Source organism: Lycium barbarum, chromosome 10 (genome assembly GCF_019175385.1).
Source record: "Lycium barbarum isolate Lr01 chromosome 10, ASM1917538v2, whole genome shotgun sequence".
NCBI lineage: Eukaryota > Viridiplantae > Streptophyta > Magnoliopsida > Solanales > Solanaceae > Lycium > Lycium barbarum.
Genome location: NC_083346.1, coordinates 40,862,789 through 40,928,311, shown reverse-complemented (window position 1 = coordinate 40,928,311; position 65,523 = coordinate 40,862,789). Strand labels below are relative to the sequence as shown.

Below are 65,523 nucleotides of genomic sequence, written 5' to 3'. Positions count from 1 at the left end.
AAACTAGCGGCTTCGCAGGTAGCAGGAGGAGTGTCCGCGAACATTTCATCAAATGCATCCAGTCTTGAGGCCGGAGTTGGAGAACTTTGAGGGGCTTCAGCAGCTTCGGCAAAGGCAGGGATCTCCGAAGGTGCGGCAGTCTCATAGTCGGGCAGCGGACCAACATCTGTGGGGACTTCGGTCTCAGGGACCGACTCAGTTCTTTGACCAGATTCGGCAGCAATTTCCTTCTCGGGTCTTCTTGTCCGCTGTACGGGGTTTATTCGGAAGAATCGTCACCTGAAATATCAACGAATTCAATCGACCTTAGAGGAATCGGGTAATGAATTTCTTCCCCACCTGTGTGTAACGCTAGAGCTGAAGGTCCTTCCCCGTCTGAAGAAAGTGGTGGGACGATGATACCGTCCTCCAGAATGGGAGCCACGGAAGGGGCCACACTGATCCTTCAAATGAGGAGCTCGGGCTCTGCTTCATCCCTTAAAGTTCTAACGACGCTCCTCGCCCTTTTCTTCGGTTTCTGCCCTTTGTCCGAGGGCCTTTTTCTCTTGGCGGCGGCAGCAAGGATACGAAATGCACCCGCTGAATCACACTCGGGTGCCGATGTTACGGGTTCACCTGCTGACTCCGGCCTTGGATCCACCGAGCCCTTAGGTAAGCCTGAAAATTAAAGATGTTACAGAAGGGTAGAAGATGCAATGAATACAGATAGAAGCAAAGTATTACCGTGGTTCTGGGAGACCCATCGGCCACGTGACAGGTGTCCCCACGTCCGATCGTCGTGGGCATGTTGGATGAGGAGAGCAGTAACCCATTCGATGAGATCCCGGACGACCAGAGGAATCCAACCCACGGCTAACATAAATAAGAAAAGTAGTCAGAAGGTGGAAAAACTGAAGATCGACAAAACATGCAAAAGAAATTATTAAAAGAGTTCAAACTCACGATTATTATTCCACCTTTCCGGAATAAGCATGTAGTTGTCCGGAATAATGTCCGAGGTCCTCACCCGGACATATCGCTCCAACCAGCCCCGGTCTCTGTATTTGTCCATTTTTGAGAAAATTGGATTCCGGCTACGCTTTGCGATTTTTATTACACCACCCCGGAACAACCTCGGGGAGTATAACCGTATTAAGTGGGCTAGCGTGAATTCCTTTTCTGCATTATTGGCCAACAGCCGGAGGCAGGCCACTGCCCTCCAAACAATCGGACCAATTTGTGCCAAGGTTACGTTGTAAGTCCCGGCTTGCTTAAGGGTGATCCTCCGAGATTTCCATTTTTCATACTCAGCAGCAATGGTAGTATGAGCCTCGGTGGCCTCCACGCTCCTTAGAGCTTCTTCCAAATCGGCCTCGACCTGGGCTAGGTTTTCCACCAGAACATCCCGATCCTCTTCGAGGACACTTTGCATTTGAATATGCGACTCGAGCTCGGCCTTGAGAGTGTCATTAGCATCGACTGTCTCCTGGAGCTCGGTTTCTAGATCGTCACATATTTGGGCCCTCTTCTCCGCCATCTCCTCGAGCACCCTCATACGCTCTTTGTACCAGGCATTCTCAGATTCGAGCAGCCGATGCCTCTTGGCCATGCTCGTAGTGTCGGACTTGACAAAGTCCAGCTCCTCCCGGAGTTGAGTGACGGTGGTTTCAAGCTCACCAAGCCTTGAGGATAAATGAGTGTTGTCTCGGCTAAGACCGATCTTGTCCGCTTCGAGACGCCGGTTATATTCAACCATCTTGGCCAGCTCATCCTTTAATTGATGATTTTCGGCCTTTGTGGCATCGAGCTCAGGTCGGAGGTTGGAAGGAGTAACTGCTTGGCTCAACTCATCCTCCTTCACCCGCAGAAGGTGCACATATTTCTCTGTTTCACGGCTTTGAGCGTCCAGTTGGCCCTTGAGATCGTCCACCTCTTGCTGAGCACGGACAAAGGCTTCGTTGACGAGCACCACACTTTGCAAATGAAGTCAAACATGAATAAATGAGATTAAAATTCTCAATGAAATCAAGCAAAGGTGGTTGATGAACTTACCCGGTTGCCCGCGGGCATACCCTCGTTAATGAGGCACTGCCAAGGGACCCCGTTCATCTTTCGCTTATCCGAGTCCGCGACCAGGGGCCTCAGGTAGCCTGCCACACCCACCGGGCGACAAAGAAATATGCAATACTCGAGAACGGTGATCACAGCCGACCTCGTCCTCCTCGGTTCCACACATGGGGCCGGAAAGGTGCGTACCAAGCTATCCCTGGCACCGGACTCGGTGGTCCGACTAGCCGCCCTCGTGGCTCGAGGGATCGGACGATGTCCGAAACTAGAGGCTTCACCGGTAGCAGGAGGAGTGTCCGCGAACATTTCATCAAATGCATCCGGTCTTGAGGCCGGAGTTGGAGAACTTTGAGGGGCTTCAGCAGCTTCGGTAAAGGCAGGGATCTCTGAAGGTGCGGCAGTCTCATAGTCGGGCAGTGGAACAACATCTGTGGGGACTTCGATCTCGGGGACCGGCTCAGTTCTTTGACCAGATTCGACAGCAATTGCCTTCTCGGGTCTTCTTGTCCGCTGCAGGGGGTTTATTCGGAAGAATCGACACCTGAAATATCAACGAATTCAATCGACCTTAGAGGAATCGGGTAATGAATTTCTTCCCCACCTGTGTGTAACGCTAGAGCTGAAGATCCTTCCCCGTCTGAAGAAAGTGGTGGGACGATGATACCCACCTCCAGAATGGGAGCCACGGAATGGTCCACACTGATCCTCCGAATGAGGAGCTCGGGCTCTACTTCATCCCTTAAAGTTCTAACGACGTTCCTCGCCCTTTTCTTCGGTTTCTGCCCTTTGTCCGAGGGCCTTTTTCTCTTGGCGGCGGCAACAAGGATACGAGATGCACCCGCTGAATCAAACTCGGGTGCGGACGTTGCGGGTTCACCTGCTGACTCCGGCCTTGGATCCACCGAGCCCTTAGGTAACCCATTCGATGAGATCCCGGACGACCAGAGGAATCCAACCCACGGCTAACATAAATAAGAAAAGTAGTGAGAATGTGGAAGAACTGAAGTTCGACAAAACATGCAAAAGAAATTATTAAAAGAGTTCAGACTTACGATTATTATTCCACCTTTCCGGAATAGGCATGTAGTTGTCCGAAATAATGTCCGAGGTCCTCACCCGGACATATCGCTCCAACCAGCCCCGGTCTCAGTATTCATCCATTTTTGAGAAAATTGGATTCTGCCTACGTTTTGCGAGTTTTATTACACCACCCCGGAGCAACCTCGGGGTGTATAACTGTATTAAGTGGGCTAGCGTGAATTCCTTTTCTGCATTATTGGCCAACAGCTGGAGGCAGGCCACGGCCCTCCAAACAATCGGACCAATCTGTGCGAAGGTTACGTTGTAAGTCCCGGCTTGCTTAAGGGTGATCCTCCGAGATTTCCATTTTTCATACTCAGCAGCAACGGTAGTATGAGCCTCGGTGGCCTCCACGCTCCTTAGAGCTTCTTCCAAATCGGCCTCGACCTGGGCTAGCTTTGCCACCAGAACATCCCGAGCCTCTTCGAGGAGACTTTGCATTTGAATATGCGACTCGAGCTCGGCCTTGAGAGTGTCATTAGCATCAACTGTCTCCTGGAGCTCGGATTCTAGATCGTCACATATTTGGGCCCTCTTCTCCGCCATCTCCTCGAGCACCCTCATACGCTCTTTGTACCAGGCATTCTCAGATTCGAACAGCCGATGCCTCTTGGCCATGCTCGTAGTGTCGGACTTGACAAAGTCCAGCTCCTCCCGGAGTTGAGTGACGGTGGTTTCAAGCTCACCAAGCCTTGAGGATAAATGTGTGTTGTCTCGGCTAAGACCGATCTTGTCCGCTTCGAGACGCCGGTTATATTCAACCATCTTGGCCAGCTCACCCTTTAATTGACGATTTTCGGCCTTTGTGGCATCGAGCTCAGATCGGAGGTTGGAAGGAGTAACTGTTTGGCTCAACTCATCTTCCTTCACCCGCAGAAGGTGCACATATTTCTCCGTTTCACGGCTTTGAGCGTCCAGTTGGCCCTTCAGATCGTCCACCTCTTGCTGAGCACGGACAAAGGCTTCGTTGACGAGCACCACACTTTGCAAATGAAGTCAAACTTGAATAAATGAGATTAAAATTCTCAATGAAATCAAGCAAAGATGGTTGATGAACTTACCCGGTTACCCGCGTGCATACCCTCGTTAATGAGGCACTGCCAAGGGACCCCGTTCATCTTTCGCTTATCCGAGTCCGCGACCAGGGGCCTCAGGTAGCTTGCCACACCCACCGAGCGAGAAAGAAAGCTGCAATCCTCGAGAACGGTGATCACAGCCGACCTCGTCCTCCTCGGTTCCACACTTGGGGCCGGAAAGGTGCGCACCAAGCTATCCCTGGCACCGGACTCGGTGGTCTGACTAGCTGCCCTCGTGGCTCGAGGGATCGGAAGATGTCCGGAGCCAAGGACGCTCCGCCTTCTCTATAGTAGCAGTCAACTGAGTTCTGAACGAATTAGCTCCTTGGTAATGGCTTAATCTATAGATAGAAAGCCCTATGATGGGAAAATACCACGTTAGGTTTGGAGAGAGAAACTAGCGGCTTCGCCGGTAGCATGAGGAGTGTCCGCGAACATTTCATCAAATGCATCCGGTCTTGAGGCCGGAGTTGCAGAACTTTGAGGGGCTTCAGCAGCTTCGGCAAAGGCAGGGATCTCCGATGGTGCGGCAGTCTCATAGTCGAGCAGCGGACCAACATCTGTGGGGACTTCGGTCTAGGGGACCGACTCAGTTCTTTGACCAGATTCGGCAACAATTGCCTTCTCGGGTCTTCTTGTCCGCTGCAGGGGGTTTATTCGGAAGAATCGTCACATGAAATATCAACGAATTCAATCGACCTTAGAGGAATCGGGTAATGAATTTCTTCCCCACCTGTGTGTAACGCTAGAGCTGAAGGTCCTTCCCCGTCTGAAGAAAGTGGTGGGACGATGATACCCTCCTCCAGAATGGGAGCCACGGAAGGGGCCACACTGATCCTTCGAATGAGGAGCTCGGGCTCTGCTTCATCCCTTAAAGTTCTAACGACGCTCCTTGCCCATTTCTTCGGTTTCTGCCCTTTGTCTGAGGGCCTTTTTCTCTTGGCGGCGGCAGCAAGGATACGAGATGCACCCGCTGAATCACACTCGGGTGCCGATGTTACGGGTTCACCTGCTGACTCCGGCCTTGGATCCACCGAGCCCTTAGGTAAGCCTGAAAATTAAAGATGTTACAGAAGGGTAGAAGATGCAATGAATACGGATAGAAGCAAAGTATTACCGTGGTTCTGGGAGACCCATCGGCCACGTGAGAGGTGTCCCCACGTCCGATCGTCGTGGGCATGTTGGCTGAGGAGAGCAGTAACCCATTCGATGAGATCCCGGACGACCAGAGGAATCCAACCCACGGCTAACATAAATAAGAAAAGTAGTGAGAAGGTGGAAGAACTGAAGTTCGACAAAACATGCAAAAGAAATTATTAAAAGAGTTCAGACTCACGATTATTATTCCACCTTTCCGGAATAGGCATGTAGTTGTCCGGAATAATGTCCGAAGTCCTCACCCGAACATATCGCTCCAACCAGCCCCGGTCTCTGTATTCGTCCATTTTTGAGAAAATTGGATTCTGGATACGCTTTGCGAGTTTTATTACACCACCCCGGAACAACCTCGGGGAGTATAACTGTATTAAGTGGGCTAGCGTGAATTCCTTTCCTGCATTAGTGGCCAACAGCCGGAGGCAGGCCACAGCCCTCCAAACAATCGGACCAATCTGTGCCAAGGTTACGTTGTAAGTCCCGGCATGCTTAAGGGTGATCCTCCGAGATTTCCACTTTTCATACTCAGCAGCAATAGTAGTATGAGCCTCGGTGGCCTTCACGCTCCTTAGAGCTTCTTCCAAATCGGCCTCGACCTGGGCTAGCTTTGCTACCAGAACATCCCGAGCCTCTTCGAGGACACTTTGCATTTGAATATGCGACTCGAGCTCGGCCTTGAGAGTGTCATTAGCATCGACTGTCTCCTGGAGCTCGGTTTCTAGATCGTCACATATTTGGGCCCTCTTCTCCGCCTTCTCCTCGAGTACTCTCATACGCTCTTTGTACCAAGCATTCTCAGATTCGAGCAGCCGATGCCTCTTGGCCATGCTCGTAGTGTCGGACTTGACAAAGTCCAGCTCCTCCCGGAGTTGAGTGACGGTGGTTTCAAGCTAACCAAGCCTTGAGGATAAATGAGTGTTGTCTCGGCTAAGACCGATCTTGTCCGCTTCGAGACGCCGGTTATATTCAACGATCTTGGCCAGCTCACCCTTTAATTGATGATTTTCGGCCTATGTGGCATCGAGCTCAGGTCGAAGGTTGGAAGGAGTAACTGCTTGGCTCAACTCATCCTCCTTCACCCGCAGAAGGTGCACATATTTCTCCATTTCACGGCTTTGAGCGTCCAGTTGGCGCTTGAGATCGCCAACCTCTTGCTGAGCACGGGCAAAGGCTTCATTGACGAGCGCCACACTTTGCAAATGAAGTCAAACTTGAATAAATGAGATTAAAATTCTCAATGAAATCAAGCAAAGATGGTTGATGAACTTACCCGGTTGCCCGCGTGCATACCCTCGTTAATGAGGCACTGCCAAGGGACCCCGTTCATCTTTCGCTTATCCGAGTCCGCGACCAGGGGCCTCAGGTAGCTTGCCACACCCACCGGGCGAGAAAGAAAGCTGCAATCCTCGAGAACGGTGATCACAGCCGACCTCGTCCTCCTCGGTTCCACACTTGGGGCCGGAAAGGTGTGCACCAAGCTATCCCTGGCACCGGACTCGGAGGTCCGACTAGCCGCCCTCGTGGCTCGAGGGATCGGAAGAATTCCGAAACTAGCGGCTTCGCCGGTAGCAGGAGGAGTGTCCGCGAACATTTCATCAAATGCATCCGGTCTTGAGGCCGGAGTTGGAGAACTTTGAGGGGCTTCAGCAGCTTCGGCAAAGGCAGGGATCTCCGAACGTGCGGCAGTCTCATAGTCGGGCAGCGGACCAACATCTGTGGGGACTTCGGTCTCGGGGACCGACTCAGTTCTTTGACCAGATTCGGCTGCAATTGCCTTCTCGGGTCTTCTTGTCCGCTGCAGGGGTTTATTCGGAAGAATCGTCACCTGCAATATCCACGAATTCAATCGACTTTAAAGGAATCGGGTAATGAATTTCTTCCACAACTGTGTGTAAGGCTAGAGCTGAAGGTCCCTCTTCTCCGCCATCTCCTCGAGCACCCTCATACGCTCTTTGTACCAGGCATTCTCAGATTCGAGCAGCCGATGCCTCTTGGCCATGCTCGTAGTGTCGGACTTGCCAAAGTCCAGCTCCTCCCGGAGTTGAGTGACGATGGTTTCAAGCTCACCAAGCCTTGAGGATAAATGAGTGTTATCTCGGCTATGACCGATCTTGTCCGCTTGGAGACGCCGGTTATATACAACCATCTTGGCCAGCTCACGCTTTAATTGACGATTTTCGGCCTTTGTGGCATCGAGCTCAGGTCGGAGGTTGGAAGGAGTAACTGCTTGGCTCAACTCATCTTCATTCACCCGCAGAAGGTGCACATATTTCTCCGTTTCACGGCTTTGAGCGTCCAGTTGGCGCTTGAGATCGTCCACCTCTTGCTGAGCACGGACAAAGGCTTCGTTGACAAGCACCACACTTTGCAAATGAAGTCAAACTTGAATAAATGAGATTAAAATTCTCAATGAAATCAACCAAAGATGGTTGATGAACTTACCCGGTTGCCCGCGTGCATACCCTCGTTAATGAGGCACTGCCAATGGACCCCGTTCATCTTTCGCTTATCCGAGTCCGCGACCAGGGGCCTCAGGTAGCTTGCCACACCCACCGGGCGAGAAAGAAAACTGCAATCCTCGAGAACGGTGATCACAGCCGACCTCGTCCTCCTCGGATCCACACTTGGGGCCGGAAAGGTGCGCACCAAGCTATCCCTGGCACCGGACTCGGTGGTCCGACTAGCTGCCCTCGTGGCTCGAGGGATCGGAAGATGTCCGAAACTAGCGGCTTCGCCGGTAGCAGGAGGAGTGTCCGCGAACATTTCATCAAATGCATCCGGTCTTGAGGCCGGAGTTGGAGAACTTTGAGGGGCTTCAGCAGCTTCGGCAAAGGCATGGATCTCCGATGGTGCGGCAGTCTCATAGTCGGGCAGCAGACCAACATCTGTGGGGACTTCGGTCTCAGGGACCAGCTCAGTTCTTTGACCAGATTCGGCAGCAATTGCCTTCTCGGGTCTTCTTGTCCGCTGCAGGGGGTTTATTCGGAAGAATCGTCGCCTGAAATATCAACGAATTCAATCGACCTTAGAGGAATCGGGTAATGAATTTCTTCCCCACCTGTGTGTAACGCTAGAGCTGAAGGTCCTTCCCCGTCTGAAGAAAGTGGTGGGACGATGATACCCTCCTCCAGAATGGGAGCCACGGACAGGGCCACACTGATCCTTCGAATGAGAAGCTCGGGCTCTGCTTCATCCCTTAAAGTTCTAACGACGCTCCTCGCCCTTTTCTTCGGTTTCTGCCCTTTGTCCGAGGGCCTTTTTCTCTTGGCGGCGGCAGCAAGGATACGAGATGCACCCGCTGAATCAAACTCGGGTGCCGATGTTACGGGTTCACCTGCTGACTCCGGCCTTGGATCCACCGAGCCCTTAGGTAAGCCTGAAAATTAAAGATGTTACAGAAGGGTAGAAGATTCAATGAATACGGATAGAAGCAAAGTATTACCATGGTTCTGGGAGGCCCATCGGCCACGTGACAGGTGTCCCCACGTCCGACCGTCGTGGGCATGTTGGCTAAGGAGAGCAGTAACCCATTCGATGAGATCCCGGACGACCAGAGGAATCCAACCCACGGCTAACATAAATAAGAAAAGTAGTGAGAAGGTGGAAGAACTGAAGTTCGACAAAACATGCAAAACAAATTATTAAAAGAGTTCCGACTCACGATTATTATTCCACCTTTCCTGAATAGGCATGTAGTTTCCGGAATAATGTCCGAGGTCCTCACCTGGACATATCGCTCCAACCATCCCCGGTCTCTGTATTCGTCCATTTTTGAGAAAATTGGACTCTGGCTACGCTTTGCGAGTTTTATTACACCACCCCGGAACAACCTCGGGGAGTATAACCGTATTAAGTGGGCTAGAGTGAATTCCTTTTCTGCATTATTGGCCAACAGCCGGAGGCAGGCCACGGCCCTCCAAACAATCGGACCAATCTATGCCAAGGTTACGTTGTAAGTCCCGGCTTGATTAAGGGTGATCCTCCGAGATTTTCACTTTTCATACTCACAGCAATGGTAGTATGAGCCTCGGTGGCCTTCACGCTCCTTAGAGCTTCTTCCAAATCGGCCTCGACCTGGGCTAGCTTTGCCAGCAGAACATCCCGAGCCTCTTCGTGGACACTTTGCATTTGAATATGCGACTCGAGCTCGGCCTTGAGAGTGTCATTAGCATCGATTGTCTCCTGGAGCTCGGTTTCTAGATCTTCACATATTTGGGCCCTCTTCTCCGCCTTCTCCTCGAGCACTCTCATACGCTCTTTGTACCAGGCATTCTCAGATTCGAGCAGCCGATGCCTCTTGGCCATGCTCCTAGTGTCGGACTTGATAAAGTCCAGCTCCTCCCGGAGTTGAGTGACGGTGGTTTCAAGCTCACCAAGCCTTGAGGATAAATGAGTGTTGTCTCGGCTAAGACCAATCTTGTCCGCTTCGAGACACGGGTTATATTCAACGATCTTGGCCAGCTCACCCTTTAATTGACGATTTTCGGGCTTTGTGGCATCGAGCTCAGGTCGGAGGTTGGAAGGAGTAACTGCTTGGCTCAACTCATCCTCCTTCACCCGCAGAAGGTGCACATATTTCTCTGTTTCACGGATTTGAGCGTCCAGTTGGCCCTTGAGATCGTCCACCTCTTGCTGAGCACGGACAAAGGCTTCGTTGACGAGCACCACACTTTGCAAATGAAGTCAAACTTGAATAAATGAGATTAAAATTCTCAATGAAATCAACCAAAGATGGTTGATGAACTTACCCGGTTGCCCGCGTGCATACCCTCGTTAATGAGGCACTGCCAATGGACCCCGTTCATCTTTCGCTTATCCGAGTCCGCGACCAGGGGCCTCAGGTAGCTTGCCACACCCACCGGGCGAGAAAGAAAGCTGCAATCCTCGAGAACGGTGATCACAGCCGACCTCGTCCTCCTCGGTTCCACACTTGGGGCCGGAAAGGTGCGCACCAAGCTATCCCTGGCACCGGACTCGGTGGTCCGACTAGCTGCCCTCGTGGCTCGAGGGATCGGAAGATGTCCGAAACAAGCGGCTTCGCCGGTAGCAGGAGGAGTGTCCGCGAACATTTCATCAAATGCATCCGGTCTTGAGGCCGGAGTTGGAGAACTTTGAGGGGCTTCAGCAGCTTCGGCAAAGGCATGGATCTCCGAAGGTGCGGCAGTCTCATAGTCGGGCAGCAGACCAACATCTGTGGGGACTTCGGTCTCGGGGACCGGCTCAGTTCTTTGACCAGATTCGGCAGCAATTGCCTTCTCGGGTCTTCTTGTCCGCTGCAGGGGGTTTATTCGGAAGAATCGTCACCTGAAATATCAACGAATTCAATCGACCTTAGAGGAATCGGGTAATGAATTTCTTCCCCACCTGTGTGTAACGCTAGAGCTGAAGGTCCTTCCCCGTCTGAAGAAAGTGGTGGGACGATGATACCCTCCTCCAGAATGGGAGCCACGGACAGGGCCACACTGATCCTTCGAATGAGGAGCTCGGGCTCTGCTTCATCCCTTAAAGTTCTAACGACGCTCCTCGCCCTTTTCTTCGGTATCTGCCCTTTGTCCGAGGGCCTTTTTCTCTTGGCGGCGGCAGCAAGGATACGAGATGCACCCGCTGAATCAAACTCGGGTGCCGATGTTACGGGTTCACCTGCTGACTCCGGCCTTGGATCCACCGAGCCCTTAGGTAAGCCTGAAAATTAAAGATGTTACAGAAGGGTAGAAGATGCAATGAATAGGGATAGAAGCAAAGATGGTTGATGAACTTACCCGGTTGCCCGCGTCCATACCCTCGTTAATGAGGCACTGCCAAGGGACCCCGTTCATCTTTCGCTTATCCGAGTCCGCGACCAGGGGCCTCAGGTAGCTTGCCACACCCACCGGGCGAGAAAGAAAGCTGCAATCCTCGAGAACGGTGATCACAGCCGACCTCGTCCTCCTCGGTTCCACACTTGGGGCCGGAAAGGTGCGCACCAAGCTATCCCTGGCACCGGACTCGGAGGTCCGACTAGCCGCCCTCATGGCTCGAGGGATCGGAAGAAGTCCGAAACTACCGGCTTCGCCGGTAGCAGGAGGAGTGTCCACGAACATTTCATCAAATGCATCCGGTCTTGAGGCCGGAGTTGGAGAACTTTGAGGGGCTTCAGCAGCTTCGGCAAAGGCAGGGATCTCCGAAGGTGCGGCAGTCTCATAGTCGGGCAGCGGACCAACATCTGTGGGGACTTCGGTCTCGGGGACCGACTCAGTTCTTTGACCAGATTCGGCAGCAATTGCCTTCTCGGGTCTTCTTGTCCGCTGCAGGGGGTTTATTCAGAAGAATCGTCACCTGCAATATCAACGAATTCAATCGACCTTAGAGGAATCGGGTAATGAATTTCTTCCCCACCTGTGTGTAAGGCTAGAGCTGAAGGTCCTTCCCCGTCTGAAGAAAGTGGTGGGACGATGATACCCTCCTCCAGAATGGGAGCCACGGAAGGGGCCACACTGATCCTCCGAATGAGGAGCTCGGGCTCTGCTTCATCCCTTAAAGTTCTAACGACGCTCCTCGCCCTTTTCTTCGGTTTCTGTCATTTGTCCGAGGGCCTTTTTCTCTTGGCGGCGGCAGCAAGGATACGAGATGCACCCGCTGAATCAAACTCGGGTGCCGATGTTACGGGTTCACCTGCTGACTCCGGCCTTGGATCCACCGAGCCCTTAGGTAAGCCTGAAAATTAAAGATGTTACAGAAGGGTAGAAGAAGCAATGAATAGGGATAGAAGCAAAGTATTACCGTGGTTCTGGGAGACCCATCAGCCACGTGAGAGGTGTCCCCACGTCCAATCGTTGTGGGCATGTTGGCTGAGGAGAGCAGTAACCCATTCGATGAGATCCCGGACGACCAGAGGAATCCAACCCACGTCTAACATAAATAAGAAAAGTAGTGAGAAGGTGGAAGAACTGCAGTTCGACAAAACATGCAAAAGAAATTATTAAAAAAGTTTAGACTCACGATTATTATTCTACCTTTCCGGAATAGGCATGTAGTTGTCCGAAATAATGTCCGAGGTCCTCACCCGGACATATCGCTCCAGCCAGCCCCGGTCTCTGTATTCGTCCATTTTTGAGAAAATTGGATTCTGGCTACGCTTTGCGAGTTTTATTACACCACCCCGGAACAACCTCGGGGAGTATAACCGTATTAAGTGGGCTAGCGTGAATTCCTTTTCTGCATTGTTGGCCAATAGCCGGAGGCAGGCCACGGCCCTCCAAACAATCGGACCAATCTGTGCCAAGGTTACGTTGTAAGTCCCGGCTTGCTTAAGGGTGATCCTCTGAGATTTCCATTTTTCATACTCAGCAGCAATGGTATGAGCCTCGGTGGCCTCCACGCTCCTTAGAGGTTCTTCCAAATCGGCCTCGACCTGGGCTAGCTTTGCCACCAGAACATCCCGAGCCTCTTCGAGAACACTTTGCATTTGAATATGCGACTCGAGCTCGGCCTTGAGAGTGTCATTAGCATCGACTGTCTCCTGGAGCTCGGTTTCTAGATCGTCACATATTTGGGCTCTATTCTCCGCCTTCTCCTCGAGCACCCTCATACGCTCTTTGTACCAGGCATTCTCAGATTCGAGCAGCCGATGCCTCTTGCCATGCTCGTAGTGTCGGACTTGACAAAGTCCAGCTCCTCCCGGAGTTGAGTGACGGTGGTTTCAAGCTCACCAAGCCTTGAGGATAAATGAGTGTTGTCTCGGCTAAGACCAATCTTGTCCGCTTCGAGACACCGGTTATATTCAACGATCTTGGCCAGCTCACCCTTTAATTGACGATTTTCGGGCTTTGTGGCATCGAGCTCAGGTCGGAGGTTGGAAGGAGTAACTGCTTGGCTCAACTCATCCTCCTTCACCCGCAGAAGGTGCACATATTTCTCTGTTTCACGGATTTGAGCGTCCAGTTGGCCCTTGAGATCGTCCACCTCTTGCTGAGCACGGACAAAGGCTTCGTTGACGAGCACCACACTTTGCAAATGAAGTCAAACTTGAATAAATGAGATTAAAATTCTCAATGAAATCAAGCAAAGATGGTTGATGAACTTACCCGGTTGCCCGCGTGCATACCCTCGTTAATGAGGCACTGCCAAGGGACCCCGTTCATCTTTCGCTTATCCGAGTCCGCGACCAGGGGCCTCAGGTAGCTTGCCACACCCACCCAGCGAGAAAGAAAGCTGCAATCCTCGAGAACGGTGATCACAGCCGACCTCGTCCTCCTCGGTTCCACACTTGGGGCCGGAAAGGTGCGCACCAAGCTATCCCTGGCACCGGACTCGGTGGTCCGACTAGCCGCCCTCGTGGCTCGAGGGATCGGAAGATGTCCGAAACTAGCGGCTTCGCCGGTAGCAGGAGGAGTGTCCGCGAACATTTCATCAAATGCATCCGGTCTTGAGGCCGGTGTTGGAGAACTTTTAGGGGCTTCAGCAGCTTCGGCAAAGGCAGGGATCGCCGAAGGTGCGGCAGTCTCATAGTCGGGCAACGGACCAACATCTGTGGGGACTTCGGTCTCGGGGACCGACTCAGTTCTTTGACCAGATTCGGCAGCAATTGCCTTCTCGGGTCTTCTTGTCCGCTGCTGGGGGTTTATTCGGAAGAATCGTCACCCGCAATATCAACGAATTCAATCAACCTTAGAGGAATCGGGTAATGAATTTCTTCCCCACCTGTGTGTAAGGCTAGAGCTGAAGGTCCTTCCCCGTCTGAAGAAAGTGGTGGGACGATGATACCCTCCTCCAGAATGGGAGCCACAGAAGGGGCCACACTGATCCTCCGAACGAGGAGCTCGGGCTCTGCTTCATCCCTTAAAGTTCTAACGACGCTTCTCGCCCTTTTCTTCGGTTTCTGCCTTTTGTCCGAGGGCCTTTTTCTCTTGGCGGCGGCAGCAAGGATACGAGATGCACCCGCTGAATCAAACTCGTGTGCCGATGTTACGGGTTCACCTGCTGACTTCGGCCTTGGATCCACCGAGCCCTTAGGTAAGCCTGAAAATTAAAGATGTTACAGAAGGGTAGAAGATGCAATGAATACGGATAGAATCAAAGTATTACCGTGGTTCTGGGAGACCCATCGGCCACGTGACAGGTGTCCCCACGTCCGATCGTCGTGGGCATGTTGGCTGAGGAGAGCAGTAACCCATTCGATGAGATCCCGGACGACCAAATTAATCCAACCCACGGCTAACATAAATAAGAAAAGTAGTGAGAAGGTGGAAGAACTGAAGTTCGACAAAACATGCAAAAGAAATTATTAAAAGAGTTCAGACTCACGATTATTATTCCACCTTTCCGGAATAGGCATGTAGTTGTCCGGAATAATGTCCGAGGTCCTCACCCGGACATATCGCTCCAACCAGCCCCGGTCTCTGTATTCGTCCATTTTTGAGAAAATTGGATTCTGGCTACGCTTTGCTAGTTTTATTACACCACCCCGGAACAACCTCGGGGAGTATAACCGTATTAAGTGGGCTAGCGTGAATTCCTTTTCTGCATTATTGGCCAACAGCCGGAGGCAGGCCACGGCCCTCCAAACAATCGGACCAATCTGTGCCAAGGTTACGTTGTAAGTCCCGGCTTGCTTAAGGATGATCCTCAGAGATTTCCATTTTTCATACTCAGCAGCAATGGTAGTATGAGCCTCGGTGGCCTCCACGCTCCTTAGAGCTTCTTCCAAATCGGCCTCGACCTGGGCTAGCTTTGCCACCAGAACATCCCGAGCCTCTTCGAGGACACTTTGCATTTGAATATGCGACTCGAGCTCGGCCTTGAGAGTGACATTAGCATCGACTGACTCCTGGAGCTCGGTTTCTAGATCGTCACATATTTGGGCCCTCTTCTCCGCCTTCTCCTCGAGCACCCTCATACGCTCTTTGTACCAGGCATTCTCAGATTCGAGCAGCCGATGCCTCTTGGCCATGCTCGTAGTGTCGGACTTGACAAAGTCCAGCTCCTCCCGGAGTTGAGTGACGGTGGTTTCAAGCTCACCAAGCCTTGAGGATAAATGAGTGTTGTCTCGGCTAAGACCAATCTTGTCCGCTTCGAGACACCGGTTATATTCAACGATCTTGGCCAGCTCACCCTTTAATTGACGATTTTCGGGCTTTGTGGCATCGAGCTCAGGTCGGAGGTTGGAAGGAGTAACTGCTTGGCTCAACTCATCCTCCTTCACCCGCAGAAGGTGCACATATTTCTCTGTTTCACGGATTTGAGCGTCCAGTTGGCCCTTGAGATCGTCCACCTCTTGCTGAGCACGGACAAAGGCTTCGTTGACGAGCACCACACTTTGCAAATGAAGTCAAACTTGAATAAATGAGATTAAAATTCTCAATGAAATCAAGCAAAGATGGTTGATGAACTTACCCGGTTGCCCGCGTGCATACCCTCGTTAATGAGGCACTGCCAAGGGACCCCGTTCATCTTTCGCTTATCCGAGTCCGCGACCAGGGGCCTCAGGTAGCTTGCCACACCCACCCAGCGAGAAAGAAAGCTGCAATCCTCGAGAACGGTGATCACAGCCGACCTCGTCCTCCTCGGTTCCACACTTGGGGCCGGAAAGGTGCGCACCAAGCTATCCCTGGCACCGGACTCGGTGGTCCGACTAGCCGCCCTCGTGGCTCGAGGGATCGGAAGATGTCCGAAACTAGCGGCTTCGCCGGTAGCAGGAGGAGTGTCCGCGAACATTTCATCAAATGCATCCGGTCTTGAGGCCGGTGTTGGAGAACTTTTAGGGGCTTCAGCAGCTTCGGCAAAGGCAGGGATCGCCGAAGGTGCGGCAGTCTCATAGTCGGGCAACGGACCAACATCTGTGGGGACTTCGGTCTCGGGGACCGACTCAGTTCTTTGACCAGATTCGGCAGCAATTGCCTTCTCGGGTCTTCTTGTCCGCTGCTGGGGGTTTATTCGGAAGAATCGTCACCCGCAATATCAACGAATTCAATCAACCTTAGAGGAATCGGGTAATGAATTTCTTCCCCACCTGTGTGTAAGGCTAGAGCTGAAGGTCCTTCCCCGTCTGAAGAAAGTGGTGGGACGATGATACCCTCCTCCAGAATGGGAGCCACAGAAGGGGCCACACTGATCCTCCGAACGAGGAGCTCGGGCTCTGCTTCATCCCTTAAAGTTCTAACGACGCTTCTCGCCCTTTTCTTCGGTTTCTGCCTTTTGTCCGAGGGCCTTTTTCTCTTGGCGGCGGCAGCAAGGATACGAGATGCACCCGCTGAATCAAACTCGTGTGCCGATGTTACGGGTTCACCTGCTGACTTCGGCCTTGGATCCACCGAGCCCTTAGGTAAGCCTGAAAATTAAAGATGTTACAGAAGGGTAGAAGATGCAATGAATACGGATAGAATCAAAGTATTACCGTGGTTCTGGGAGACCCATCGGCCACGTGACAGGTGTCCCCACGTCCGATCGTCGTGGGCATGTTGGCTGAGGAGAGCAGTAACCCATTCGATGAGATCCCGGACGACCAAATTAATCCAACCCACGGCTAACATAAATAAGAAAAGTAGTGAGAAGGTGGAAGAACTGAAGTTCGACAAAACATGCAAAAGAAATTATTAAAAGAGTTCAGACTCACGATTATTATTCCACCTTTCCGGAATAGGCATGTAGTTGTCCGGAATAAAGTCCGAGGTCCTCACCCGGACATATCGCTCCAACCAGCCCCGGTCTCTGTATTCGTCCATTTTTGAGAAAATTGGATTCTGGCTACGCTTTGCTAGTTTTATTACACCACCCCGGAACAACCTCGGGGAGTATAACCGTATTAAGTGGGCTAGCGTGAATTCCTTTTCTGCATTATTGGCCAACAGCCGGAGGCAGGCCACGGCCCTCCAAACAATCGGACCAATCTGTGCCAAGGTTACGTTGTAAGTCCCGGCTTGCTTAAGGATGATCCTCAGAGATTTCCATTTTTCATACTCAGCAGCAATGGTAGTATGAGCCTCGGTGGCCTCCACGCTCCTTAGAGCTTCTTCCAAATCGGCCTCGACCTGGGCTAGCTTTGCCACCAGAACATCCCGAGCCTCTTCGAGGACACTTTGCATTTGAATATGCGACTCGAGCTCGGCCTTGAGAGTGACATTAGCATCGACTGACTCCTGGAGCTCGGTTTCTAGATCGTCACATATTTGGGCCCTCTTCTCCGCCTTCTCCTCGAGCACCCTCATACGCTCTTTGTACCAGGCATTCTCAGATTCGAGCAGCCGATGCCTCTTGGCCATGCTCGTAGTGTCGGACTTGACAAAGTCCAGCTCCTCCCGGAGTTGAGTGACGGTGGTTTCAAGCTCACCAAGCCTTGAGGATAAATGAGTGTTGTCTCGGCTAAGACCAATCTTGTCCGCTTCGAGACACCGGTTATATTCAACGATCTTGGCCAGCTCACCCTTTAATTGACGATTTTCGGGCTTTGTGGCATCGAGCTCAGGTCGGAGGTTGGAAGGAGTAACTGCTTGGCTCAACTCATCCTCCTTCACCCGCAGAAGGTGCACATATTTCTCTGTTTCACGGATTTGAGCGTCCAGTTGGCCCTTGAGATCGTCCACCTCTTGCTGAGCACGGACAAAGGCTTCGTTGACGAGCACCACACTTTGCAAATGAAGTCAAACTTGAATAAATGAGATTAAAATTCTCAATGAAATCAAGCAAAGATGGTTGATGAACTTACCCGGTTGCCCGCGTGCATACCCTCGTTAATGAGGCACTGCCAAGGGACCCCGTTCATCTTTCGCTTATCCGAGTCCGCGACCAGGGGCCTCAGGTAGCTTGCCACACCCACCCAGCGAGAAAGAAAGCTGCAATCCTCGAGAACGGTGATCACAGCCGACCTCGTCCTCCTCGGTTCCACACTTGGGGCCGGAAAGGTGCGCACCAAGCTATCCCTGGCACCGGACTCGGTGGTCCGACTAGCCGCCCTCGTGGCTCGAGGGATCGGAAGATGTCCGAAACTAGCGGCTTCGCCGGTAGCAGGAGGAGTGTCCGCGAACATTTCATCAAATGCATCCGGTCTTGAGGCCGGTGTTGGAGAACTTTTAGGGGCTTCAGCAGCTTCGGCAAAGGCAGGGATCGCCGAAGGTGCGGCAGTCTCATAGTCGGGCAACGGACCAACATCTGTGGGGACTTCGGTCTCGGGGACCGACTCAGTTCTTTGACCAGATTCGGCAGCAATTGCCTTCTCGGGTCTTCTTGTCCGCTGCTGGGGGTTTATTCGGAAGAATCGTCACCCGCAATATCAACGAATTCAATCAACCTTAGAGGAATCGGGTAATGAATTTCTTCCCCACCTGTGTGTAAGGCTAGAGCTGAAGGTCCTTCCCCGTCTGAAGAAAGTGGTGGGACGATGATACCCTCCTCCAGAATGGGAGCCACAGAAGGGGCCACACTGATCCTCCGAACGAGGAGCTCGGGCTCTGCTTCATCCCTTAAAGTTCTAACGACGCTTCTCGCCCTTTTCTTCGGTTTCTGCCTTTTGTCCGAGGGCCTTTTTCTCTTGGCGGCGGCAGCAAGGATACGAGATGCACCCGCTGAATCAAACTCGTGTGCCGATGTTACGGGTTCACCTGCTGACTCCGGCCTTGGATCCACCGAGCCCTTAGGTAAGCCTGAAAATTAAAGATGTTACAGAAGGGTAGAAGATGCAATGAATACGGATAGAATCAAAGTATTACCGTGGTTCTGGGAGACCCATCGGCCACGTGACAGGTGTCCCCACGTCCGATCGTCGTGGGCATGTTGGCTGAGGAGAGCAGTAACCCATTCGATGAGATCCCGGACGACCAAATTAATCCAACCCACGGCTAACATAAATAAGAAAAGTAGTGAGAAGGTGGAAGAACTGAAGTTCGACAAAACATGCAAAAGAAATTATTAAAAGAGTTCAGACTCACGATTATTATTCCACCTTTCCGGAATAGGCATGTAGTTGTCCGGAATAATGTCCGAGGTCCTCACCCGGACATATCGCTCCAACCAGCCCCGGTCTCTGTATTCGTCCATTTTTGAGAAAATTGGATTCTGGCTACGCTTTGCTAGTTTTATTACACCACCCCGGAACAACCTCGGGGAGTATAACCGTATTAAGTGGGCTAGCGTGAATTCCTTTTCTGCATTATTGGCCAACAGCCGGAGGCAGGCCACGGCCCTCCAAACAATCGGACCAATCTGTGCCAAGGTTACGTTGTAAGTCCCGGCTTGCTTAAGGATGATCCTCAGAGATTTCCATTTTTCATACTCAGCAGCAATGGTAGTATGAGCCTCGGTGGCCTCCACGCTCCTTAGAGCTTCTTCCAAATCGGCCTCGACCTGGGCTAGCTTTGCCACCAGAACATCCCGAGCCTCTTCGAGGACACTTTGCATTTGAATATGCGACTCGAGCTCGGCCTTGAGAGTGACATTAGCATCGACTGACTCCTGGAGCTCGGTTTTTAGATCGTCACATATTTGGGCCCTCTTCTCCGCCTTCTCCTCGAGCACCCTCATACGCTCTTTGTACCAGGCATTCTCAGATTCGAGCAGCCGATGCCTCTTGGCCATGCTCGTAGTGTCGGACTTGACAAAGTCCAGCTCCTCCCGGAGTTGAGTGACGGTGGTTTCAAGCTCACCAAGCCTTGAGGATAAATGAGTGTTGTCTCGGCTAAGACCGATCTTGTCCGCTTCGAGACGCCGGTTATATTCAACCATCTTGGCCAGCTCACCCTTTAATTGACGATTTTCGGCCTTTGTGGCATCGAGCTCAGGTCGGAGGTTGGAAGGAGTAACTGCTTGGCTCAACTCATCCTCCTTCACCCGCAGAAGGTGCACATATTTCTCTGTTTCATGGCTTTGAGCTTCCATTTGGCCCTTGAGATCGTCCACCTCTTGCTGAGCACGGACAAAGGCTTCGTTGACGAGCACCACACTTTGCAAATGAAGTCAAACTTGAATAAATGAGATTAAAATTCTCAATGAAATCAAGCAAAGATGGTTGATGAACTTACCCGGTTGCCCGCGTGCATACCCTTGTTAATGAGGCACTGCCAAGGGACCCCGTTCATCTTTCGCTTATCCAAGTCCGCGACCAGGGGCCTCAGGTAGCTTGCCACACCCACCGGGCGAGAAAGAAATCTGCAATCCTCGAGAACGGTGATCACAGCTGACCTCGTCCTCCTCGGTTCCACACTTGGGGCCGGAAAGGTGCGTACCAAGCTATCCCTGGCACCGGACTCGGTGGTTCGACTCCAGATTCGACAGCAATTGCTTTCTCGGGTCTTCTTGTCCGCTGCAGGGGGTTTATTCGGAAGAATCGTCACCTAAAATATCTACGAATTCAATCGACCTTAGAGGAATCGGGTAATGAATTTCTTCCCCACCTGTGTGTAAGGCTAGAGCTGAAGGTCCTTCCCCGTCTGAAGAAAGTGGTGGGACGATGATACCCTCCTCTAGAATGGGAGCCACGGAAGGGGCCACACTGATCCTACGAATGAGGAGCTCGGGCTCTGCTTCATCCCTTAAAGTTCTAACGACGCTCCTCGCCCTTTTCTTCGGTTTCTGCCCTTTGTCCGAGGGCCTTTTTCTCTTGGCGGCGGCAGCAAGGATACGAGATGCACCCGCTGAATCAAAATCGGGTGCCGATGTTACGGGTTCACCTGCTGACTCCGTCCTTGGATCCACCGAGCCCTTAGGTAAGCCTGAAAATTAAAGATGTTACAGAAGGGTAGAAGATGCAATGAATACGGATAGAAGCAAAGCATTACCGTGGTTCTGGGAGACCCATCGGCCACGTGACAGGTGTCCCCACGTCCGATCGTCGTGGGCATGTTGGCTGAGGAGAGCAGTAACCCATTCGATGAGATCCCGGACGACCAAAGGAATCCAACCCACGGCTAACATAAATAAGAAAAGTAGTGAGAAGGTGGAAGAACTGAATTTCGACAAAACATGCAAAAGAAATTATTAAAAGAGTTCAGACTCACGATTATTATTCCACCTTTCCGGAATAGGCATGTAGTTGTCCGGAATAATGTCCGAGGTCCTCACCCGGACATATCGCTCCAACCAGCCCCGGTCTCTGTATTCGTCCATTTTTGAGAAAATTGGATTCTGGTTACGCTTTGCGAGTTTTATTACACCACCCCGGAACAACCTCGGGGAGTATAACCGTATTAAGTGGGCTAGCGTGAATTCCTTTTCTGCATTATTGGCCAACAGCCGAAGGCAGGCCACGGCCCTCCAAACAATCGGACCAATCTGTGCCAAGGTTACGTTGTAAGTCCCGACTTGCTTAAGGGTGATCCTCCGAGATTTCCATTTTTCATACTCAGCAGCAATGGTAGTATGAGCCTCGGTGGCCTCCACGCTCCTTAGAGCTTCTTCCAAATCGGCCTCGACCTGGGCTAGCTTTGCTACCAGAACATCCCGAGCCTCTTCGAGGACACTTTGCATTTGAATATGCGACTCGAGCTCGGCCTTGAGAGTGTCATTAGCATCGACTGTCTCCTGGAGCTCGGTTTCTAGATCGTCACATATTTGGGCCCTCTTTTCCGCCTTCTCCTCGAGCACCCTCATACGCTCTTTGTACCAGGCATTCTCAGATTCGAGTAGCTGATCCCTCTTGGCCATGCTCGTAGTGTCGGACTTGACAAAGTCCAGCTCCTCCCGGAGTTGAGTGACGGTGGTTTCAAGCTCACCAAGCCTTGAGGATAAATGAGTGTTGTCTCGGCTAAGACCGATCTTGTCCGCTTCGAGACGCCGGTTATATTCAACCATCTTGGCCAGCTCACCCTTTATTTGACGATTTTCGGCCTTTGTAGCATCGAGCTCAGGTCGGAGGTTGGAAGGAGTAACTGCTTGGCTCAACTCATCCTCCTTCACCCGCAGAAGGTGCACATATTTCTCTGTTTCACGGCTTTGAGCTTCCAGTTGGCCCTTGAGATCGTCCACCTCTTGCTGAGCACGGACAAAGGCTTCGTTGACGAGCACCACACTTTGCAAATGAAGTCAAACTTGAATAAATGAGATTAAAATTCTCAATGAAATCAAGCAAAGATGGTTGATGAACTTACCCGGTTGCCCGCGTGCATACCCTCGTTAATGAGGCACTGCCAAGGGACCCCGTTCATCTTTCGCTTATCCGAGTCCGCGACCAGGGGCCTCAGGTAGCTTGCCACACCCACCGGGCGAGAAAGAAAGCTGCAATCCTCGAGAACGGTGATCACAGCCGACCTCGTCCTCCTCGGTTCCACACTTGGGGCCGGAAAAGTGCGCACCAAGCTATCCCTGGCACCGGACTCGGTGGTCCGACTAGCCGCCCTCGTGGCTCGAGGGATCGGAAGATGTCCGAAACTAGCGGCTTCGCCGGTAGCAGGAGGAGTGTCCACGAACATTTCATCAAACGCATCCAGTCTTGAGGCCAGAGTTGGAGAAATTTGAGGGGCTTCAGCAGCTTCGGCAAAGGCAGGGATCTCCGAAGGTGCGGCAGTCTCATAGTCGGGCAGCAGACCAACATCTGTGGGGACTTCGGTCTCGGGGACCGGCTCAGTTCTTTGACCAGATTCGGCAGCAGTTGCCTTCTCGGGTCTTCTTGTCCGCTGCAGGGGGGTTTATTCGGAAGAATCGTCACCTGAAATATCAACGAATTCAATCGACCTTAGAGGAATCGAGTAATGAATTTCTTCCCCACCTGTGTGTAAGGCCGGAGCTGAAGGTCCTTCCCCGGCTGAAGAAAGTGGTGGGACGATGATACCGTCCTCCAGAATGGGAGCCACGGAAGGGGCCACACTGATTCTCCGAACGAGGAGCTCGGGCTCTGCTTCATCCCTTAAAGTTCTAACGACGCTCCTCACCCTTTTCTTCGGTTTCTGCCCTTTGTCCGAGGGCCTTTTTCTCTTGGCGGCGGCAGCAAGGATACGAGATGCACCCGCTGAATCAAACTCGGGTGCCGATGTTGCGGGTTCACTTGCTGACTCCGGCCTTGGATCCACCGAGCCGTTATGTAAGCCTGAAAATTAAAGATGTTACAGAAGGGTAGAAGATGCAATGAATACGGATAGAAGCAAAGTATTACCGTGGTTCTGGGCGACCCATCGGCCACGTGACAGGTGTCCCCACGTCCGATCATCGTGGGCATGTTGGCTGAGGAGAGCAGTAACCCATTCGATGAGATCCCGGACGACCGGAGGAATCCAACCCACGGCTAACATAAATAAGAAAAGTAGTGAGAAGGTGGAAGAACTGAAGTTCGACAAAACATACAAAAGCAATTATTAAAAGAGTTCAGATTCACGATTTTTATTCCACCTTTCCGGAAAAGGCATGTAGTTGTCCAGAATAATGTCCGAGGTCCTCACCCGGACATATCGCTCCAACCAGCCCCGGTCTCTGTCTTCGTCCATTTTTGAGAAAATTGGATTCCGGCTACGCTTTGCGAGTTTTATTACACCACCCCGGAAAATTCCCGGGGAGTATAACCGTATTAAGTGGGCTAGCGTGAATTCCTTTTCTACATTATTGGCCAACAGCTGGAGGCAGGCCACGACCCTCCAAACAATCGGATCAATCTGTGCCAAGGTTACGTTGTAAGTCCGGCACATGTCTAAGATGACCGGATCGACCGGGGGGTCGAGCTTGAGGGTGAAAGGATAAGTATAAACATATAGGAAGCCCTCCCGATGGTCGGTGAATGATTCGTCTGGCCCGGGGAAAAAAACTTGGACTGAGGGGATGTCCCATCCGCAATCAGCCTGGACTAAGTCGAGTTTATCCTCGGTAATGGATGAGGGATATCGTCTCACATCAAACCCTCTATCGGATACCGGAGAAGGTTTTTCAACCTCAAAATCTTTGTTGAAATTAGGTTTGGCCGGTACAATGTCCGAAGCAGTAGGCTCGAAGGCGATTTTTGCCTTAGGCGGCGAAGTTGGCTCGGTTCCTTGAGAAGAAACCGAGGGAACATCATGGGAAGTGGTTTCGGTGTTGGCAGACATTTGAAAATATGAAAAGGGGGAGATTGGGTGAATTCGAAGCGGGAGTTAAGAACAGAAGTGAGGGGAACAGTCAGAGTTCAAAAATAGTCAAGAACAAGAGGAAGAAGCAGCAGCACACTTAACAAAAAATGGTTAGATGAAGGAGTTGGCAAAGCTATTTCCGTTCACATAATGACAGTGATGAATCAACGAGAAATATGGAATGAAAAGTGAAATGGAGAAGGAATGAAGAAGAAATGAAGAACTGAAGCTGTAAGAAATGAAGTTGAGAATTGAAGGTATAAGAAGTGAAGGATTGGAGATAGAGATTGAAGGGATCGTAAAATGAAAAAATGAAATGTTGGAAGACGTTATATAGACGTGGGATCGAGGCGGTTACAGTTCCCAGCCAACCGAGGAATGCCACGTGTCCCATAATTAATGAGGTATGACTTGAAGCGACGTGCGTTACGACGGTTGTCAGAGTTGACCATCCGGGATGAGAACACGTGGCCAATGACAGAGGGACGTGACACAACTATTCCCGCCAAAATGAAAAGATAACAACGGATAAATCGAGCCACCGATTTCTTGATGCATCCATTTCCCGTTACTCTGATAAAACTACGGTCCGGAAAGTGTGGGGACTATCTGTATACGGTAAAAACCAGATGAATGTTAAACCGGTAAGACCAGAGACCGAAGGAAGAGAGGGAAGAACATTATTTGGTTCGGTTTCTCCATAGCCGAGTTGATCGTGGCCGTTGGTCCGTTTGATCGTGGCCGTTAGTCCGTTTGATCGTGGTCGTTGGTCCGGGAGATCCGTTACGCGATTTCCACGTGTCGGTACCGTCCTACCATGTTCAACTGCCAATCGTACGGGTGTCAGACCATACGGCCAACCTAATCCATTTCAGAGTTTTTTCTTTATTTTTTAGGGTCTCATGTTGTATGAAGCCCATGGGGCAATACTATAAATAGGGGTCATTGCCCCACTTTTGGGGGGTTGGCTTCCTCAGATCAAGAACATTTTGTACTAGAAAATATATTCAAATCTCTCTCTCAATATCGGATTTTGGTCCGGATTCATTATATTCATCTCTTAGATTTGTTCAATCAAGTAATACTCATATATTAATAGAGACGTAAATCTATAGCGAATCTCTGATCATTATTACTTCCTTCATATCATATCCATACATATCTTTTTCCCACCAAATAGATTGAGGCTTAATCACATATCCTATACCTACTCACAAATTTAATTGATTGTCTAAATTTGGGGTAAACAATAGGTTAACAGAACCTTACGTATTTCTTGTTTTGAGATGTTTAAGCTTTGTGTTGGAGTTTACATGGTAATGTTCTATTCATAATTGATATGTGAAAGCTAATATAATACCCAAGATGGATTATTATAACAATCAATCAACGACGCCTTAATACTAGACCAGTTGAGTCTGTGTTTGGTATATATGCTTAGCAATTTTCTCATTTGGGCAAAATGATTGGGAAAACATTTTTCTTAAGGAAAGCAGCAGTTTCTTTAAATAAACATGTGCATGCAATATGTGTGTGAATAATCGTATAGATATGCAAACGTTAGAGGAGTAAAAGTCGTATATATTGGGTATAAGGGAAATGGTCACCATTCTCGTTCTACACGAGCTGAAGACCTTTGTTCATGGCTAATATTAATTTCTTTTTTCTTTTTTTTTCTGCCTAATATTAATAAAGGAGTCGTTTTCAGAAAAGGTAATTAGCAAGTCATCTAGATAAGTTAGTAAATGGTAGTAGTTTTTTTTTTTTTCTTTAATTGTGGTCAATGGGAAGGTCCCACTGACTATTTTATTACTAAGTAAATAGTAGTTGAAAGACTGGCGGTGTGTCTAATTTCTGAAGACGTGGCTTTTTTTTTTTTTTGAAAAGTTGTTAATTATTCAATCTGCAGTTCGTGACATTTAGCATTTATTTTCCAAATTATTGGTCGTGCAAATAATTTAGTTGGGTGAATATTAATGTTGTAGTACTAATCAATGTCCTACCACTGATTAAGGAATATATTATGTCTTTTCGTCATATTTTGTAAAACCGGCCTTTCCCAAATTAGAACGTAAGAAAGAAAAACAAACTTAAAAACAATAGTAATAAAGCAGCTGTATATACTACAATATTCCCTTGGGCCAATTTTACTTGTTGTCCTTACTAAAAATAAATAGTTTAAGAAAGTTGTCATTTTAAAAAATCAAGGTATAATTAATTATTAGTTTCTGCTTTTATCCATACTCAATAAATGTGGAGAGAGATTAATATGAAGAAAAAAATAGTACTAATAAATGATATTAAATTATAAATAAGAATAATTTAGTCAAATTACTATTTTAGTTAATATTTTCTTAATTAGGGGGTGAAAAAAAAATGACAAGTAAAATGGATCGGAGGGAATACCAATTTAGTAAAACGTTGGTGAGCTCTAATAAATTCATTATCCTCTACATATTTATATCCTATATATACCGCCTAACCAAATATTCTAAACATACTTATCACTCAGAGGAAATAAAAACTGGAAATAGTGGGTTGAGTCGACAAATGGAATAAGACCCATAGGAAAATAAATCCCTGGCTATACACAAAATCTAGTTCTTTTTCTAATGTAATAAGGATTAGAATTTGGAACTCCTAATGGTGTTTATAGTTTGGTTTTAAAGGATAGTAATATTATAGATAATTAACCATTGTCAATAAATTCGTCCCTGCTAGCAATACGTGGTGGTTTCATGCCATAACGCCTACTACCTCAATCTAACTTCTTACTTTTGATTAGAAATTTAGGTATATATACTCTCTAGAATACTAGTCTGGCTTTGTTGAATTACTTAATTTATTCTGATTAAATAGCAATACTATCGAATATTAGGTAGTTAATAAACCTTCAGATTTAGTTTTTCTTTTTCTAATGTGACTTGTAGGAAGAGCAAATATGATACATAAGGTCTGAAAGCAAATATAGTTAAGCTGTCAAAAATAAGTGAAATAATCAAGTTTATTAGTAGAATAGACAAAGATGATAGATAACGAGATCCATCACCTTTTAGCATTTTGACCTTAGATAGTCCACCTTTCCGACTATGTTTTTGAGAGTTTAATTTCTTCTTCCTTATTCTTTGGCCAGTACTTATCCTAATATAAGTTGTTCAAACTCAAATACAGTTTTCTTGTTTAAACATTTAATTCATATATATACACGGATAATAGAAAGAATTTTACACTCCTAATGTATTATTATCACTTATAACATGTTCTTTACTGTAATCTTAGGTCGCAATTAAATTTCAAATTAATATAAATATTTTACCTTTTATGAAATAATCGTAACTTGAAACATTTAATTTTCATATTATCCGCACAAAAGTTAAACATAAAAACGAATACATCTTAGGCATATCTCAATCTTTTACTTTAAGCTACTATCAGTCAATTACCTCGTGAATGTTTGGTCCATAATTAATGCTTCTAAGTATGTATATATAATATAAAGCTAGGCATAGATAAGGTGATGTGTCACCTCTCTATGGCCATCATTTGTATTTAGTAATTTTTACTTGGCATAACTTATTATGTTACATATTTATAGAACATAACTATACTTTTTAATAATTAAGTTTAGTTGCTATAATATTATATTTTTACAACTTATAGCTACCACTTTTTTACCAATTAACTTACCACTCCCCACACCCCTATTTTTTAGCTGCACACTTTCTCTCTCCCCCCTTTTCCTAAATATACACGTTTCTAAGTCTCCATCTCCCCTAATTTCGTGCTTTTCAAATCAGTTTCTGATTTCTTTCACTTCCTTTTTTTACTCTGTATTAACTGCTCATTAATTTCAACCTTTTACCCTCAAAATTCAACTCTATTTCCTAAAATATGTAAGATTCTCTGTTATTTTTGCGTTTTAAACGACGAATATATATTTGAATTCATCTGTTGAAATATCGAATTCAAGTTGAGTTCATAATTGAGGTAACAACGTTTTCACTGCAACTTTTTTATTTTTCTGAAATTTTGAAAAATATAGTCAAAATATATGAAAAATATATCTGAAATATAGTCAACAGAAACCAGAATAACTAATATTGAACATATTAATCAAAATATAATTAAAAAATATAGCCAAAATATAGTCATAATTGAGTTCATAATTAAGGTAGCAATGTTTTCACTACAATTTTTTTTTTTCTGAAATTTTTCTAAATATAGTCAAAATATATGAAAAATATATCTTAAATATAGTCAACAGAAACCAGAATAAGTAATATTGAACATAATAATCAAAATACAATTAAAAATATAGCCAAAATATATATGAAAAACAACTAAAAATTTCAGAAAAAAATAAAATAAAAAAAGTTGCAATTACACGGTTAAACGTGTAATTCAGTTGATGAACAAATCAAGCTTTGCATGATTTATAGAACATTAAAAAGAGAATTTTTTTAGTTATATTTTGGGAAAAAATATGAAGAGAGTTTTTGAATTCAAATTTTATGTGAATGATTAGATGTTGAATGAGATATGTGATTAGATATGGAAGAGAATGAGATTTGCGTGATTTATGAAACATTAAAAACAAATTTCTGTTTAGTTTTGAAAAAGATTTTTTCCCCTTAAATAGAGGCATTATTTGCTCAACAGTTCCGTGTATTTAGTCTATATTTTGGCTATATTTATGCGACGCGTCCAGGACCTAAATATAGGAAAAATCAGTTACGAATTGTAAATAATGAACTTGTAGTTATAACTTGTTAGAAGCAGCTAAAAGGTAGCTATTTGTGAAAATTTTACTTGTATTTATCTTTTTTTGAATGTTTTTGAATTTTTTTCTATTTTACCTTTATTTTCCTAATAATCAAATATTGCATCAAATGTTAGTTATGTATATGTTTAATGGTTATCATACTGAAACGTTTCATTAAATTACATTTTAAAAGTGCTCTTAACTAACCTATAAATGAGTGATGTAAATAACCTGTATGTGGGTGGTTGATTTACCTCCTCTCCACTGTGTAAGTTATGCATATTCCAAATTAAACGTGCTTTAATAACCTGTAATTAAATGGGTGGTTCCATCTTCTATGTAGGTCTCTACATATTCCAAATAACCATATTATAAATAGAGGCTAAGAATGAATTAGTTTTTTCTACATCCTTGCAAGCATTTGCTGCATTTTGCATTTTCTGTTTATGCCATTATTTACGCTTAGCTTCGCAAGGATGATTACAAGATAGTATCTGTTCTTTTTGTTTTCTCAATTCATAACAATTTTTCCTTCTTGACAAGTTTTATTTTCTTGATCTTAATTCATTTATCTTCCTTAATTTCAGTTATCTAACTATTTGACTTTTCATATGGCGTTAGTAATAGACTAATAGTATTGTAAATTTTTAGGTGAAGGTGTTGTTTGACGCAAATACTCCCTCCTCCCCAATTTAGTTGGTGATGGTCGGATTTCGAGAATTAAACGAGTTTATCTTTGACCTTATTCTCTTGAATGCCTTTTAAATTATAAATTATTGTGAGTTGAGTACCTTTTACATAGTTTTTAAATATATAAATTTTATTCCGAAAATTTTAAGATTTTATGTCCGAATTTACTATCACAATTAAGAATTTTGATTCTAAAAGTTAGAATTATGACACATAAATTGAGGCAGTGAAAGTACTATTTTGAATGATGAGTATAAAAGGCTGACGAAGCTTATCTAAATTTTGAATGTTCATCTAAAAATCAAGTTACATAAGGTATATGTTTTTACCGTGTGTTTTACTCCACAGTGCAATATATCCATAGTTGTTCTAATGTTTATTTTGACTCATGTTTGCTTGTAATTTTTCTAGGGAAATAAAGGAAAACGAGTCCTAAGATAAGTTATTCAGTTAGGAGAGAAAAGTCTTTTCATCGAGAATGATTCATTGCGGCGGTTTTTATGGACCTCTGCGAGAAAATTCACTTGAATATAGATTCCTATTTTCTATTATTAGCACATTAGCAGTAACATTTCTAATCCTTTCAAATTAACATTAATAGTCCAATTGATACGACATATTTTGGCATTTTCTTAAAGTTAAAGATTTCTTTTATGCTCAAAATCCGAGTATTGTGCATATATCTATTTTGAATGAGGCTTGCAAGCAACTGCTATTGTACATATCTCTGAATGAGTACTTGAATTGGATTTAATTTAAAATTTAATTAAAAAACGTTCATAGTCCACTTGGTGCGAGGCATTTGACGTTTTGTTGAAGGTTAAAGATTTTTCTGCACTCGAAATTCAAATATTGTACATATATATTTTTTAAATTAAGCCCGCAAGCAACTGATATTATACATACATTTATAATGCTCATACATATATCTATAAATGAGCATTTGAGTTGAATTTTATTTATCAACCAAATATTTGAAATTATTGCACACAAATTGTAGGTTAGTTGTATGTGGAGTTGTGGATATATACTTTACTTGGCAAAAAAAAAATGTATATATGAAATTTGACGACATGAGTGAATATAACCAACAATAAGATCGTTGTTTTGTTTTCTGATGTTTTTAGTTTTGTTAGTTTTTATTTGAATTTTAAAATTAGTTATCTTTAGTAGAAAATCCGGTAATAAATAAATACAGTTCATCTAAACTCCAACTCCAATAAAAATATCACCTTTTTTATTTAATCAATGTACTAAAATTAAAATTGATCCATTTTATCTCAACTAACTTAATAAAATTATTATTTTAAAAATTATTAATATTTTTATAGCCGCGCGAACATTTTCACTAGTTTTATACTATTCATAAAGTTTGATACGTGTCCTAATTTACACTTTTAATCTTTACTGCATGGAAGAAAATTTATGGAGTTTGGTTCTTTGCCAACTTTGTAAAGCCTACTTTGTAAAGCTAAAAGCTTCCCAAAGATAAATTTTCGTTATCTCAAAATATTTTTCTCTATTTTATGACTTTAGGTAGTATTCTGTCCATAAGAATTTATGTGAAAATATTTGATTGAGCACGAAATTTAAAAAAAAAAATTGAAATTTATAGTCTGTAATAAGAAATTTCTATGACCATAAATCATTTTAATAAAGGTAAGTGTGACCTGGTGATGTAATTCTATACATATACATACATATTTTCCAATTTTTTCTTCGTCAAGAACTTATGTTACTACCCCCATTATTATGGTAGAAAAAATTCATCCTATGATGACGTAATTAAGTAGGCCAATTACGTAGAGAGACGTCATTAAGTATTCCCTGGATTCTTTTTCGTCTGTCTCCCTATATATATCATTGCTGCGTGTACTCTGCTATATCACAACTCTTAACGCGCTCCACAATAGTCACAGTTTGGACACGAGACATTTCACATTTGGCAGTCCCAATTCTCCCCACAGCCCACCATGGATTGCATTGATAAAACCACAATTAGTACACAAACTACATATTCCCACTCTAGTGATTCTGCTGGTGGATCTCCGAGAAGTATATTGGCTGCTCCTCCGTCACCTCCACCACAGGTGATTCTGACGCCGTGCGCAGCCTGCAAAATTCTTCGTCGGAGATGCGTGGATAAATGTGTGTTGGCACCATACTTTCCCCCTACTGAACCCCTTAAGTTCACTATTGCTCATAGAGTCTTTGGAGCTAGCAACATCATCAAATTGCTACAGGTACGTACCCTCTTTCTTCATTTTCACTACTAATCATATTCAAATGCAAATATAGATACTCTCTTTCTCTCAATTTATGTAATACACTTTCTTTTTAATTCTAAATAATTTAACTTAAAACTTCCTTTTTTACCTTTAATGAAATGAATTACAATCGCACAAGCTAGTGTACTAATTTTATCAATTAATTAGCATTAGCTGTCCAACACGAGCTCTCAAATTTATTCATTTTTGGTTATAGGAGCTTCCAGAGGATCAAAGAGCAGATACAGTGAATTGCATGGTATACGAGGCAAATGCAAGGATCAGAGATCCAGTATACGGTTGTGCCGGTGCAATTTTCCAGCTGCAGAAGCAAATAAGTGAGCTTCAAGCACACCTTGCAAAGGCTCAAGTAGAGATCTTACATATGCAGAACCAGAACACCAATTTGGTGGCATTAATTTGCGCGGAAATGACACACAATCAAGAAAACGATAGCAGTATTGTGTTTCCTGATCATCAACAAGCTTATGGAAATTCCACCACTTTTCCGGAAGACGACAATGTATATGCAGCTTGGGAACCACTTTGAACATGATTAAAAAAAAAATGGAATACTTCTATAGAATTAGTTTACGATATAGCTCCATCCCCCAATAAAAGGGAATAAATGAATGACATGACATCTTCTGAAAAAATAAATATTTCCCAAAAAAAAGGGAGGGGGGGGGGGGGGGTAGAGAGATAGAGAGGAATAGGTCTTTGACGAGATCAGATGTACGTGAAGAGATTCTCTATCGGGACTTCTAATTTAATTGTATCACTGAGAGTTTCCACACAATTGATTTGAGTTTAATTTTCATGGTCATTGTTTTTCCTTACCATCATGCTATAAGAAAATTTAAAATAAAAAAATAGAAGACTCTCTACTTCCTTTTTGAAAAAAGAATAGTGAAACATGACATCACTTTATAAATTTCTTGAAAATTACTTTTTCATTTTATGCCAAAGTTTAATTTTTCACCCAAGGTCATGTTAGCATCTCAACCGATTGTATTCACTGTACAAATCCCCATTGAAGAGATAATTTCAAGTTTGAGAAAGAAGGGACATAATTCTAATCATTCCAAAATATCTGTACACCTATTTTTATAGACATGGATCACCGGGTCAAAAATTGAACTACCTACACCAACACATGGATTTCAGTCATTGGCTAACCACACATCAACTAAACTAAGAGGATCAGTGGTCTTCTGGCAGAGAAAAAATGGTAAGTGGAAAAATGACAGCGACGAAGGTGCGAGAGAGATCGTCTAGATGGGTGATTTTTGTGTCTTCCTTTCGGCAAGCATCATGGAGCGAGAAATGGTGGTGGAATAACTATGGTCGACACGTGGGTCAGAATAAATTATTTTGGTGATGATCTATTTAGAGGAATATTAAGGGATGGCGGTTGAGCAAATGGCGGAAAACTGCGAACTTTTGGCAATGTTCAGCTGCAAATTTAGATCATTTCGCATGGTTCCAGAATAAATCTTATTGTACCATTTTCCTATTAAAAAAGGCCAACATGTTGATGAAAAGCTTTTGTCGTTTGTCCACAAGAACAATTCTAGTTTATTTTTACAACAACATGGATAGATCTGATCCCAACTATTAATGGCTGCAAAACTGTGATCTTTTTTTTTTCAACACGACTAACGTGGGGGTTTAATTCTTTTTATGTGTCATGAAATTTTTTTTTTATAATGGGTCGGTGAGATTAGAAACGAAAACCTTTATCAGAAAAGCATATTTCTATTTACTTATTTATATGTCTTCAACGAGAAATTTACTGGACTTACCCCACATAATGTTATATAATTCTAAGGTTCGAAAATACCTTGACATAAACCCAAAAGGTTATTCGGTACACCCTAGGCTGATCCAGAAAAAGTAAGCAAGGGGGTGGTAGAGTGCAGTGGAAACGCATATTTTCTGAAAGTGAAAGATCCAGCAGAGGAAAGGAAACTGCAACATAAAAGTCGTTACTTTATCAAGAAAACCATTGCTCTTAACAAAGTCTAGATTGTCATGTTATTTCCAAACCATTCTGTTTTTTGTCCCTCTTGTTCCCACTAATTACATCTCATTAAAATAGTGCCAAGATATCTTGATTATTTTAGTGGTGGAGCTTACCCTTTACATCGTTTCTCTCAATTTTATTATTCTTTTTCTTTTCTTTGAAGGTTGCGGGTTGCAAAATTAAAAGTAAAATTTTGACAAAAATCCTAATCAACGTCGTAATACAGAGTCCGTCTACCATTCCACGTCATGCATTAAAAGTTTCTGTAGAATTATTTATTTTAATTATTATATTGTGTAATTGCATATGGTTAGTCAAAATAATACTATACTTTTGATTACTTTTGTGCTAATGAGATTGTTGTTGGGACGTATGGACCACGCAGGCGAACTATTGTTATCTATATATAGAGAGTAATACGTAAATCATGCTTGAGTATATCTATAGAAATAATAGATCTATTTCATATTCATAATATGTCAAATAACACTAGGAATAAATTATCTAAGTAAATTATGAAACGTACGTTAAATAAAAATAAAAATACTATAAATGCACTAGGAATAAACAATCTGTTGTCAATGCGAACGAATGCAACTTGATTAAATCTTCCGAACAAAAAAAGGAAATTAAGGAAGTTCTGAAATATGACTTTGCCCACGCCCCCCCCCCCCCCCCCCACCCCCAACCCCCCGATATTGTAAGACAGTAGTAATTAACAACCTAGAATAATAGCCTGTTTGCCCAAGCTTCTAAAATCAGCTTATTTTAAAAAAGTATTTTTCTTAAAGTACTTTTGGCGAAAAACAGTTTGTGTTTGGCCAATTAATTTAAAAAACACTTTTGAGCAGCAATTAGTGTTTGGCCAAGCTTTTAAAAAATGCTTTTATGTGCATTTTTCTCAAAAATACTTTTCAAAAAAGTGTCTTTGAGCAAACGCTATTTTTTTAAACTTCTGAAAAACTGCTTCTGCCACTCTCCAGAAGCACTTATTTTCTCTCAAAAGCTTGGTCAAACATTTCACTTTTTTTCAAATAAACACTTATTGAAAAAATAAGTAATTTTAGAGAAAAAATAAGTAATTTTGGGAAAAAAATAAACTTGGCCAATCAGACTATAAATGATAAAGTCTATATGCTAATTGCTACGACAAGAATGGATTGGACTAGAATCACAAAGTAGGCTTTCCTTATTCTAGTTCGATGAAAGAATTAAAAGGAAAAAAAGAGTTTGAATATATGGTTAGAATTTCATAACTCATAAGTTGGGATATGTATGAGTTGGGGCAGGTGCTAGTAGTGCTATACAACCAACTATATCTGACAGCCATTTGCAGTATCAATCCATGAACTATTTTCTACCGACCAATATTTCTACGTCCATTATCCTTTCTATATTATTCTATTTATTTATTTTAGGTCTTTGACGTCTCATAAGTACATTGTTATGTGGAATGTCTTCTGCATTCATGTGCATAGTGCCGCGTCTTTTCCACTTATAAATGGCCAAAGTCACCCCTGAACTTATCCTGATTTTTCATTTAGACCCCCAACTGAAACGTTGATCATCTGAACCCCCGAACAAAAGATAAACTGTGTCATTTAAACCCCTCGTGTCAGCTGGGCACACGCATGAAGCTCACTGCTTTAAATAGAGCGTGAGAGACCAATTTTTTTTTTTTTTTTTAAAAAAAATTTAATCATTAAAAATTAATTTTAACAAAAACTCTATTTAAATAATTTAAAAAAATTGAAAAACCCAACCCATCCTCTCCGATAGCCCACTTCACCGCCGCTGCCTCCTCCGTCGCCACCACCGCTTTCTTTTTTAAAATTTTTTAATTATTAAAAATTAATTTTAACAAAAACTCTATTGAAAAATCTATTTAAATAATTAAAAAAAATTGAAAAATTCAACCATCCTCTCCGATAGCCCACTTCACCGCCGCCACTGCCTCCTCCACAGCGGTCATGCCCAATTGGCAAGGATCGATTCAGCGGTAGGGTGACCACTTTAGCGGTACCACTGCCGCAGTGCTGATGCCGCCAAAGCGGGCACCAGACACTAGAAACTTTCTCAAGTTTCACACTTCAATTCGAATTTCTGACTAATTCTCGAGGCCATCTGCTCACAAACCACATGCACATACACACATAAAAACACTCTACGAACGCGCTCATAGCCTCAAAATTCTTAACGGAGGTCTCGTTGACCGAGTCAACCCCCGATACCTCAATTCTAACTTCCCAACCCAAGTCCAAAAATGCATCCGAGTGCATTGGGGACCGAACCAGATATACACACAACTTCCATTCGGACCTCTCAGAATTGACGGACTTTCGAAAAAGGTCTGTTTACCCAAAAGTCAACTTTGAGTCAACTCTTTTTCACTTTAAGCCCAAATTTCACAAAAGGCCACCCAAATCAAATCTAAACACCTTGGAAAACGTGTCAACGGTCCCCTCAGGTCAAAAGTGAGCTAACCAAGCTCCGGAAAGGGTCAAAAGTATCAGAAATGCAATAACGACCAAACCGGTCGTTACGTCTGTAAAGATTCTCTGAGTCTATATTGCAATTCAAATATGATTAAGCCTTTTGATGTTGGTTTTTCTGATCCACCTGGGCTCCTTCTAGGTCCTGGGCTCATTTTAGATTTTTTTTCTGCTGTGTCGGGGTGGGGATCAATAAACCTGAAATAGTCGCAGCCACCATATTCCTTAAACAAACAACATTCAATTAGAGGTTTTTATACTGAACCACATAAAAAACACATACTTTGGGAATTAAAAATTCACAGTTCCAATTGCACAATTAAAGAATCTGCGACCTGGATTCTTTATGGTGCTTGATTTCTTCAAGATAGTGTATTCACCTCAGAAACAAATGTGGGGATCTTGCATTTGATATGTTTCGGATAGCTAAGACATTTTGGGTGTTTTGATCAAGAAAAAAGATAATTGAGGAGTTTGATCAAGAAAATGGACTATGGAAGTGTTTGATCAAGAAAAGAGACAATGGATGAGTTTGAATTTTGGGTCATTTTTATATAGGGATGGGTGTATTGTGACCGTTGCAATTTTTTTTATATATATTATTACCGTTGTAAAACATATGTGATTGGCTCAGTTGAAATAAAGCCAAGTGTTTTGGGTCAATTATAAACCAAACTGATAATAAACCTGTCACGCCCCAAAACCCACCCTAGACGTGACCGGCATCCGACATCATGAACAACACCGGAAGAACCTAGAAGATGCACAATAACACTTGAACCCGCCAGGTTCAATAATCACCTCCAACAGTTTATAAAATAAATTGTTACAAGTCATGATGTAAGAATAAAATCAGCGAAAGTCTTTAATATCATAAAACTTAATCAAAGCGTATCACATGCCCAAGAGTTAAACAACTCGACAACTACCCACAATCTGACAACTGTCTATGGAGCCTCTAAGATAATAAAGACTGTCTAAAGACATTGGGTCGCAGCCTGAAACTAAAATACGAAAAGTAAGATAGAATGGTGCCCCACGAACAATCATGTGGGCTCGCCGAATAGTCTCGAAAGCAGCAAGTTCTCTTAAGTCGTAGGCGTATCACGAACCTGCTCCTCAATGATACCTAACATACCATAAAAAACAACAATGGTATACCTGAGTACTGGGTACTCAGTGAGTGTCTAAGGGGCAATAGTTAACAAAACATGATATAATGAATAAAATAAATAAAATGATATCAATGAAAATAAGAGTTCAAACCCAGGAATGAAGTAAGTTAGCAACATTAAAGAGTCATCAGAGAATCCAACAACAGAGGACACATTAACTTAACTCCCTACCATTTATCATGCCACGTATTTCACTTACGAATTCAATATCACCATAAGCCACTCACAGGCAACAAAATAACAATCACTCAATACTCCGTCTAAGAAGACACGGGGGCTAATCGTCCTCTGGACTAGCACAACAACAGATGCACCGGGCGACATACCTCGGAGGTCAATCGTACTCTGGACTGACACAGCAATAGATACTCTGGGCTAGGAAGCAACGGAGGTCAATTGTCTTCTGTACTGACACAGCAATAGATACTCCGGGCTAGGAAGAAACGGAGGTCAATCGTTCTCTGGACTGACACAGCAATACTCGTATCGATACGTTAGGATCCATAACGGCTAATCGTCCTCTGGATCAGCACAGCTTGCCCATACAGGCCCAAACACCAACAAAATACAAATCATGGCATATTACTGAATCATCAATCATGGCTTAGAGCCGAATCTCACTTTGTTATTATAATGTTTAAATAGTATCAAGTATTATTTCTTTATTTTATTTTATTTTATTTATTTATGACTTTTTTAGACAAATATCAGTGGTTTAAGGACCATTACGTGTGCTTAAACTCCTTGGATAGTGTGTCTAATGGATGGAGACTCTCACATGATGTAGTAAACTGATATTATAATGTTTACATAGTATCATGTCTTTTTATTTATTTATGCCTTTTTCTAGATTTGGGGATTTGGAGTTCATTTTTTTTTGTTTGGGGGTTGGGGGGGGGGGGGGGGGGCGGTGGGGGTTCTATTGGACTTGTGAAAATTTAGGAGGCTTCTCATTCCAACAATCGCCTTTATTACTATGGTTTATAACCAACCGCAATGGTCTATCATAGTTTATGACGATCAGTTATTATCGATTATAGTGGTTTATTTTTAGTTTGGTTTATAATCGACCCAGAACACTTGACTTTATTTCGACTGACCAAGCACAATAAATCCAGAGAGGACATAAATGAAACACAACACAATAAATATGTAAGAAACCATGGATTTCATTTCAGTGCAACCCCCAAACAAAAACAGCAAAAATACCCAAAAGCTTCCATCTACAACTTTCACAAATGAAAGCTTTGCAAAAATCTTTCACGAAAATGAAAATATACATAAAGGATAAAGCTAAAAGACTAAACAACTAAACTAGGGGGCTGCAGGGGGGTGATCAGGGCATCGGGATCAACATTGTTCGTCTCCAACAGAAAACATCGAAATAGTGTGATCCTGCGGAGAAACCTCTCATGCCTCTCTCTGTCCTTTCCAAGCCTCTAAAGAGTCTTTCAAAGTCGTTGCAGAGCAAAAGAATATTAGGTGATGGAGTTTGAAAAGCTTGGTGCCTAGCAACGCTGTAACAACCCGCTAAGTCGTTATCAGGGTGACTTAGTATACTAGACCTCCGTTTGGAAGTCTGAGGCCGTGGGTGAGTTCGTGGAGTGTTTTTATATATATGTGCAAGTTTAGTTTGAGTCTTTAGGACCTCATATTGGTGTTGCAATTTTTAGGTGAAAACTGGTGGAAAAACCCGAGCTACTAGTTAAAATGGACCACTGCAGCGGTTGTGGGAGCGCTGTAGCGAGTCCATCGTAGTGGGTGGGGGACCGCCGCCGTGGGGTGGAGGAATTAATGAGGTCTGCCATAGTAGGATAATTCCCACTATAACGAGAAGTAGACCGCTGCAGTGGTCGACTGGAGGTAGAATCAACGTTTTATATTCTTATTTCCAAACTCATTCCCCACATAACTCCAAAACAGTTTCCAAGAACACTTGTGGCGATTTTCTAAGGCTAGGGCTAACATACTTTTGAAAGGTAAGTCTCAACCCTTTACTTTGTTCATTCTATCATCTTATTAAGTTTCATGATTAATTTAAGGTTCATTAATGGTGAATGAAAGGAATAAAGCCCTAGAACTTAAGAAACCCTTGAATAATGAATGAGCTAGTGATTTTATTGTTGTTTATTCATCTAAGGTTATAGATGATCATTTCCTAGGGTGGAAATTCAAGTTCTAATGGATGAGAATGATGTATTGAGACTTAGAGTTTCATAAAGATGGTTACTTTAGCATAAAAACTTCTTGTAAAAGGGTTGAATTGATTAGAAACCCATGAATGGGAATAGTATGATGGTTGGGATTGACTTTATGATGAATTCACACTTAGTGATAGTTCACAAATTTGGAAAGAGTAGAAATAAGTGGGTTTCCCTTTTCAATTTGTGTGTTGTTTAATTAGATGATTTGAATATTAATGCAGCGCTATATTTCTAGACTTTGAACGCTCCGAGGCGCTGTGAAAAGGAAAGGCTCACGTGGAATAGCTTCTATTGTTCCGGTTCTGCGTCGAGGTAGGTTACACTCTACTTGAGTTAGACTTTGATTAGTTGATTGTATATGTTATGAAATTGATAGAAGAAGCATGATTAGGGCTTCAGACATAAAGTGTGGTTGGAAATTCCTACGTTTGTTATTGATTGATTAATTATGTGATGAACTATTATGATATGAAAAAGAAGGAGTTAAAGAATACTCTTCTTGTTGACTTGGAGTAATCCCTTATTCATGCTATTGATGAATTGATTCTTGAGTCTTGATATAACTTGTGACATGGTGACTTATGTTCCTTGATATTGATTTATTGACTGTTCACATTCCCTATTGATTGTTGGGACGGAAATACATTGAAATGAGAAAGAACATATAAATATGAAAAGACACATTTGGCAGGGGGTGAGAATGTGACCTAGTTATAGGCTCGTGATCTAAGGTCAGTTTCGGAGCGAGTGGTACATGGACACCATGGGTCCCCTGCAGGTCATGGCTATTTGGGTAAACAATACCATTTAGCATGTGTGTACGGATATGTGACAGAGTTGAGATAATTCGTGAGTTACGGTTGTGTTGGTAATGACATGGGTTGAGTTACTCTTATTGATTGTTATTTGTGTGGGCTTATCTTATTTGGGTGTTGGATGGTTCTTGTTGATGATTTCGTAGGGTTATGTGTTGTTGTGCCTATTTGTCTATTCTATTGATTTTATGAATGATACTAATCTTCGTCAGCCTATGATATCTACCGGTACATAATGTTTGTACTGATACTACCTTGCTGCATTCTTTTGAGTGCAAATTGTGATCCAACGACATCTACTAGATTTTATATTTAGCGTGAGGCCAGTTTCGACAGATATGAGGGTGTGCTCCTATCCATGCCAGGCCGCCTGAAGATCTTCTCTTATTGATGTCTATTTCCATTCCAGACATTACTTATGTTATTTCAGACAATTGCTATTTCCTTAGACAGTTTATGTTTTAGAGTCCTTGTACAATAACTTTCGAATTTTGGGATTGTAATAGTTAGACTTCTATAATTGCTATTTATTTATGGCATGACTAGACGTTTTGGTGATTATTTTATCTGTTATATTCTTGACTTGTCTAAAAGTGGTTAAGTAATTAGTAATCATTTGGATGTTTGGTTAAATAGATGGTTCGCCCACTAAGGAAAAATAGTGTGGGTGTCACTCACGGCTACTTAGATTGTGACAAAGTTGGTATCAGAGCTCTAGGTTCGTCGATCTCATTGTACAAGGACATGTCCAGTAAAGTCTTGCGGATCAGTACGAAGACGTCTGTACTTATCTTCAAGAGGCTATGGGACACTAGGAAAATTCAAATTCTTTCTTTCGTGCTATTTGATTCCAATTGGTATCTGGATGATTCAAAATTGGTATTTGACTGTTCTTTCTATTTTCTCACAGATGGTGAGGACTCGTGCAGTGGCAGCAATAACTAATGAGGTACCGGGCCAGCCTCTAGGGCCGCAGCTTGCGGTGAAGGGCAGGCCGCTAGGGCCGCAATTCATGGTGGAGGCCAGGCTAGGGGTCGTGGCCTGGCAAAGGCAGGGAAGCAGCAGCACCAGCCAGGGGTGGGGCTCCTACAGCTGGTTAGGCCCCCGCCGAGTCCCGTGAGCCTTAGGTAATTCCAGATGAGGCAGCAGAGTTTGCAGTAGCACCAGCTCAGCCAGATATTATAGCTCCTCTAGTATTATCCGAAGTTATGGTTCTAGTGTTGAACCTGCTGAATGGGTTGACAGCGGCAGGTGTGTTACCAGCTGTCCCAGGTGCTCAGGGTGCCAGAGTGGGTGATCCAGCTCCAGGCGGATTTCGTGCTCTGGGGTTATAGCATGCTACAGCTATGGCTCATCGTTTGGATGAGGGTCCAAGACTGGAGTATTTCCTAGACCAGTGGGAGGTCCGGTGTTGATCGGGGATAAGCATGATTTGTTCTAGAGGTTCACTAAGATAAAACCTCCAGAGTTCTTTGGCATTAAGGTTGAGGAGGCTTATGAGTTCATTATGGACTGTCATGAGAGGCTCCATAAGATGGGGGAAGTGGAGAAGTATGGTGTTAAGTTTGTGACCTTCTAGCTCTTGGGTGATGCCAAGTTATGGTGGAGGGCTTTTGTAGAGTGCAGGCCAGCGGATCACCTCCGTTGACATGGACTCAGTTTTACCAGGTGTTCTTAGACAAAAATGTTCCTCATACCTTGAGGAACCGGAGGTGTGATGAGTTTAGTAATATTGAGCAGGGTAATTTGTCTATGGCTGCTTATGAAGCTCGATTCCATTCGTTGTCTCGCTATGCCCTCCAGCTTGTGCCTATGGAAGAAGAGAAGGTTAAGCGATTCATGAAAGAGTTGAACACTGCTCTTCAGTTGTCCGCTCTTCAGCTTGTAGCAACAGGTGCTTCCTTCCAGGAAGTGATGGATCATGTCAGGACCATCAAGGGTTTTAGGCAGGATGGTTATAACAAGTACACGGAGAAGAAGGCTCGGAAGGGTGGCAGTTTTAGTGGCTGTTTCTCTAAAGGATAGAGTCTCCAGGTCTATTCGGGATGCCCTGTTCAGTCAACCATGTCGGCTTCAGTTGAAGGCCCATCAGGGACTAGTCAGTACTGTTTCGATCAACCAGGGGGTTCGCGGGACAGAGCTCCAGATTATGCTGGTTATTCGGCTTCATCAGCTTCTGTTCAGCGTCCGACGCTAGACCACAGATGCTTTGATTGTGGTGAGATGGGGCATTTCAAGAGAAATTATCCCAGACTTAGGCAAGGTGGCTAGGGTACTCAGTTTCAAGCTCCTAGAGCTCTAGTATCAGGTAGAGGGGGAGGATCTTATGGTGGTAATCGTGCTCAGTCTAGGCGTGGCGGTCACACGGCTGGTAGAGGTGTCACCCAGTCTAATAGAGGCAAGTTTTAGTATGGTAGAGGTGGACATTAGCCCAATAGGGGCGGAGCTCAGACAGGGCAAGTTGATCGCAATGGTTCGCAGGCTACTGGCGGACGGGTTCATTGTTATGCCTTTCCTGGCAGGACAGAGGCTGAGAGCTCAGATGCAGTCATTACAAGTAACATCTCAGTCTGTCACCAGATGGCTTCTATATTGTTTGACCAGGGTTCTACATTTTCTTATGTGTCTACATATTGCTCTATGGGTCTTGATATGGTCTGTGATTTACTTGATGTCCGTATTCATGTATCTACTCCAGTTGGAGACTCTGTGGTTGTAGATAGAGTTTTTTGATCTTGTACTGTCACACTTATGAGGTATGGCACCTGGGTTGATTTAGTGATACTAGACATGATAGATTTTGATGTCATCTTAGGTATGAGTTGGTTAGCTCCTTATCATGCAATTCTGGACTGTCATATCAAGACAGTCACCTTAGTTATGCCCAGGGTGCCTAGGCTTGAGTGGAAGGGTAACCTTAGTCCCTCCCCAAAGAAAATTATTTCCTTTATTCATGCAAAGAAGCTAGTGGATAGGGGGAGCTTGGCTTATTTGGCACATATTTGTGATACCAGTGTTAATGGTCTATCTCTTGAGTCAGTTCCTGTGGTATGTGAGTTTACGGAGGCGTTTCCCAACAGATTTTCTAGGCATACCACCAGATTGTGACATTAATTAATGCATTGACTTAGAGCCAGGGACCTGCCCTATTTTTTTTCCACTATATCGGATCGCACCAGCGGAGTTGAGGGAATTAAAAGAACAATTTCAGGATCTTCTTAGTAAGGACTTCATTCATCCGAGTGTCTCCCCGTGAGGTGCTCCTGTGCTGTTGGTGAAAAAGAAAGATGGGACTATGCAGATGTGCATTGATTACCGCCAGTTAAATAAAGTCACCATCCGAAATAAATACCCTATGCCTTGTATTGATGATTTGTTTGATCAGCTTCAGGGGGCTTCTGTTTTTTCGAAAATTAACTTGAGATTAGGTTATTATCAGTTGAAAATTCGGGTAGAGGATATTCCTAAGATAGCTTTCCAGACTAGGTATGGGCATTATGAATTTCTTGTTATATCTTTCGGACTAATGCCCCAGCTGCTTTTATAGATTTGATGAATGGCATTTTTAAGCCATATTTAGACTCCTTTGTGATAGTGTTTATTGATGACATCCTTGTTTATTTGAAGAGTATAGAAGATCATGAAAAACACCTGAGAGTTGTTCTTGGGTTGCTGAGAGACAAAGAGTTGTATGCCAAGCTCTTTAAGGTGAGTTTTGGCTTGCTTCTGTGTCGTTTTTGGGACATGTGGTTTCGAAGGAATGGATTATGCTTGATCCTGAAAAGATTGAGGCACTGATAGATTGGGCTAGGCCTACATCGGTAACAGAGATTTGCATCTTTGTGGGGTTTTCCAGTTACTACCATCGGTTCGTGAAGGGGTTTGCTTCTATCGCTTCGAATTTGACCCGGTTGACTCAGAATGAGGTACCTTTTTAGTGGTCCGATGAGTGTGAGGAGTGCTTTCAAAATCTCAATACTTTATTGACTACAACTCATGTTCTATCTTTGCCGTGAAGGGCAGTTTGGGTGATGTCTTGATGTAGGAAAAAAAGGTGATTGCTTATGCTTCCAGATAGCTAAAAATTCATTAGAAGAACTATCCTACTCATGACTTGGAGTTGGCAGCTGTGGTTTTTGAGTTGAAGATTTGGAATCACTATCTTTATAGTGTCCATTGTGAGGTATTTACTGATCATCGCAGTCTTCAGCATGTGTTTACTTAGAGGTATCTTAATTATAGGCAGCGAGGATGGATGGATTTGCTTAAGGATTACGACATATTACTATCCGGTATCATCTTGGCAAGGCAAATGTGGTGGCAGATGCCTTGAGTAGGAAATTGTCTAGCACGGGTAGTTTGGCTTGTTTGATTGCGTCAGAGCGTCCGTTGGCTAGGAAGGTTCAGACTCTAGCTAACAGTTTCACGAGGCGTGATGTTTTTGATTCGGGCAGAGTGTTGGCTTGTGTTGAGGCGAGATCATCATTTCTGGAGCAAATTAAGGCCAGACAGTTCGAGGATGCGAGTTTGAGTAAGATTCATGATAAGGTCTTTCGTGGTAAGGCCAAGGAGACCGTGATGGATGATGAGGGTGTCTTGAGAATCAAGGGGCGCGCTTATGTTCCCCGTGTTGGTGATTTGATTAAGACAATTTTAGCAGAGGCTCATAGTTCTAGATATTCCATTCATCTTGGTGCTACCAAGATGTACCGTGACTTGAGATAGCACTACTGGTGGGCTAGGATGAAGCATGATATTGTTGAGTTTGTTGCACAATGTTTGAATTGCCAGCAGGTGAAGTACGAGCACCAGAGACCCGGGGGTACACTTTAAAGGATGCCCATTCCAGAGTGGAAGTGGGAGAGGATAGCAATGGATTTTATGGTTGGTCTTCCGAAGACATTGGGTAAGTTTGATTCGATTTGGGTCATTGTTGATAGATTGACCTAGTATGCCCATTTTATACCGGTTCAAATTACCCATACTGCTCAGAAGTTGGCCTAGATTTATATCTGTGAGATTGTTTGTCTGGATGGGGTTCCTATTTCCATCATATCCGATAGAGGCACGACGTTTACATCCCGATTTTAGAAGACCTTGCATTCTGAATTGGGTACTAGATTGGACCTTAGTATAACTTTCCACTCTCAGACAGATGGCCAGTCTGAGCGGACTATTCAGTTCCTAGAGGATATGCTCCAAGCTAGTGTGATTGACTTCGGTGGCTATGGGGATCAATTCTTCCTATTGGCAGAGTATGCGTATAACAATAGTTACCACTCGAGCATTGATATGGCCCCATTTGAGGCTCTTTATATGAGGAGATGCAGGTCTCCTATCGGGTGGTTTGATGCATTTGAGGTGAGGCCATGGGGTACCGATCATTTGAGAGAGTCATTAAATAAGGTTAAGGTGATTCAAGAAAAGATCTTGGTGGCCCAGAGTAGACAGAAGGAGTGTGCGGATCGAAAGGTCCGAGATCTTGAGCTCATGGTTAGAGAACAAGTCTTGTTGAAGGTGTCACCCATGAAGGGCGTGATGAGGTTTGGGAAGAAAGGTATGCTTAGTCCCAGACTCATTGGTCCATTTAAGATTCTCAATCGTGTGGGGGATGTAGCCTATGAGTTCGCTTTGCCCCCAGATTTGTCAGGTGTTCATCTAGTGTTCCATGTCTCTATGCTGAAGATATATCATGATGATGGTTTATTTATCATTCGCTGGGATTCTGTCTTGTTGGATGAAAATTTATCTTATGAGGAAGAGCATATTGCGATTCTAGATAGAGAGGTTCGTAAGCTGAGGTCGAAAGAAATAGCACCAGTGAAGGTTCAGTTGAAGAGTCGTCCCGTCGAGGAAGCTATTTGGGAGACCGAATCTGATATGCGCAATAACTATCCCCAGCTTTTCATAGAGTCAGGTAACTTTTCCCTTATTTCTCTTCCTTGTTCGTTCGAGGACGAACGGTTATTTAATTAATATGTGATGTAACGACTGGCTAGGTCATTATGGGGGTGACTTGGTAAACTAAACCTCCATTGGGAATTCTGAGGCTGCGGGTGAGTCCGTAGCATGTTTTATGTATATGTGCATGTTTAGTTTGCATATGTAGGGCCTCGTATTGGTGTTGGGATTTTTGAGTGAAAATTGGTGGAAACATCGGAGCTACTAGTTAAAATGGACCGCTGCAGCGGTTGTGGGACCGCTGTAGCGAGTTCGTCGTAGCGGGTGGGGGATCGCTGCCGCAGGGTGGGGGGAATTAATGAGTTCTACCAAAGCGGGACCTTTCCTGCTATAGCGGGACATTTTCTGCTATAGCGGGACCGTTGCAGCGAGAAGTCGACAGCTGTAGCGGTCGACGGGAGGCAGAATCCACATTTTATATTTTTATTTCCGAACTCATTCCCCACATAACTCCAAAATAATTTCCAAGAACACTTGTGGCGATTTTCTAGGGCTAGGGATAAAATACTCTTGAAAGGTAAGTCTCAACCCTTTGCTTTGTTCATTCTATCATCTTATTAAGCTCCATGATTAGTTTAAGGTTCGCTAATAGTGAATGAAAGGACTAAAGCCCTAGAACTTAAGAAACCCTTGAATAACGAATGGGTTAGTGATTTTATTGTTATTTATTCATCCAAGGTTATAGATTATCATTTCCTAGGGTGGGAATTCAAGTTCTAATGGATGAGAACGATGTATTGAGACCTAGGGTTTCATAAAGATAGTAACTTTAGCATAAAAGCGGCTTGTAAAAGGGTTGAATTGATTAGAAACCCATGAATGGGAATAGTATGATGTGAATTCACACTTAGTGATAGTTCACCCATTTGGAGAGAGTAGAAATAAGTGGGTTTCCTTTTTTCAATTTGTGTGTTGTTTAAGTAGATGATTCGAATACTCATGCAACGCTATATTTCTAGACTTTAAACGTTCCGAGGCGTTGCAGAAAGGAAAGGTTCACATAGAATAGGTTCCATTGTTTTGGTTCTGCGTTGAGGTAGGTTACGGTCTACTTGAGTTAGACTTTGATTAATTGATTGTATATGTTATGAAATTAATAGAAGAAGCATGATTAGGGCTTCAGACATAAAGTGTGGTTGGAAATTCCTAAGTTTGATATTGATTGATTAATTATATGATGAACTATTATGATATGAAAAAGGAGTTAAAAAATACTCTTCTTATTGACCTGGAGTAATCCCTTATTCATGTTATTGATGAATTGATTCTTGAGTCTTGATATGACTTGTGACATGGTGACTTATGTTCCTTGATATTGATTTATTGACTGTTCACACTCCCTATTGATTGTTGGAACGAAAATACATTGAAATGAGAAAGAACATATAAATATGAAAAGACACATTTTACAGGGGGTGAGGATGTGGCCTAATTATGGGCTCATGATCCAAGGTCAGTTCCAGAGCGAATGGTACATAGACACCATGGGTCCCCTATAGGTCATGGCTATTTGGGAAAACAATACCATTTAGCATGTGTGTACGGATATGTGACAGAGTTTAGATAATTCGTGAGTTACGGTTGTGTTGGTAATGACATGGGTTGAGTTACTCTTATTGATTGTTATTTGTGTGGGCTTATCTTATTTGGGTGTTGGATGGTTCTTGTTGATGATTTCGTAGGGTTATGTGTTGTTGTGCCTATCTATCTATTCTATTGATTTTATGCATGATACTAATTTTAGTCGGCCTATGATATCTACCAGTGCATAGTGTTTGTACTGATAATACCTTGCTGTATTCTTTTGAGTGCAGATTGTGATCCAGCGACATCTACCAGACCTCATATTTAGCGTGCGGCCAGTTTCGACAAATTTGAGGGTGAGCTCCTGTCCATGCCAGGCCGCCCGAGGATCTTCTCTTATTGATGTCTATTTGCATTCCAGACATTACTTATGTTATTTCAGACAATTGCTATTTCCTTAGACGGTTTATGGTTTAGTGTCCTTGTACGATGACTTTCGAATTTTGGGGTTCTAATAGTTAGACTTCTATACTTGTTATTTATTTATGGCATGACCAGACGTTTTGGATATTATTATATCTGTTATATCCTTGACTTGTCTAAAAGTGGTTAAGTAATTGGTTAAGTAGATGGTTTTCCCACTAGGGGAAAATAGTGTGGATGCCACTTATGGCTGCCTGGGTCATGAAAAACACGAACTCGGATTCATCTTTCCATATGAGAGATGAAGGTTTTGAGAAGATATATAGCCTGGTTACATCGGTTTAGTGAACCGTCGGACAATGGATGAGAGAAGTGTGGCATTGGGCATGGAGGTGGCATTTAATTTTGTATTTGATTGGTGTGATTAGACGTCAAACCTGTAGCTTTTTAAAAATTACTCATTCGGGGTTTTAAACTATGTCATTTCCGCATGCATAAGGGTTTTACTTGGGGAGGATAGACCTCCAAAAGGATGATTAATATCGAAACAATGAAATATTATAGAACAACCGACTAGTATATTTTAAACCCATTTATAATCTATGATAGACTAAAACAAAGTTGATTAATATTAAAATACATTGAAATGGAAAACAATCAAGTGGGATACTCTCTCAAATATCAGCATGTTGTTCTCTTGTGGCCCGTTCCCTTGCAAATCGAACACTTGTTTCTCTTCCCTTTTCTAATTGCCTTGGACTTGAAAGATCCCGCGATGCCAGGAATACGCTTCTCTCTTTCTTCCAAGTTTGGGGTCGTAAGGGGGTGGTGGAATGTACATGTTTGCATACTTCTCTGGGACATCCCATTTTGACTCTGGGGGGACCATATAAATAGTTTCAGTAAATGCAAGAATGTAAGACTAAACTTCATACATAGGCGAGAAATACTCGTAGATGCTTGTACCATAATCATCTCCGTACTTCAATCTCAAGGCTGCCATCGCGTGAGCGCACTGTAATTTTGTCAAGTCATACTCTCTACAAGAACATGTTCTGTTCAATAGATTGACTTTGGCAGTTAGGCCACTGCCGACTACGGTGAACTTGTTGACATCCCCATTTATATTATCGACAAACAAGGAGTCACCCTTATTCATCTTTTCCCTTATCGTTTTTTTAGCCGAAGGCACAAATAAATTGATTGAACCACTGATATCTGCACACCTCTGTCTGAAAATTTCAGCAAATCTCCTAGAAATGGAAGTTAATAAGGCATTCATAGGTTACTCTCTTTCATCCCTCAACATTGAGTTTAGCGACTCAGCAATGTTTGTGGTCAAACATCATACCTGTTTGCTGGAAAATGTGCCCTGCTTCACTTGTCAAATCTAATATCAAACTCGAAGTAATTAGGTGCTTCGAGGCATTTATCCCTGAATTGATGAAAATGTTCACTAAACTCCCGATAACCATATGCCTTTGTTGCATCATATTATACATGAATAGATTCTCCACATTGGTGATTTTTTCGAAGGTTATCACCAAGATGCTTCATGCATAGTCCGTGATGAGCATGCTCAAAAATTCTGGAAATACTGTTGGCTATGCTCTTGTGCCTATGCACAAGTCTAGTTCATCAACGATTATATGCTTCAGCTGCTCGAAGAAATAGGTCCAAGATTCATCACACTCCTTGTCCACCATGCAAAAAGCAATTGGATAGATATGGTTCTCAGTATCCTGTGCGATGGCAGACAACAATTCACCCTCGTACTTGTCGTATAAATGTGTGTCGTCAATGGCAATAAACTTTCGCATGTGAGTATATCCTAGAATGCAAGCTGCTTAAGCTACAAAGTAATATTTAAACCTGTTTGCGCCATCAAGGCTAATGCAAATTCTAGAACCTGGATATATAGTTTCAACCATGTAAGAATAAGCCAGCAAGCAAGCATATCCGTGCTCCAGTGTCCCCCTAACCATGTTCTTAGCCATTACACCTGTCTTCCGACACTTCCAGTAGCTTGGTTTACAATGAAACTCCCTGAAAACCGTCTCCGGATTTCCTTTGTCGTTGGCCCTTTGTTGTCAATATAGTCATTCATTAAGACTGATGCAAGAACAACTGTCGAGGCATGCTTATGAGTACTCGTAACGTGTAACCCCGCAAATGTGATCACCAACGTACCTGTAAATGCGAAACCTATCAGAGTTCTCGTACTTACTGGCCCACAACATCCAACCACAATTAGGAGATGTGTATTCCACCTCATAATAGTTGTTATTACTCTTGTTCGGTTTAAAACAAAATGGGTCTTTATTGCAGCTTTCTTCAATAAAACCTTCAAATAATCCTTATTCTCAAACGTTTGCTCATTGTAAAAACCGGTTCCATCATTTAAGTTGTGGTTTCTTTGTGAACCACTTGGGTGCCCATCACACCCATCATGTCCATCACACTCTTCTTCATCACTTTTAGGATCATCCACATCCATTAAATGATCACCCATGCCCTCCAATTCTTTGAAACTTGTAGCCTTTTAGCTAATTAAGTTTTGAAAGTGACCTTTTAGCAAACTCCTCCAAATCAATAGCTAATACGTAATATGTTTATATGTTCCTGTTTCAGATGTTTTAATTAAAATTTGACAAATCCATCGAAGAGTGTGGGTGAGAGGTTTTGTGTGAGTGCTTGATTATTTCCAAATTCCAAGTGCATTTAATCAACTAGAATACTGTTTTATGGTGGCTTAATCTAGATTATATACATGCATAGTTAACTGTTTGTTTGATTCATTTACTTTTGCACAATTGATCAACGTACAGTGTGAACCATGCTATGGTGTGAAAACATGAATTTGCAGGATAGCAGAAAATTCCATGTATAGTTTATCCAAATTTGGTCCTTTGTTTTTCGAGGACAGTTACATATTCTTTTACGTAGTAAATTATGGTTTTGGTACGTAGCCCAATTTAAAAATTCTTAGTTGGGGTTGAGGGTGGGTGAGTAGTTTCATTAGAGACGGTATATGCCAAGTGATATTTTCTCAAAAATAGTCAGAAAGCAACAATCATCTAATCAAACTCTAAGCTGCAATGATAACCGTCCGAATAAGTTTTAGAAGGACATTTGAAACTTGGTTCTTTCACTGTCACATATTGTTGATTAATTGTTCTTTTCTCTCTTGTTTTTTTTGTTATCATCCTCCTTTTTCTTTTTCTTTTTCTTTTTCTTTACAGGTCTACTTTATTTCTTTTTTCCTTAAAAAAAAAAAAAAAACAATGCATGAATGGAGTGTCCTTTACTCTCTAGCCTCTCTATTTCCTTTGCTACTGGAGTTACCTAGTACTTGAATATGATGAACTTCACCGAATAACTTATCAGCTATCATATCGCATGCAAGGGTGTGTTTACCCCAAATTTGGATAATCAATTAAATTTATGAGTGAGATATATGATATATGGTTGAGCCTTAATCTATTTAATAGAGAAAAGAAATATATGAATATGCTACGAAGAAGCAACTGATCATCAGTGGTTTGCTATAGATTTTGTATCTAGTAATATATGAATATTTTTTGATTGAGCAGATCTAAAGGATGAACACGATAATCCGGACCAAAATCAGATGTTTGAGAGAGAGGTTTTATATATTTTGCTATTACAAAAGTTCTAGATCTGAGAAGCCCACCCCCAAAAGTAGGGTAATGACCCCGATTTATAGTATTGCCCCATGGGCTTCATATAACATGAGGCCCTAAAAAATAAAGAAAAACTCTGAAATGGATTAGGTTGGTCGTACGGTCTGACACCCGTACGATTGATAGTTAAATATGGCAGGACGGCATCGACTCGTGACAATCGCATAACGGATCTCCCGGACCAACGGCCACGATCAAACTGACTAACGGCCACGATCAAACGAACCAACGGCCACGACTAACTCGGCTATGGAGAAACCGGACCAAATGATGTTCTTCTCTCTCTTCGGTCCAAACATTCCTCCGGTCCAGAAAGAAAGTCTTCGTGCATGTGCTCGTCCCTCTCTTCCTTCGGTCTCTGGTCTTACCGGTTTAACATATATCCGATTTTTACCGTATACAGATAGTCCCCACACTTTCCGGACCGTAGTTTTATCGGAGTAACGGGAAGTGGATGCATCAAGAAACCGATGGCTCAATTTATCCGTTGTTATCTTTTCATTTTGGCGGGAAAAGCTGCGTCACGTCCCTCTGTCATCGGCCACGTGTTCCACCCCAGGCGGTCAGCTCTGACAACCGCCGTAACGCACGTCGTTCCAAGTCACCTCTCATTAATTATGGGACACGTGGATCTCTCCGGTTGGCTGGGATCTGTAACCGCCTCGATCCCTTGCCTATATAACGTCCTTTACCTCTTCATTTGAACATTTTCACCTCTTCTAACTTTACTTCTTCTCTATTTTCAGTTCTTCAGTTCTTCACTTATCTTTCAACTCACATTTCACTCATATTTCTTGTTGATTCGCTGCTTACAGTACGTGAAAAGAAACGATTCTGCCAACATCCCCTCTAATTATTCTTGTGTGTTGCTGCTTCTTCTCTTTACTCTTTTACCACTTCGAGTCCTCATTTAACTGTTCCCTCACTTCTATTCTTAACTCCCCTTCGAATTTTGCCAAATCTTTCTTCGTAATCTCCAAATCTCTGCTAACACCGAAATCACTTCCCATGATATTCCCCCGGTTTCGTCTCAAGGAACCGAGCCAACTTCACCACCTAAGGCAAAAATCACCTTCGAGCCCACTACCTCGGATATTGTTCCGTCTAAACTTAATTTCAACAAAGATTTCGAGGTTGAAAAACCTTCTCCGGTATCCGATAGAGGGTTCGATGTGAGACGATATCCCTCATCCATTACCGAGGATAAACTCGACTTAGTCTGGGCTGATTGTGGATGGGACAGCCGTTCAGTCCAAGTTTTTGCCCCCAGGCCAGACGAATCAGTCACCAACCATCGGGAAGGCTTCTTATACGTTTATACTTACCCTTTCACCCTCAAGCTCGACCCCCCGGTCGATCCGGTCATCTTAGACATGTGTCGGACTTACAACGTAACCTTGGCACAGATTGGTCCAATAATGCAGGAACGGAATACACGCTGGCCCACTTAATACGGCTATACTCCCCGAGGTTGTTCTGGGGTGGTGTAATAAAACTCGCAAAGCGTAGCCGGAATCTAATTTTTTCAAAAATGGATGAAGATAGAGACTGGGGCTGGTTGTAGCGATATGTCCGGGTGCGGACCTCGGACATCATTCCGGACAACTACATGCCTTTTCCGGAAAGGTGGACCAATAAGCGTAAGTCTAAACTCTTTTAATAATTGCTTTTGTATGTTTTGTCAAAATTCAGTTCCACCTTCTCACTACTTTTCTTATTTATATTAGCCGTGGGTTGGATTCCTCCAGTCGTCCGGAACCTCAACGAATGGGTTACTGCTCTCCTCAGCCAACATGCCCACGACGATCGGATGTGGGGTCACCTGTCACGTGGCCGATGGGTTGCCCAGAACCACGGTAATACTTTGCTTCTTTATGTATTCATTGCATCTTCTACCCTTCTGTAACATCTTCGATTTTTAGGTTTACCTAAGGGCTCGGTGGATCCAAGGCCGGAGTCAGTAGCTGAACACGCAACGTCGGCACCCGAGTTCGATTCAGTGGGTGCATCTCATATCCTTGCTGCCGCCGTCAAGAGAAAAAGGCCCTCGGACAAAGGGCAGAAACCGAAGAAAAGGGCGAGGAGCATCGTTAGGACTTTAAGGGATGAAGTAGAGCCCGAGCTCCTCGTTCGGAGGATCAGTGTTGCCCCTTCTGTGGCTTCCATTCCGGAGGGGGGTATTACTATTTCACCACTTCCTTCAGCTGGGGAAGGACCTTCAGCTCCGGCATTATACACAGGTGAGGAAGAAATTCATTACCCGACTCCTCTAAGGTCGATTGAATTCATTGATATTTCAGGCGATGCTTCTTCCAAAGAGACCCCTCTGCAAAGGACGAGAAGATCCGGGAAGGCACCCGCTGTGGTAGCCGGTCAAAGGACTGAGCCGATCCTCGAGACCGAAGTCCTAATTGATGTTCATCCGATACCCGACCATGAGACTGCTGCAACTTCGGAGATCCTTGCCTTTGCCGAAGCTGCTGAGGTCCTTCCGAGTTCTCCAGCCCTGGATTCAAGATCGGATGAGTTTGAAGACATGTTTACGGACAACCCTCCTGCTACCGACGAAGCTGCTGGTTTCGGATATCACCCGATCCCTCGAGCCACTAGGGCGGCTAGTCAGACCACCGAGTCCGGTGCTAGGGATAGCTTGGTCCACACCTTTCCACCCCCAAGTGTGGAACCGAGTAGGACAAGGTCGGCTGTGATCACCGTTCCCGAGGATTGCATCTTTCTTTCTCGCCCAGTGGGTGTGGCGAGCTACCTGAGGCCCCTTGTCTCGGACTCGGACAAACGAAAGATGAACGGAGTCCCTTGGCAGTGCCTCATTAACGAGGGTATGCACGCGGGAAATCGGGTACGTTCATCAACCATCTTTGCTTAATTTCATTGAGAATTTTAATCTCATTTATTCAAGTTTGACTTCATTTGCAGAGTGTGGTGCTTGTCAACGAAGCCTTTTTCCGTGCTCAGCAAGAGGTGGACGATCTCAAGGGCCAACTGGATGCTCAAAGCCGCGAAACGGAGAAATTTGTGCACCTTCTGCGGGTGAAGGAGGATGAGTTGAACCAAGCAGGTACTCTTTCCAACCTCCGACTCGAGCTCGATGCAACAAAGGCCGAAAATCGTCAACTAAAGGGTGAGCTGGCCGAGATGGTCGAATATAACCGGCGTCTCGAAGCGGACAAGATCGGCCTTAGCCGAGACAACGCTCATTTTTCTTCGAGGCTTGGTGAGCACGAAACCACTATCTCTCAAATCTGGGGGGAGCTGGATTCAGTGAAGTCCAATGCTACGAGCTTGGCCGAGAGGAATCGGCTGCTCGAATCTGAGAGTGCCCGATACAAAGAGCGTATGAGGGTGTTTGAGGAGAAAGCGGAGAAGAGGCCCCAGCTATGTGATGATCTAAAAACTGAGCTTAAGGAGACGGTTGATGCTAATGACACTCTCAAGGCCGAGCTCGAGTCGGCCACTCAAATGAAAAATGTCCTAGAAGAGGCTCGGGATGTTCTGGTGGCAAAGCTAGCCCAGGCCGAGGCCGATTTGGAAGAAGCTCTAAAGAGCGTGGAGGCCGCCGAGGCTCATACTACTATTGCTGCTGAGTATGAAAAGTGGAGGTCTCGGAGGATCACCCTTGAGCAAGCCGAACATGGCTTTACGGATCTTCCGGCCCTGATACTCGAGGCTAAAAGAGTTGAGGAAGAGGCTAAGGGTGCCCTCGGGGCTGACTCCGACGACTCCGAGCGGACAGTGTCCGAACACTCCGGATCCAGCCGTACCGGATAGATTAGGGCCTGTACTTAGCCTTTTATTTTTTGTCTTTGTAGGATTCTCCAATGTAAAATCCTTTGTATGAATAGAACATGCATTTTTCTTGATTCTTTACTTTGTTTGAATGTTTGTTATGACTTCTGCCGGAATTGTCGGTCCGTTTTAAAGTCATTATTTCTGACTGTGCCTGAATATCGGCTTTTCTCTTCATCCGGTACATTTTGTCCGGGAATTTTATGGAGTTTTTGCCCGTGGGACTTATCTTATGCTTTGTGAATTCAGACGTCTCCGAATCACAATGGGCATTTTTAGGGCCGGTATTTTTCGGACACCTGAATCTCAGCCTTAGCTAAATTTTGATGTAACAGTCCCCGTTCGGGGGATTGACGATTTTGGCTCAGTTCATTATGACATTGTTTCCTTTGTTGAATTTCGACCGTAGTGCCCGGAATAGGGTATATGAATGAAGTAATGCCAAAATACAGCGATAATCATCGGGGTAGAGTGTTTTAACAAGAAGACATTCGAGATATCTGTCACGACCCAACTCCGTGGGCCGCGACCAGTGCCCTAGCTTGGCACCTATACGTACCCGATACCCAATTTAGCATATTATCAAAATAATGTAATATAATAGCAACATTAGTGGATGCTACAGAATTTAGCAGAAAAGCAGACTTGGCACACAGAAGCCGATAAGGCTGTCATAAAACCAAAACATCCCAAACATATGTACAGAACCCATACAGATGTATCCACAGACCTCTACAGAACATATCATAATCATAAGACGGGACAGGGCCCCGTCATACCCTGAACAAAGTACATATCCAGATAGCAGTGACAGACTGTACCAAAAGATGGGCTCTGTAGAAGAGAGCGCCCCAAAATAGCAGAAATGGGATCCTAAACGTGCGGATCAGCAAACCTGTCATCTGTACCTGCGCGGCATGAAAACGCAGCCCCCGAAGAAAGGGCTCAGTACGAAATATGTACTGAATATGTAAAGCGGAATCACAGAAGTCAAATCATAATGATTACAGAAAATGGGTACAAAATCCAGAGTGTCAAATGCATATTTCCAAATCAGACAGAATGTGTACAGAAACATATGTCATATCATATCTGATCCCTGCCACGGGGCTCGGCAGACAGAACGTGGTCACCCTCCCGACACTGGTGCCACAATACAGAGGAATCAAAAAAGGGGCGTGGCCCCGTATCATATAATATCATATCAAAATGGCCATAACAGATCAGATCAGAATAGGCGGACATGGCACATCATACTCCACAGACCCATGTACGCGTATACCTGCCCCCTCACATCGGGACGCGGCGAACAATGCAGAGAATTACGCTTGACAACATATCCTGGCCCGGGCTCAGTGTGGGAAACATTGGGACATCCACGAATGGAGTAGTGAGAGACTAATGCAATTTAAAAATATCATAAGTATTTTCAAAGACTCGATGAGGCGTAGCAAAGACAAACAAATCAAATGGAGTCGGACGGAATCAGAATTATCACAATTCGGATATCATAATAATTTACAGAAATATAACTTTACTGAAGTCATTCCGAGTGTCAAAATAATTTATAAGATTTAATAGAATATTTAATATAATATTCGTTAAGCGATTAATAGGGTAATTAAAACATTTCTTTCAAAAATCGCTTAAAAAGGAAGCTTTAGCATAATAGGGGCAAAACCGTAAATAGTGGGCCCGCCTCGGGACAAATAAGGCGGCGGGCTCAAACTGTGCCCTCTAAGCACATAGTGTCACCTAAAGAGGTTATACAGACATTCTATGACTTTCTGAATAATTTAGAGCAAGTTTTCATAATTTCAGAAAAAGCATATCAAAGAGGTTCAATTCTACTGAAGGAAAAACTGAGATTTTGTCTTGCGGAATCCGAGGGCCAAGAGGTCCTTCGAGGCCCGGATCCGACCCTAATACACTAAGGGCATGCCAAGGGAAGAATTGGGTTTGCTTTACATACCTTTCGCGCTCCTTAAGCCTTTCCAAACTCACTTCCCGTTTCGTCGAAAAACTGCAATTGGTCAAGTTTACCAATTGTGAATTATTAATGCCATTATTTCAAGTTTAAGCATATTTGGCTACCGAAATTTCGGCAGCACTTCCCCTATACATATGACACCCCGAGAATTCAACTCGACTATAAATCATCAACAACAACCCAAACGACAACAACAATATCAACAATGAACATTAAAAACACAAATATCCTTCAACTAGTCATTTTTCTCACAAGTTGACATAATCTTCAATTCAACCCAACTTTCAACTAAGATCAATAATTTCATATTCAACAACCATCATGATCATCACCATATAGTTCTAGAAACATTTCATATCGTTTTCCTTAAGATATACACTCGATATACATGATATACAATCTTCCGCCAAAATCATAACTTATGCAAAACATCAAATCTTTGGCATACAACTTCATAACAAGTTTCCAACTTCCAAATTCATCAATGGTCATCACAACTAACAACCAAACAACTTCATTTCCTTAATGTCGGAAAAATCATACTAAAACGACATAAGTTTCTACATTCCAATTCAATACAAACTTATATCATTCTAACTTCATTTACATATCAAGCATTACAACAACACTCCAATACTCTAAACAAACTTAATCAATTCCCTTCCATAGCCAACATACCACACGGCCATATGCTTATTTTTCAATATCAACTAAATTCATCCAACTTTCAATTTCCATATGCATTTCATCACAATCATAACTAGAATATAACATAATTTCAATACAATTTGGCTATACAACATGCATATACACACGGCTACAAGCCATATACCAAACCCACATTGCAAACTTCCATTTCTTCATACAATCAACACATTTCCATAAACTACAACACAATCAAAACTTCATAACACAAATAAAAGGTAGAAATTCTTACCTTTTCTTCAAGTTTTCTTCACTTGGATATATGATCACTTTGGTGAATTTGATGCTCCCCACTCCAATCCAACTATACCAAGTTACAAAGGAACCTTATCTTAGTAGGAAAACCACAAGACATGAATTTTTGGAACAATATTTTTGAGGGCTAGATTTTCAAGCCAAGGCCGAGAGCCTCACTTTCTCTCCTTCTATTTTTTTGTTCTTGCTTACTCTAATTGATCCTTATCATAAGTCTTCAATTATATAAGTATTGAAGTGCTTGGTCACATGACCAAGCACATGACCCATAAAATGGGCTTGGACCTAGCCAAAGTGGCCGGCCAAGCACCCCATTTTGGGCCTCACATTGCTTCAATTTTTTTGAGCCCAATACTTATGGATCACATTTTGTAATTCCCGAAAATAATTTCCAAAATTCCAAAATTACCCTTAACCTTGTCCCACACTTTCATGACTCTATTCTTTCCTGCATAACTCCTATGTTCAACAAAATATCAAATTGATCTTATATCTCAAGAATCCAATATAATTCAAGTCTTTCCAAACGTGTGAAAACACGGGATATAACAATATCGTTATCCGAACTTTCAGTGATTTTTGTGTTGCAAGTATTTGTACAAAGACATGAGAATTTTTCCTTCTGATTTTGCCGTAGCAAATACTAAATGGACACGATTCATTCTGATCATTTGGTCCTTACATCGAAACCTAATGCGGAAGGTTCGGCTCCTAGCTTTGCCGTAGCAAATACTGAGTGGACACGATTCGTTCTGATCGTTTGGTCCTTACATCGAAACCTAATATTAAAGGTCCGATTTTGTTGTGTTAAGCTCCTCCGATTTCCGCTAACCGGGGTAAACTTCGAAGTGGGTATAATAGTCCCCTAGCGCTTAGCCGAGCTGCATGATCGGGTAAGCGCTATTAAGTCCCCATTCGTAGGGTGTGACCCCGAGTTTCCGGGTGTTTATCCTTGTCTTCGTCGAGTAACACGTTATACTTGTTGCCTCATTAAAAACCTTGTCGGAAAACCCATTTCGGGACAAAACCGTACTAAGGAAAAGAGTGCAACACGTGTTTTCAGGCCTAGATTCTAACTTTATCCGGTACTCGACTTCCTGCAAAAAAGAAAGGTTAATAGAAAAACACGGGGAGTCCATACTTTAGCAGTAGTATCTTTTCAGATGAGCCACATTCCAGTTATTGCGCAATCGTTGCCCGTCCATGGATTCCAACTGGTACGATCCTTTGCCCGTTATCTCGGTTATCTTGTACGGTCCTTCCCAGTTCGGACCCAGTTTTCCTTTGTTGGGATTCTTGGTGTTCAAGGTAACCTTTCGAAGCACCAAGTCCCTAACTTGGAAATGCCAAAAATTGGCTCTCCGATTGTAGTACCTTTCCATTCTCTGTTTCTGGGCTGTAATACGGACCAACGCGTTTTCGCGAAATTCATCTGTGAGGTCGAGTTTTACGGCCATGGCCTCCTCGTTTGACTCCTCGGTGGTATATCTGAACCGGAGAGTCGGTTCACCAACTTCTACGGGAATAAGGGCTTCAGCCCCGTAGACCAACGAGAAAGGAGTTTCTCCCGTGCTTGGTTTTGATGTGGTTCTGTAAGCCCACAACACCTTCGGTAATATTTCCCTCCAGTGATGCTTTGATGCTTCAAGTCTTTTCTTCACATTTTGGATTATTGTCTTGTTCGTGGATTCCGCCTGTCCATTCGCACATGGGTGATATGGTGTTGACACAACTTTCTTGATCTTCAACCCCTCGAGGAAATCGTTGACTTTGCTGCCCATGAACTGGGGACCGTTATCACAAGTTATCTCGGCAGGGATGCCGAAACGATAGATGATGTGGTCCCATATGAAGTCAATGACCTCATTTTCTATAATTTTTTCGAAGGCCTGTGCTTCAACCCATTTGGAGAAATAGTCAGTCATAAACAAAATAAATCGGGCTTTACCTGGTGCCCATGGCAATGGACCAACAATGTCCATTCTCCACTTCATGAAAGGCCACGGTGACACCACCGAATGCAGCAAGTCCCCGGGCTGGTGAATTATCGGCGCATGTCTCTGACTTCTATCACATTTCCGGACAAAATTCTTTGAATCTTCTTCCATCCGGTTCCAGTAATAACCGGCTCTGATAATCTTTCGGACCAGAGCTTCAGCACCGGAGTGGTTGCCGCAGGTCCCTTTGTGCACCTCTCTCATCACATACTCCGTCTCTCCGTGACCCAAACTCTTTGCCAGGGGTCCGAAGAAAGACCGTCGATACAATTGGCAGTCTACCAAGCAGAAACGTGCAGCTTTGGTCCTTAATGACCGTGATTCTTTTGGGTCATTCAGGATCTTTCCATCACGCAAGTAGTCGATGTACTTGTTGCGCCAATCCCAAGTTAAGCCCATTGTGTTTATTTCGGCATGTCCGTTTTCTATCGCCGTATTCAACAAGTGCACCGTAGTCCCGGGGTTGATTTCTTCCCCTTCGACCGAAGATCCCAAATTCGCCAATGCATCGGCTTCGCTGTTCTGCTCCCTCGGTATATGCTGCATGGTCCATTCTTTAAACCGGTGTAGTATCACTTGGATTTTTTTCAGATACCTCTGCATCCGTTCGTCCTTGACCTCGAAGACGTCGTTCACCTAGTTTACGACCAAGAGCGAATCGCACTTCGCCTCGATTATTTCGGCCCCCATACTCTGGGCTAATTCGAAACCTGCAATCATAGCCTTATACTCGGCTTCATTGTTAGTCAATTTAACAGTTCTAATGGACTGTCGAACGGCATCCCCGGCCAGGGTTCTAAGGACGATTCCTAGCCCGGAACCTTTGAGGTTCGAGGCTCCGTCCGTATGTAGCGACCAAATACCCGAGGCTTTCCCCGAGGTTAGCAGAAATTCTTTCTCAACCTCGGGGACCATAGCCAGGGTGAAATCCGCCACAAAATCTGCCAAGATCTGGGACTTGATGGCCGTTCGAGGTTTGTATTAGATATCATATCCGCTAATTTCTCCGGCCCATTTAGTTAGTCTACCCGATAATTCCGGTTTATGCATGATGTTCTTTAGGGAGTAAGTAGTCACTACACATATCGGATGGCATTGAAAGTAGGGCTTGAGTTTTCTAGAAGCACTTACCAATTCCAATGCCAATTTTTTCAAGTGGGGATAACGGGTCTCCGCATCCCCCAAAGTTCTACTTACATAATAAATAGGGAATTGCGTACCTGATTCTTCTCGGACGAAAACGCCACTTACCACTACATCGGAGATAGCAAGGTAGAGAAAAAGTTGCTCGTCCGCTTTTGGTGTGTGCAACAGCGGTGGACTGGACAAGTATCGTTTTAATTCTTGTAAAGCTCTTTGACACTCCGGTGTCCAAACGAAGTCGTTCTTCTTCCTCAATAAGGAGAAGAAACGATGACTCTTATCCGAGGACCTCGATATGAAGCGACTCAATGCAGCTATCCTTTCGGTGAGCCTCTGCACTCCTTTGACGTTATTCATTACCTCGATATCCTCGATGTCCTTGATCTTGTCCGGGTTGATTTCAATCCCCCGGTTTGACACCATGAAACCCAAAAATATGCCGGACCGGACACCGAAGGCACATTTTTCCGGGTTGAGCTTCATGTTATACTTGCGGAGTACATCGAAGGTTTCCTGCAAATGCTTTAAATGGTCCTCTGTTTCCAGGGACTTGACCACCATGTCGTCAATATAAACTTCTATTGTTTTCCCTATTTTTTCTTCGAACATCCCATTAACTAGGCGTTGGTAAGTTGCACCGGCATTTTTTAATTCAAAAGGCATGATATTGTAACAGTAAGTCCCATACCGAGTAATAAAGGATGTTTTCTCTTGATCCTCCGGGTGTATCCGAATTTGGTTATACCCGGAGTAGGCATTGAGAAAACTTAACATCTCATGCCCGGCCGTCGCATCGATCATTCTATCGATGTGAGGCAACGGAAATGAATCCTTCGGTCATGCTTTGTTTAGATCCTTGTAATCAACACACATTCGAAATTTATTACCTTTCTTCGGCACCACCACTACGTTAGCTAGCCAGTCCGGGTACTTTACCTCCCGGATAGGGCCTATTTTTAAAAGCTTTGTTACCTCGTCTTTTACGAAAGCGTGCTTTGCTTCTGCCATGGGCCTTCTCTTCTGCTTTACCGGGGGAAACCTCCCGTCTAAGCTGAGCTTGTGAGTTGTTACTTCCGGTGGTATACCTGTCATATCTATATGGGACCATGCGAAGCAATCGACATTAGCTCGAAGAAATTCAATTAACTTGTTCCTGAGCTCCGAGGTTAACCCCGTGCCCAGGTATACCTTTCTGTCTGGTAGATATTCGAACAAGATGATCTGCTCCAGCTCCTCTACTGTTGACTTGGTTGCATCTGAGTCATCTAGCATGACGAATGATCTGGGTACACCAAAATCATCCTTTTCATACCTCAGGTCCAACCCCGTGTGCTTTGATTGCTATTTGGTGTCCGTTCCCCCGGTTGAATCTTCTTCCTTTTGATCCGATGTTTTGGGCTGAAGTGTCGCCTCCTTGACCGCGAACATCTCCCTTGCTGCGGGTTGTTCACCTCAGATGGTTTTTGTCCCCTCCGGGGTCGGGAATTTCAGCAGCTGATGCAATGTTGAGGGCACGACCCTCATGCTATGTATCCAAGGTATACCCAGCAATGCATTATACTCCATGTCCCCTTCGATTACATAGAACACCGTTTGCTGGATAGTGCCATTGATGTTCGTCGGCAATGAGATCTCCCCCTTTGTGGTTTCGCTCGCCATGTTGAATCCGCTGAGTACCTGGGCTACTGGTATGATCTGATCAAGTAGCCTTAACTGTTTGACAACTCTCCACCAGATGATGTTGGCCGAGCTACCTGGGTCAATCAAAATACGTTTATCCTGAGTTTTAAAAATAAGTATAGAAATTACCAATACATCATTGTGCGGTTGAATGATGCCTTCTGCATCCTCGTTGCTGAAAGAGATAGAACCGTCGGGTAAACAATCCCGGCTGCGCTTCTCGCGCACAACAGAAACCTTGGCCCGTTTCATCACCGGTCCTCGCGGGGCATCGGTACCCCCGATTATCATGTTGATCACATGCTGAGGTTCTACTAGTTCGACCCTCTTATGAGTCTCCCTTTCCTTGCAGTGACCTTTGGCTCGTTCACTCAGCAATTCTCGGAGATGTCCATTCTTCAGTAGCCGAGCTACCTTCTCCCTTAGCTGGCGACAATCCTCGGTTCTGTGTCCATGGGTTCCATGATATTCACACATCATGCTCGGGTCCCGTTGGCCCGGATCCGACCTTAGAGGTCTCGGCCATCTTACATTCGGGATACCACCAATAGCCGAGACGAGGTCCGAGGTGTTGACGTTGAAGTTGTACTCCGATATCTTCGGCAAGTCTTTGTTGCCGGCAGAGCTTCCGGCATTGCTCCTGAATGAGAGACCTCGACTGTTCGATGGGCGCTCGACCTATTTATCACCCCGACCGGAGAATGGCTCGGGCTAACCCTAGATTTCTCCGACCTGAAACTTGGTTTTTCCAAATGAGAATATGGCCGATACCTTTCCCTCGACGATTTGGCCTCCGGTTCGTAATTTTTCCTTGGTCTCTCAAAACTTTTGTTCATATTTATTGGCCCTGGGGGAAGCTCGAGTTGGTCATCCTCCACCCAAAGCTTCGACTCGTATCGGTTATGGACATCTGCCCATGTCACGGCCTCGTATTCTAGCAAGTTTTCCTTTAATTTGAACGAAGCCGTCAGCTCCGAGGGTTGAGCCCCTTTGTGAAAGCTCGTGCGACCCATTCCTCTGGAACCGGAGGGAGCTCCATTCATTCCCTTTGGAACCGGTTGACAAATTCATACAGCAACTTATCGTCTCTTTGGGCTATCCGAAAAATATCTTCCTTATGGGTCTGCACCTTTTTGGCACAGGCGTGAGCTTTTATGAAGGCATCGGCGAGCATTTCGAAAGAAGTGATTGAATGCTCTGGCAGATGATCGTACCACGTCAATGCTCCTTTTGACAAAGTTTCCCCGAACTTTTTCAGCAACACTGATTCAATTTCATCCTCCTTCATATCATTGCCTTTTATAGCGCAGGTGTATGAGGTCACGTGTTCGTGTGGATCCGTTGTGCCGTCATATTTCTGGATATCCGGCATTTTGAACCTCTTCGGGATCAATTTCAGAGCTGCACTCGGAGGAAAAGGCCTTTGGATGTACCTTTTCGAGTCCGGCCCTTTCAGTAAAGGCGGATCCCCCGGGATCTGGTCCACCCGAGAGTTGTATGTATCCACACTCTTTTCGGTTGAGTCTACTCACTTTACCAAAGTTTCGAGCATTTTTA

At 44.2% G+C, this 65,523-nt stretch overlaps 2 protein-coding genes across 2 annotated transcripts; one reads left to right on the top strand and one right to left on the bottom strand.

The window, feature by feature from the left end:
• Positions 1-6,367: 6,367 nt before the first annotated feature.
• LOC132612960 (uncharacterized) lies at positions 6,368-21,965 on the bottom strand. Its single transcript, XM_060327028.1, has 7 exons — positions 21,609-21,965; positions 11,321-11,641; positions 10,425-10,630; positions 8,046-8,355; positions 7,501-7,683; positions 6,947-7,182; positions 6,368-6,548 (listed from the first exon to the last, which is right to left on the bottom strand). The coding sequence occupies exons 1-7, from the start codon at positions 21,963-21,965 to the stop codon at positions 6,368-6,370; spliced, it is 1,794 nt and encodes a 597-aa protein (XP_060183011.1).
• Positions 21,966-31,672: 9,707 nt separating this feature from the next.
• LOC132615778 (LOB domain-containing protein 1-like) lies at positions 31,673-33,042 on the top strand. The gene is made up of 2 exons (XM_060330375.1): positions 31,673-32,044; positions 32,286-33,042. The coding sequence occupies exons 1-2, from the start codon at positions 31,775-31,777 to the stop codon at positions 32,616-32,618; spliced, it is 603 nt and encodes a 200-aa protein (XP_060186358.1). The 5' UTR covers positions 31,673-31,774; the 3' UTR covers positions 32,619-33,042.
• Positions 33,043-65,523: the final 32,481 nt, after the last annotated feature.

What these genes read in the sequence shown, in the direction of transcription:
- LOC132612960 (XM_060327028.1), bottom strand. Translation starts at nt 21,965, where the DNA reads ATGGCCAAGAGGGATCAGCTACTCGAATCTGAGAATGCCTGGTACAAA. An exon ending in CCGGATGCATTTGATGAAAT is followed by an intron (nt 8,356 to 10,424) that starts GTTCGCGGACAC and finishes TTGATATTTCAG; the next exon opens with GCGACGATTCTTCCGAATAA. An exon ending in CGATCCCTCGAGCCACGAGG is followed by an intron (nt 7,684 to 8,045) that starts GCAGCTAGTCGG and finishes GTCCGTGCTCAG; the next exon opens with CAAGAGGTGGACGATCTCAA.
- LOC132615778 (XM_060330375.1), top strand. Translation starts at nt 31,775, where the DNA reads ATGGATTGCATTGATAAAACCACAATTAGTACACAAACTACATATTCC. An exon ending in ACATCATCAAATTGCTACAG is followed by an intron (nt 32,045 to 32,285) that starts GTACGTACCCTC and finishes TTTTGGTTATAG; the next exon opens with GAGCTTCCAGAGGATCAAAG.